Consider the following 71,034-nt stretch of genomic DNA (forward strand, 5'->3'; position numbering starts at 1 on the left):
ATGGTTGTAAGCTCCAGTGCTTGAGACTTCTAGGCCTGCTTTGGCTGCATAGTAAGACAAGGAAGGAGGGGAAGGAGGGAAGGAAGGAGGGAAGGAAGGAAGACAGATAGAGGGGAGGGAGAGAGGAGGCAAGGAAAGGAAGAAGGGTTTTCTGGGCTGGGGTTTCAGATCCTCTATTTGTTAGATAAAGGGCTTTGGACAAATTTCTTTTCTTTCTTTTTCTTTTTTCTTTTTGTTTTGTTTTGCTTTCTGCTTTTGTTTTTTATTGGTTATTTTATTTATTTACATTTCAAATGTTATTCCCCCTTCCCCGTTTGCCCTCGCAAACTCCCTATCTCCTTCCCCTCCCTTCTGCTTCTGTGAGGGTGCTATCCTACCCACCCACCCACCCACACCCACTACACCACCCTAGCATTCCCCTACTCCGGGGCATCGAGCCTTCACAGGACCAAGGGTCTCCCTCTCACTTATGTCAGATAAGGCCATCCTCTGCTACATATGCAGCTGGAGCCATGGTACTCTTTGGTTGGTGGTTTAGTCCCTGGGAGCTCTAGGGGGTCTCGTTGATTGATATTGTTGTTCTTCCTATGGGGTTGTGAACCCCTTCAGCTCCTTCAGTCCTTCCCCCCAACTCCTCTCTTGGGGTGCCCGGTGCTCAGTCCAATGGTCGGCTGCAAGTATCCGCATCTGTATTAGTCAGGCTCTGGCAGAGCCTCTCAAGAGTCAGCTATACCAGGTCCTGGTGAGCACACCCCTGCAGTTTCTTCTAACCTACCTCCTTGACTTGCTGAGAAGGTCACATCGGACTTACAAAAGCAATCATGGAAGTATTTGACACAAGGCAGGCTCCAGGAAATCTGGAGGTAGAAGCTGAAGATCAGCAGGGCTTGAGAGCGGGCAACCTTGGAGAATGGACCCATCTGGCAGACTCTGGTTTCTGGCTCCTGCACACGGTGGCTGAATCAACACCCAGAACTAACGGCACTTGATCCGGTTGAGGTTCTGAACATCTTTGGAAAGGTGGGGACTTTTCTTACTCTCAGAGAATATACGCTGACACTGAGGCTCCAGCTAGGGTTTCTGGGACCCCTGCTTGCTCTTCTGCTTTGGGGAGAATTGGGGGTGAAGGAAGGGGCTACCATTTGTGGTTTGAGGTTTCTAAGCGAGCCTCCGGGAAGGTTACACAGACATTGAGTTGGAGCCGCAGCACACAGGGAGACTGTGGAAAGAAGAGATCTGGTCTCCAGACCTGCAGGTTTCCTGAAGATGCTCTGGTGGGAGGTACTGACAGCATTTGATAGGGTTGGGGTGCAGAAGCAGGAGAAGCAGTTGGTGAGGGTGGCTAAATCAGGAGGGCTCAGATGTCCCTGGGGTGTCTGGGACGGTGCAAGTGTGTTTGCGTAGCGAGCAAGGCTGGGTGCACGTGTGGCTTCCCTCTAGAGAAGCCAGGTTGGGTCCCAGGGACTAATGTGCTTCCTTCTGTTCCGGCTCTGGGAGCTTTGTGGGAAATCCTCATAAGCCTTTCTGGCTCCTGGCTCCTACCTAGCTATGCTTCAGATATCTGAGTCACCGAACTCTGTTTCCTTCTCTGTTCAAGGGACACAGAGATCCCACAGTCTTTCCCTGGAGGGGATGAATGCCCTTTGACCCCGCAGAAAACCCAGATATTCTTTGCAACACCCAAGGCAGACTTTCCCCATCCTGCCCTCCCAGTACAGGATCCAATCCAAATGGGAAAGGCGTTTGGTGGCAAGTTCTTACAAGTTCTTCCTGTAGCCTGGAAAAGCACATCTTTCAGTCTGCCCCTGGGTATGGCAGGTATAGGACCCTCAGGGTCTCTATATGGCGGGATACCTCTGGTAGCACGTGAATCATGCAGAGGAAGGATGGGAGGGTGGAGGGCCAGAGGAGCATGCAGGAGGGAGATCAGAGGCCTGGCTACCTCAACAGCTTACTCTGTGACCTCAAGCAGGCTGTGTATGGCTATGAGCCAGCGTCAGCCCTTTGGGGTTCTCCTGCCCAGATGTGGGGCAGGTGGAAGACATATGGAGGATTTTTTTTTTTTTTTTGAGAGAGAGAGCATTAATAGTTCAATGCCCAAGGGGAGTCTTAGAGTCTAAGAGAGCGGACTGGGGGGAGGGAGGCAAGAGGGAAGAGTGGGCATGTGAGAGGAAAGTGAGCCAGAGACTGCGAGAGAACATGTGAACTTGTACCAACCTTGCACACAGTAGGAGCTCATTAGATAGCTGTTGATTGATTGCTGGCCTGAGAGTTTCCCCTCTCTTAGTTGCTTCTGTGTGGTCTGGAAGGAAGATGGAACATAGGTTTCCACAGGCATCGTGGAGCGGACAATGGGGGCGCTTATCCAGAAAACGAGAAGCCGAGATCTTTTGCAATAACCACCCAATGCTTACAATGAGGTAGGGTTTTTAAGAAGCAGTGTAATTGAGACTAAGAGCCTCACGTTCTTCTTTATGCCCTGGGTTGATTCTGTGCCACCCATCTGTCTTCTTTTTCAAAAGTTAGGATTTCCTCTCTTACTTTATGTATAAAAGTAGTCTATACAGTCTTTGCAGAAACTATAGAAGATTAAAGAAGATCTCAGGGTCCAGACGTAGTGAACACTTCAGGGGACTTTTCTCCCACACAGCTTTTCTTCTTTTCACGCTCTCCTCTCAGCTTTATTTCTGAAAATGTCCAAGTCACACGATATGTGCATCGGTAGCACACTTTTCTCCAAACAACATTCGTGAAATTACCTACTTACTCCTTTATTCCTTCTTCAGTGTTGTTTATCGAGTTTCCTACATGCGAGAGCACCGTTTTATGGGAGAGGGGAATAGCTAACTGTAATCTTCGGCCTTGGGAAGCATTTATTTTATGTTGGCAGTGCTGGAAGGTAGACTGAATGAGAGAGCAAAACTTTTGGTACCTGAGGGAATCAGAACATGTGAGAAGGAAGTCAAGAAGGGGTCGCCATGATGGAGGGGGGAGCTCGCTGAGTGCAGATGTCTGAGGTGAAGCTGGGCGGCCTTCTTCTCAAAGATGCCCTGCTTTCTGCGTCAGATCTTTAAGGGCTTGGGATGACTTTCTCGGGGCCACTAAAAAACCAGGGAGAAACTCTTAGAAGTATCTGATTACGTAATGTCTCAGTAAAAGATGCAGGGCTGGAAGCAGTGGAGTACTTGCTTAGCATGCGTGAATGTCAGAGACCCTTGTTTCTGGTGCTGGGAGGTAGAAGAGGCAAGAGAGAAGAAGACTGAAAGGAGGAAAGGGGTGGGGAGGGAGGGAGGGAGGGGGACGGAAGATAGGTGCTAAAAGCCTAGGACTGTGAGCCTGGTTTTGTTTATAAGGTGCTAATTGTATCCGTGGCAGAGGAGAAAGTCAAGGGGCAGTGGGCTCTGTATGGGAAGAGAGACACCTGGTCTCTCCTCGCAGCCTGCCTCGCCTACCTGGTCACTGGCCCATCTTCAGTTTTAGCTTGTGAGCTATGGGAATTATTATTATTATTATAATTATGATTATTATTAAGTTCCACCAGGGATGACTCAGTTTGGGGCATCAGCTCTCCTCTGTCCACAGCTGTCTTTGCCAATGACTGTAGCAATCACTAACGTTCCCTCTGCTTGGGGTTTTCTGTTGGGATGGTAAGGGGACCGTAGAATAAACGTCCTTTTAACACCAGACATCAAGGGCTGAAGGGTCTCAGCCTGCCCAGCCAAGTGCCCTCCCACACGAAGAACCTGGGATTGGGGTGGGTGGGTGAAGAGATTGCCAAGGGGCACGCGGGTCCTTACACTTAGCTGAACCCTTGACCCAGCACGGTGTTCTTCCCTGAGGCCTCACACGTGACAGCATCTTCCCTCGAAGCAGCCACATGACTCTTTTTTCCGGGCTTCCGTAAGCCAGAGATAATAAAGTGCACTGGAGCCCACCACTGGTGCCAGAGAGCTTGTGTTAAATACATAAACGCTCTCTTTCTGCCCATTTTCTGAGTGGCAGTCCTTCCCGCCTCTCATCTCTGCCACGAGATGCCTAATGTCTAGTGTCCACCTCAAGCTCGAGGGGCCGGGAAAGAGCCCGCACCCTGGTCCCCAGCAGCCAATACCCGCGGAAGCACCGAGGATGGACTTTGTCTGGCCAGCCTCACTCTGCTCGGAATGCAAGGAAGCCAGTCATTTGGCAAAAATCAGCTCAGTTGTCACCATTGTTCTTAAAGAGGCAGGGCTGACTAGTGGGGGCCTAATGTATTCTGTTATGCATACAGCTCTCACTGGGTGTTGGGGGGAGGGCTGCATTCTTCCAGATCCCTCCCCCAGCCCCTTTTCCAGCCCTGCACAGGTCGTCCCCACCCCCCCAGCCCCCAGCGCTAGAAAGGAGCCCTGAAAACAGCCACGGGACAGCAATGCTGGTGGGACCTTGGAGTGTGGACAAAAAGAGGACCCAAGAGTGACCAAAGTCCTGGCAAGAGAGATGCCCGCGGATGCTGGAGGTAGCTGGTGGCTTCCATGCCATGGGACACGTGGCTCCTGCCTGGGCCCTGGCCTTTTGTGTACACCATTTCTTCAGAGTACAGCCACCAGTTACACAGCTGAGCCCACGGATCCCTCTTTCCAGTTCCTACCCACCAGATGCGTTGCTCTCCCCGAGGCCTGGGGACAGGGACATTGCACATCTTCTTTCTAAGGCCAGTCATACCCAGACCAGGAGAAACATGAAGGGCAGAAGAAAAGGGCGAGGGGCTTGAGGGTGGGTGCCTGGCTTGTCCCATCGGGCCTTAAGTGTCACAAATGAGGCCTTGGGCGCCACTGCCTCTATTGTTCAGCTTTACAAACCTAGGCCCACATCCGGAACCATCCTTGGTGGAAAACTACGACAAAGGAGGAAAGAAAGCTGAAGGGTTAGGCTGGCGCCAGTGTCTTTCCTAACAGGATCCTGGGTTGGAAATGCGACTTTCCAGGTTCCTGGGCTGGGTGAGCTCACTCCTCAGAGCTCGCTCCTTTTCTGGACATCGGCGCTACCTCGCTATTTCCTGTCCTCTGTCCCCTCCTTCATAATCAGAGAACTAGCCCTTATAGGTACCTGACTCTGTCTTACAAAGAACCAGAATGAAAGCCTGCTTTTTAGGACAGTTTGGTGAGGAATGAACAAGCAACGCAAATGTGTGTGCATGTGTATGTGAGTGTGCATGTACATGTATGTATGTGTGTGCACATGCTTGTGTGTGCACATATGTATATATGTGCTTATGTGTGGATGTGTGTGCGCTTGTATGTACATGTGTGCATGTGTGGGTATGCATGTGCATGTACCTGTATGTGTATGTGCATGAGTGTGTGTGCATGGTATGTGTATATTCATGTGCGTGTGTGTGTGTGTGTATATATATATATATATATATATATATATATATATATATATATATCTGTGTGTGTATGCATGTCTGTGAATGTACATGTGTGAATGTGTGTGTGTGTGTGAGAGAGAGAGAGAGAGGCACCCAATATCATCACAGGCTCACACGTAGTGACCTCATTTCGTTCTTGGAGGCCTATTTCCTAAAGGTTCTATTCTTTCTCAGTAGAGGCTGGTGACCAGGCATTTGGCACATAGGCTTTGGGGCACTTAAGATCCACACTGTGGTGCTGACTGTGGTATCTCCTTGGGCTCAGCTCCCCATCTCTACCTGCCCCATGCCATGATGCTCCGAGTTCTGTTTCCCTTCTTATCTTTGCAGGCGTCTCTCCTCCTCGATGGGAGGCCTTCTGGGGTTAGGGATCAGACAGCCCATCTCCAGGTTCCCTCTTCTCCACAGGATCCAGCCCAAACCCTGGGGCACTGTGTGTATGTAGATGGTCCACCAACATCTAGAATCTGGGGGAGCAGAGCTTAGAGAGCCCCAGTCACAAACTGAGCTGCATCCAGAGAGACAGGAAAACTAGACTCCCATGTGAAATCCCCGTTAATTATGAGGAGACAATTTCCATGGGAGGGGAGTGGAAATAAAACCTGAAGCCGGGAATGCAAGTGAGTTGGTGCTATGCAGAACGTGGAACATTCCATCCTCCACAGAGAGCATATTCTCTCCGAGGACACAGCGATAGCAGTAAAAGCAGCCCTTCAGGATGAAGCACAGGGGGGCTTCGGAGGGACTTAAGGAACGGCCAGTTATATGGTTTTTGGATGGACCCACACTGTTGTACACCCCTTCACACCGGAGGAGTTAATGCGGAGATTGGAAAGCCTGTCTTAGGGCTGCGCGACTCTATTTGGGAAATTGTTATTTAGGTAGCTTTAGACTGTGTGTTAAACAATTCAGTGGTCTGACTATAGTTTAAGTGAGAGAGCAAAAGGGCTTGATGAACAAGTTATAGTGTTCGGGTGCGACACTGGCTTTTCCTGTAACACTGTAGCTGTTGAAAGGATTGCATAAAAGGCTGTTCTTGTGTAGAGAGAGATCCTGAATGTTCTAAGGTGAGAAAGAGCTCGGCGATCCCACAAGTCTTCACTCCACACCCCCACCCCATTCCTCTTCCCACCCAAGAGTCTAATTTCATGCCTTCCTCTGAATTCTCAGCACTCAAGGAGGCAGATGGACCCTGCTGTGCTCACCAGTCTCATCTTCGGAGAAGTGGTCCTTCAGGGCCCTCCCTGAGGGCTGCAAGGCAGGGGAGACAGTGCACTGTGTGCTCACAGGCTGACACATCCAGCCACACCAAACAGACGGTCACAGCATGTGGCGGAAGCAGGAGCCCACCACCTGACTCAGGGCAGAGGCTCCCAAGGTGCAGAGAGACGCCAAGGTGCAGGCGCGTCTCTATCTTAAATACACATGGGATTTCCTTAGCTCAGAGCACTGCACATTCCGACGGGGCAGTTCTGGATGCAGCTGCTGCTGGTCTGAGGGTTGTGTTTTGAGTAGAGGATTGCTGGGAAATAGTAAAAATTGATCTTTCAGCCTTTACGTGTTCTAACTGCCCTGAAAAGCCCTGTATTAATGATCTGGGATGTTTAGTTTGCGTTTATTTGCCTAAAATAGAGAAGCCTGTCGAGTCTCAATAAAGTGTGACTGGGATAACGGAGGTCTCGCCTAAGAGCATTCAGGGTGGGCAGCTCTAGGTTCTTTCTGCCGTGCTGTTCCAGCACCATTGTGTGCTGGGGTTCACAGTCAGGCTTTACCTCCTGGTATTGTATCTGAATTTCAGACAGGAGAAAGAGGGAGAATCGGGGTACATGGCCTCTAAAGCGGTCTGTTCTATATTTTCCCACACACCAACATCTATTTACTGGCCACTGGTCAGAGTTGGGTCATAAGACTGACTTCAAGAAAGTAGTTAGTTAGCAAGGTAGCTCACTGGATACAGGTGCTTGCCAGGACCTGGATACAGGTGATGACTCAGGACCAGCGTGGTAGAAGAAGAGAACCAGTTCCTGAAAAGTGTCTTCTAACCTCCAAAGGAGCATTGTGACACACATACACATACAAGCAAGCACGCACTTGCATGTACATATACACCCAAGCATGAATACACACATGCCCACATATATATATATATACATATCCACATACATATACATACACACACGCATACACACAAGCATGAACACACACACGCCCACATACACATACACACATATACACACACATGCACACACACATCCATATTCACAGGCATATACAAACATGCACACACATACACAGAAGCAAGAATATACACACATGCCCACATACACATACATGCACATACACACAAACATGAACACACATGCCTACATACACATACATGCATATACACATATACACACATGCAAGAATACACACACATGTAAGAATACACACACATGCCCACATACACATACATGTACATACACACAAACATGAACTCACACATACCTACATACATATACATGCACATACAAACATACACATACATGCACATACACACATTCACAGGCATGCACACACATGCACATACACAGAATATAATAAAAATATACGGTTTCTGTTCCCAAGGACCTTTCTATAAGACCTCCAGATGGGTAAGTGAGTTTAGCTAAATGCTATGGAAGTCGTGGTGCTGGGTAGATGCCAGTTTTTAGGTCCTGGCAGGGAGCTTATGGGGCAACCTGAGCTCAGCCGTGAGCCTGAGACCTGAATGACTGCCTCTGACCTCTGTGGAGCTGCCTCAGAGCCTCCCCAGTGCTGCCCCGGCTGCGTGACTGGTTTTCTCTGTGTGCGGTCTTCTTGGCTAGTGCCTTGTCAGGCTTAGATTCCATTCACAATCAGCATCAGAAGAGTCACACATCTCCAGCAGTCACCTGCCTCACACTCATTGTCCTTCTTCTCACGGGCATAGCCTGAGCCTCCTCAGCCTTTTTATCCAGGAGAGTTCTTCTGGGCCACCTCACATCAGCAGGTTCTACGTCATCTTCTTGGCAGCAACATGCACGCTAAGACAATGCTGGCTTAGCTCTTCCCTGTGGCCACCAATTATCCACTTGAGGTGTTATAGTGTTCACGGTTAATCCTGCCCTCCTCCCATTCCGGACCCAATAGCAAGGCACCTCACAGGCTTGCCTCACCTAGGACCTCTCCTTCTCTTTCCCCTCCCAGACTCTTGAAAGAGTCTGGTATAATAATTCACAGTAACCGGTCACTGTCTGTCAAAAGTGTTCAGGTCCTGCTGTCTCTCTTGAGGAATTAGCCAAAGGCAGTCAGACTTAGCACAAAGCCCAAAGGCTTGTGTTCCTCCTGTCCTACTCTACAGCGCCTTGGAGACAGGGCCACTGGCAAGGGACCCATCACTCTGAATCCATGTATTTGCTTCTGTTAGAAACACCGAATCTGCTGGGGGGTGGTGGTGGTGGTGGGGCACACCTTTAATCCCAGCACTTGGGAGGAAGAGGCAGGTGGATTTCTGAGTTTGAGGCCAGCCTGGTCTACAGAGTGAGTTCCAGGACAGCCAGGGCTACACAGAGAAACCCTGTCTTGAGAAAACCAAATCCAAGAGAGAGAGAGAGAGGGAGAGAGAGAGAGAGAGAGAGAGAGAGAGAGAGAGAGAGAGAGAGAGAGAGAGAGAGAGAGAAAGAAAGAAAGAAAGAAAGAAAGAAAGAAAGAAAGAAAGAAAGAAAGAAAGAAAAAGAAACGCCGAATCCTCAGCAATCAGAAGGTTCCGAGGAGGACCACTCAGAATCACACACATCAGAGGAAGCTGGGGAGACCTATAAAAGTCAGCCTGCTCTGCACAAGGGCTAACTTAGCCCAGGTTAGCCATGCCTCTCAAACCGCGGAGGGCTGATCGATCAGCCAGGAGGAGCTGGGCTCTACCTACAGCAGAGAGAGTGCGTTCCCAGGGGACAGTGGAGGGCTTTCCTGAGGGGAGAGGCTGCTCTTCTTTGTCACCTCATCGATATTCCAGGAGGCCTCTCTTCAAGCCCTTCTTGAGGGCGGCAGACATCTGCCAGCCTGTGGGTAAGGGTTATGTAAATTAGCACACGGCCTGAGGCATGCGCTCTGGAGTCAGGCTGTCCCTGGGTTGCAGTGTGAGCAGATTTATGGGGTCTACCCCTCTTCACTTTCGCTCCCTGCCAAGAACAGGATGGTGGCCAGCCTGGTTTCCTCAAGGCTAGTTTCTCCTGAGCCCTGATGCTCCTGCTGGAAGCTTCCCCTCGTGCTGTCTGTGTACTAGCTCCTGTGGTATAGGATGCTGCTTCGGGGTCTGTGTGCCAAGGGCTTGGGCAGGATTTCTGTCCAGGAATCTCTTATCTTTGCTCAGAACCAGCTGCTCTGCTTATGACCACCCACATCCCATCTTCTACTGCGCAATCTCTTCCTCGGGGCAGACAGTGGTATTGGGGAGGCTCTGGGGAGGGAAGAAGCCTATACGGAAGGCATCGCTTTTCTGATGTCTTTACAACAACCAGTCATCATAGGATTCAGACCTGGGAGATAGTTTTCTTTCCTGAAAACAGAGGGAACGACACGAGCTCCTTATGGATGCTTGCTTCCTTGGTTCTCAGAAGTCTTAGTGCAAAATCAGGGCACAAGGGCAGTGCGCTGCCAAGCCTGTGCCTTTTGCCACCTTTTGTGTTCTCACCAGGGCGCAGGACCTGGCCGACCCGTCAGTGTCTATACCTGGTACCGTGTTAGGGACCGGGATGCAGTGACTGCTGGCAAGACCTACCAAGGTCCTGCGCTCCGTGAACTCAGAGACATGCCTCAAACCCTCAGAAGCCAGCAGCTCTGCAGTGTAGACATGAGGGCTGCTGCGAGAATAGAGATGAGCAAGATGAACGGGTGCCCAGGAGAGAAGAGAGAAGAGGGAGGGGGACATGGGGGAGGGGAGGGAGAAAGAAAGGGATTAATCTGACTAGGGTTGGGGTGCCATGGAGGAGGAACTTGATGGAGAAAGGGTCAGGCCCAGCGGCCCAGAGGAAGCATCACTGGAAAGAAGGACGGGGCAGGTCTGACAGAGAAGATACAGGACACCCAGTCAAATCCAGATTTTTGATTCTGGAGAAGTGCATATTTTTTTTTCAAAAGTAAAACTATGCCCCAACTGTTTATATGGGGCACGCTTACACTGCAGATGGCTTATGGCTAATCTGTATTTCAAATCTCATGGGTATCCTGTTTTAATTTATAAGTCTATGGACCATAGAGAAACAGGCACATACAAACACTAACCCCAAGAGGTGGGGAGGGGCAGAGGGCGGCAGAAGTGAAGCGAGAACAGTGCTTTGAAGGATGTGTACTGATGTCCTGATACAGCTGGACTCCAGCCTGCAGGCCCTGGATGACGTCATCTTCATCCGAGGCTCACTGAGGATTTAAGTCCTAGAAATAGTTGACTGTTTCTCTCTCTCTTCCTTCCTCTTTCTTTTTTTCTTTCTTTCTTTTCTTTTTTTATACAAATTTGTGTCTAAATTGTGCTATTTAATTCTGATTTCTTTTTCTTTTCTTATTCTTCTTCTTCCATCTTCTTTTACAGTCCAGTCATGATTTCCCCCCTCCCCCCCACCAGGTCTATCCTCTGACTGTTCATCTTTCCATACCTCCCCCCTCATCTCCAAGAGGATGTCCCCCCACTACCACCCCCTCACCCTACCAGACCTCCCCACTCCCTGGGGCCTCAGGTCTCTCCAGAGTTAGGTGTGTCTTCTCTCAATGAGGCCAGACCAGGCAGTTCTCTGCTGTATATGTGTTGGGGCCTCAAACCAGCTGGTGTATACTGCCTGGTTGATGGTTCAGTGTGTGAGAGATCTCAGGGGTCCAGGTCCATTGAGACTGCTGGTCCTCCTGTGGAGTCACCCTCTTCCTCTGCTTCTTCCAACTTTTCCCTAATTCAACCACAGGGGTCCCCAGCTGTTGGTCTAAGTATCTGCATCTGACTCTTTGAGCTGCTTTTTGGGCCTTTCTGAGGGCAGCCATGCTAGGCTCCTGTCTGTATGTGTATCACAGCCTCAGTAATAGTGTCATGCCTTGGTGTCTCCCCGTGAGCTGGATCCCAATTTGGGCCTGTTACTGGACCTTCTTTCCCCGAGTTTCTTCTCCATCTTTGTCCCTGCTGTTCTTTTAGACAGGAATAATTCTGGGACAGAGTTTTTGACTGTGGGATGGTTACCCCATCACCCCACTTGATGCCCTCCCTGTCTTTCTACTGGAGGTGGACTCTACAAGTTCCTTCTCTCTACTGTAGGGCATTTCTTCTAAGGCCCCTCCCTTTGAGTCCCGAGAGTCTCTCATCTCCTAGGTCTCTGGTACATTCTAGAGGGTTTCCCCCCCCCCCCCCACCTCCTACCTCCCGATATTGCCTGTTTCCATTCTTTCTGCTGGCTCTCAGGGAACTCTGATTCTTTCTGAAAGATAGTTCACAGTTCATATATTTGTAAACAAATTACAATATTCACGAATGATTAAAGGTGTTTAGATTCAATTTGACAAAGACCCTTCTGGAGAGTGAGGAGGTTTATCTTTGATCAGAGAGGCAGGGATAGTGATCATAACTTCTCACTGCAGGTGAATGTCTAATGCTGTCTCCCCAAGACCACTTCTGGGGTGAAGGTAGAAAAGAGCACTATGCAGCCCAAGGGGAAGTAACTGCAGGGAGTGAAAGTTCCCCTACAGGGAAGGAAGAACATTGTAGTGGACTGTATCAACAGGGCGACTGTGTCCCAAAGACACAAGATGGTTTGATAATAGCAGTGAGATTTGCAGCTCCTCCAGACAAGGAATGTATACAGTGGGATGGCACTGGTCCTGATGCCCTTCCCCTCTCTTATCTCCTTCCCACTCTAACCCTTCTGTGCAATAAGTCTCCTTCCTGCCTTCATGCTTTTGTTTGTGTGTGACCCCAACAGAATTGCTTGCATGCACATCCATGGGAAGTTATTTACTGGGGCACATACCACCCAGGGAAATGACACCTCTACTTTAGCAAACTTTAGCTACCCATAGAGGCTCTGGGAGGAGACGGACATTATGGGCTCCTCCCCCATCCCGATGCCATGTTGATGGGCCCAGCCTTGTGCAGTTAACCACAGCTGCAGTGGGTGAGCTCACCAGTGCAGTGGGCATGCCACATCTGAAAGATGCTGGTTTGTGTCTCCCCGTCCTTTGGCTCTTTCTGCTCCCTCTTCTGAGATGCTCCTTGAGCCCTGCCAGAGGAAATCCAGCTGTCCTGTTCCAAGTACTTTGAAGTCACATTTTGACCTGCTGTGAGTCTCTGTACTAACTGCTACCTGCTGCACAAGAAGTTTCTCTGACAAAAGCCAGGAGCAGCACTAACCCATGGCTGTAAACACGAGTATTTAGAGAATAGTTCGGTGTTCTGACTGTGGTGGTTTGAATATGCTTGGCCCAGGCAGTGGCACTATTTGGAGGTGTGGCTGTCCTGGAGTGGGTGTGGTCTTCCTGGAGTAGGTGTGTCATTGTGGGCATGGGCTTTAAGACCCTTGTCCAACTGCCTGGAAGCCAGTCTTCTCCTAGCTTTGGAACAAGAGTGGAGCTCTCAGCTCCTCCAGCCCCATGCCTGCCTGGATGCTGCCATGCTCCTGCATTGATGATAATGGACTGAACTTCAGAACCTCTAAGACAACTCTAATTAAGTGTTCTTTATAAGAGTTGCTTTGGTCGTGGCGTCTGTTCACAGCGGTAAAACCTTAACTAAGACACTGAGTAAAATAACAGTAGTAGGTCCCCTTTCAGGACCTTTGACCTCTCCATTATGGTCTTCTCATAGGTTCACAGAACTAGGCCTGACTAAGGTTTTAAGATTACTTCCAGATTTTCCTACAGCCACTGAGGGACAAGCCAGCTGGTAAAGGAGTCAGGAGATTCAAAGTTACTCACGCAAAGGTCGAGAAGTCTGTCTCAGTACACAGTCTCGTGTGTTTGTTGATGTCTCACGCTGAGTACTGTGTTAAGGCATTCATCCGTGACTGGAAGTGTACCTCATACCATCCCGGTTACTGATAATTCAATAATTATTTTTGGTGGGGATAGTAGGAAGGACAGGGTTTCACTGTGTAGTCCTGGCTGGCTTCAAACTTGCAGAGATCGATCTGTCTTTGCCTTCTGTGTGTCTGTGGTGCCACTAGGCCAGGCTGAGTGTTCACACCCTGTGCTTTAATTAGGAGTAGCAGAGCAGGTCCCAAGCAGTCGAATAAACATAGATAGCTCTACATGGCAAGCAGGCCATGTCCAGAGATACGGGGTGTACTTCCTGGCGCTGGGAGCACGTTGGGACCATAACTGGGGCCATATAGCATGCTTCCCGATTCGGAGGCTTGCAACACTCCTCTCTGTCTTGTGTTAGAGGCACCACTACCAGGCCGTGGGCAGGAGCCCTCTGTCCTCAGTGACTCTGCCAACTGGTGAGCTGAGCGAATGCTGATCTTCTTCCCACAGAGGATAAAAGTCCCTGGTGAACCGACACGGAGCGGAAGAGGGACCACGGCCTAGGGACCTTCTTCCCCTCCCGGTTTTAAGTTCTCGGTGTGGAAAGAAGCTACCAGCAGGGTACGGGGAGGCTTCTCCATGACCCCAATCTCCTGTCAGCTTCGAGACTAGTAAATGTCCCCTTAAGCTGAGGTGAAGCAATGGAAAAGCCCTTTCCAAATTGCATGTACAGGCACCTCGAGGTGTGGGGAAAAGCCCAGAGCTTTCCCAAGGCGAGAAAGGAAAGGCAGAGATCTCCATTCTGTCCCTGCTCACTTAACCTACTAGGGCAGGAAGAAGCCAGGGCAGTCTCCTGGTTTACAGTTCTCAAACTCAGAAACCAAGGCTTCTGGGAACGGTGCAAGGACAATAGCATTTTAAACACCCCTTGTTCTAGAATTTTCCCTTGTGCATACACTATCAGAGAAAAGGGGAGATTAGATTTTAAAGTGTGAAATCTGCTGACTCGAGAGCTTGGGAGTAGGTGCAGACTGCCTTGGCTGACACTGTCCTGTGGTGTGGCCTCCAGGGACATTTCTCATCTCAATGAGATGGACATCTATGGGTGGGGTCAAGACTTAGAGGCTTCCCCTTCCTAGCTGGACCTTAGATTCAGAAATAAACAACTACTGACATCTCTTCTCCAGCCTGATACCTGTGCCCATAGCTTTGTCCCAGAGGGCAAAACAGAGCAGGGAACATGGGGACCTCTAAGTCAACAAGGCTGTTTGGATGTAGGCTAGTTCTTCCTGTGAACAGATTGATGAAGACTTCAAAGCCACCAGGGGTGGAGTCACCTGCACTGGTTCCCAGCCTTGTAACAGAGGGTAGAACCAAATCCTCAGGCTAGTTGGGAGAATTGTACACAGTTGAGTGAGGGGTGGGTGGGTTAAACCTTGCAACTGAGTTAAAGGGAGGGCAAAGGCTGTTTATCTACCAACGAGAATCTTTCCAATGAATAAGCCAACAGACATCTGAGGCCAGCAAGAGGATCTGGCCTGGCGGGAGAACGAGGACCCTCTAGCAAGCAGATTCAGCCCTGGCTGCTACTGAATTGGGACACAGTTGCCTGCTCTCCTGCCCTCTGTGCTCCCTGAAGAATGTGGTTCCTCAGCTCCTCCGGGAGGGAGGGGGGGCACGGCAGGCTCTTTCTTGATTAACCCCTGGCCATCCACAGCCTTGGCTTTTCCTCTTACCCAAACCTGCCTGTTTGGCTTGGGCATCTCTCATTGGCCTAGGATGGGCAGGCATATTGACCATCTGCTTCTGGCAGTAGAGTCCCAGCAGCAGCGGATGTATGATTGCTTTAAGAAGGTATCCCCGCATCTTTGCAAGCTCCGGAGCTTTTACTTGGAACGGAGAAACAATGTCTATTGCGTTGAAAGCAAGGGTCCCCAGAGCTGTCTTTGTAAACAAGCTGCCTGGGCCAGCAGCATCTCCAACTGTGCTGGGCTTTGCAACCAGGAGTGGCGGCCCATTTGCCACCCAGTGTGGCAACATACTGCATCCTCGGCTGCCCCCCCCCCCCCCGAAGGACACAGAACATGGAGATCCAGAGAACTTCACGGACAGCTTGTGCGGTCTCCTTTCTACTCTTGATCCCACCCTTAGCCCTCCGATTTTAAGGGGAGTATTTGGAACCCTCAAGCGATTTCCAGGAAGTGAGTAGTGGGTGGCTGTGGGCGGGGGATGGTGGGGGGAGGGCTAGAGGACGACTCAGCTATTCTTGTTTGGCTTCTGCCTTATGGGGGAGGGGGCGACACACCTTTGGTTTTTGACCTCTGAATTAGCATGTGTATCTGACCGATAGAGTTGGTATCCATCTACCCAGTCGCGCTGGTATTTTTAGTGCTTTGGCTTTCTAATCCACAAACACGTCTCTGTGTGTATGTTTGTGGACAGATGTGTTGTCTGCAGTGCTGGGACTTGAGTACGGTCTTAAAAACATCGTTTAAAAAACATAAACTGTCCTCAGAAGCTAACACCTACGTGACCAGTGTTTTCCTCCGCAGTAAGCCCCTTTCCCGTTCTGCCTTCGGTCACCTGGAAAGAGGTTGTATTTCTAACACAGCCACAAACACCACCTTCTCTTAGTCTTTGCAAAAGCCCAGACTCCTGGGGAATTTAAAAGAGTTTAGTTCAGCCTGCCCATCCGAGCAGCTGGGAAGCAGCCTGACTCTGTACATAAGATTAAAACCGAGGAGCTAAGGGCTGCTGGTCTATTGCGTTGTTCCTTGGAACTAGGAAAACGAGTAGAAAAAAGTCTTCACAATTGCATCAATTTGCAAGTATTATGAAGAGTCCCCCCTCCCCCCGCCTTTTTTAAACAAACCGACTCACGTTAATTACTTCGTCCAACACCATCTCCACCCACCCCGCACTTCTAACTACTCTCTTCCCTTGGCATTTGCCTCCTTCGAAAGTACTTGCTTAGTTTTTGGTTTTGCTTTTTAAGGGGTGTTGACCTGGGTCTAGTTCTAGTAAACCGATCCCTCTGGCCGGCGCAGCGATTGGTTAACTGCGCGGCTGACTGACGCGGTGTGGAGAGCGGCTCCCGGCAGCGCGGAGCTGATTGGCTGCGCGCGGGAGATCCAGGGCTCGGCCACCCGCACACCGCGCACTCGAGCTGCAGCGTCGCAAGTAGGTGCAGCAGCCCGCAGCCCGCCGCGCCTCCGCGAGCCGGGACGGCACTCGGCCCCGCGCGCTCTCCGCCCCGCGCCATCCCCGCCGCGGCGACCTGCGGCAGCGGAGGACCCCAGCGATCGGAGAGTCGGGGAGCAGCGCGCGGCCGCGAGCCGGACGGGGCCGGGCACTGCGCCTTTGTCCCCGGAGGCTCCGGGAAGTTTGCAGCGGGACGCGCGCGTGAAGGCGCTGTGGGCAGCCCCGACGTCGCCGAGCAGCATGGGCGTCGGGCGCAGCGCGCGGGGTCGCGGCGGGGCCGCCTCGGGCGTGCTGCTGGCGTTGGCCGCCGCGCTGCTGGCCGCGGGTTCGGCCAGCGAGTACGACTACGTGAGCTTCCAGTCGGACATCGGCTCGTATCAGAGCGGGCGCTTCTACACCAAGCCCCCGCAGTGCGTGGACATCCCGGTGGACCTGCGGCTGTGCCACAACGTGGGCTACAAGAAGATGGTGCTGCCCAACCTGCTGGAGCACGAGACCATGGCAGAGGTGAAGCAGCAGGCCAGCAGCTGGGTGCCGCTGCTCAACAAGAACTGCCACATGGGCACCCAGGTCTTCCTTTGCTCGCTCTTCGCGCCCGTCTGTCTGGACAGGCCCATCTACCCGTGTCGCTGGCTCTGCGAGGCCGTGCGCGACTCGTGCGAGCCGGTCATGCAGTTCTTCGGCTTCTACTGGCCCGAGATGCTCAAATGTGACAAGTTCCCCGAGGGCGACGTCTGCATCGCCATGACCCCGCCCAATGCCACCGAAGCCTCGAAGCCCCAAGGTAAGAGTACACCTTCCCACGCCCTCGAACCCCCCGCGCCCAGCCGCACTGGCCCCGGGCTGTAGAGCGGAAAGCCCGGGAACCGCGCACCGCACCCCGCAAGGTGTGCAGACCCGATCCCGAAAGCTTCTGGGAAGCCCAGGCGTCGCTTGGCGCTTCTCCCGCCCCAGGTACTCCGTGATTGCTGGGGAGCCTCGGCCGGGGAGAGTGGGGGGAGACCTAAAGCTGCTCTTCCTAAGCTCCAGTCTGGCGTTTTCCATACCTGAAACAAAGCAAAGTCTAGGTTTTAAATCAAAGGAGGACGTCCATCGCTTCAGGGAGAGCGCGGGGTTCTTATCCAAAACTGTTAACATCCGAGACAGACACTGCTCCCTTAGAAAGCCACTCGCTCAAACTTCAAAAACAAACAAACAAACAAATAAGGGATTTATTTTCATAAGTTTGTAAACTATTTTTTTTTCTAAAAACAAAACAATCAGCAAGAAATCCTTTCTGCTTAGCTTATCTTCCAGTCGTGTTGCAGAACTGGAAGAGGAAAGAAGTTTAGAAAGCGCAACTTCTGTTTCTTCGCCTCTGAATTCAGGCAGCAACCTTGAGTTTAGCAAACCTAGGGGGAATGCAAAAACCGCTGCTCCAGCCTCGCATACCCCCTGCCTCTCTCTTTCACACAAATCCTTAGGTAATTAGAAAGATAAAAATGTAATTAGCTCATTGTTTATCTCCTCCTGGGAGGGTGAGGACCTGCAAATTGGGCGCTGCAAATACTGAACCCTGGGGGGGACCAGAATTTCTCTTGGGAATCCTGTACTTAAAGGGAACTTTTCATGTGAGAAGGAAAAAGAAAATCTGGAGACTCGAGCAAAACAAAACCAGAAACACACACAGAACCCACAGCTGCACTACAGCACGCTGGTCGTACGAATCCTGAGTGGGTCCATTCCTGTGAGGTGAGCCTCAGAAATATGTAGCAGACAGATATTCTTGTCCAGTAAGTAGCCCTTGTCACAGGAGCAGGCACCTCCCGGCCATTTCTGAGGAGGAGACTTCTTATCTTGAAGTGTTGAGTGTCTTGGCTTTCTGAAGCAGTGTCTTAGTCTCTAAGTGTACAGCCCAGGCTGGTCTTGAACACAAATTCCTCCTGTTTCAATCTCTTCAGTTCTAGGATTACAGACAGGCATGTACTCACTGCCAAGTGCCTCTTGTTGGTGCCTCATTTAGCTGCCTCAGAGTGAGGGCTGGGGTAGGCATGGGGAAAGTCTGAAGGCTCCTATTCATTCTAGGGAGGAAGGTAGGTCCAAAGTGATTGCCCTTGGCTGGCATGGGCCCCAGCCCGTAAGGTAAATGATAGCCCAGGGCACCTCTGTCCTCAGGCCTGGTGTGTGTAGCCCTTTGAGGTGGCACACTGGGGATCAAGAGCATTTTCCCTAGACCCTGGTGCCTTCTCTCCCCATTGAGCTGCCCCACCCCCACCCCCACAGCCCCCCCTGCAGACCACAGTTTCCTTTCTAACTCCCGCCTGCCAGGAGAGCCTGTGGCCAACTTTGCTTGAATTCTGTCCATTCCCCATGGCCACTGATTGATTGCCCTTTGCTGGGGCTCTTGGTGGGCTTAAAGTGGAAGCCTGTGAGAACCAGCTTTGTGTAAAGGGTCTGATGTTGGCGAGCAGGAGGACCAGATGGGGGTGGTGCTGTTTCTGAGGGAGAGTCCGCCCAGCACACACAAGTACGTCCAAGAGACTGGCAGGGCAAGGGCACCCTCACCCTTACCTATTTATGGATGTCTCTGTGTGGGTGCATGTGTCCAGTTCCTCCTTGTCAATGCTCAGATGGAAGAATTCTTTGCTGAATCAAGGTGTGCGTGCATGTGTGTGTGTGTGTGTGTGTGTGTGTGTGCGCGCGCGCAGCGCGCGCACACATGCGTGTGCGTGTGTTGTCTGGCTGGAGTGTGGTTTGGCTGGCTTTCTCTTAAGTGATTTTTTTTTTTTTTAATTTCCAGAGAGACATCATTAGGAGGGTGTCCCACACTTTGGCCCCACAGGGTTGTCTGTCAGTTGAGTGTTAAGTTGTGTAGGGGAGAGGTTAAGACAGACTACACTACTGGCCCACAGAACCTTAGGCTGGTGGTTCTGGAACAAGCCCTGGGACTTTGGGATGATAGTTAAGTTCCACACAGGGGCCATGTCCCATTCCCTGTCTACCCTGTATCCCTAATACGGAAATCTAAATTTTCAACACAGCACTACATCTTTGAATAAGCTCGGATACAGGTCTTGGGGAGTATTGGAAAGCCCCTTTTTATTAAAGGTAAGTCCGATTGTGAGTCACGAGCCAAAGCCTTTTTTTTCCCTCTCTCTCTCTCTTTCAAACAGTGGCTGCTCATGGTATCTTAGCTTCTGTCAGGAAAAGCAATTATGCTGTCCGTCCCAGGAAACTGACTTCTAAGTCTTGGACATACATTACACTCATTTAATAAATTGTCCTTCTCCTTTCCTGCCAGGCCTGTCTTGTTGAGTCCTGTTGTTTAGGCATGTGACGCATTCAGTCAGCCAGGTTAAGTCACAGACCGGAGAGGCCGGGAACCCTCCCTCCTCCCTGATTCTCCGTTATGGTAGTTCCTCCACTCTCCTCAGTGAGCTAGCTGCCCATGGAAAATCTATCTCCCAGCCTCAGCCTCTCCCTTCCCCCACCTTTCTCCCAGCTCCTCTCCCCCACTCTCTCCCTAGACACACTGATTTCACAAAGTAATCTTAGTCCTGGCTCCAGGGTCAGCCTTTCCCCTCCACGCCCTCATAACCATTAAAGATGAACAAAACCTTTAAGACTTTCATTAATTTGCTTCACACTTTACCGCCAGGATTCGGTTTACCTGTCCAGTGGAAATCTCAGTTGCCCCTGTGAGGCAGTCAGCCATGCAGGCCCCCAAAGACACAGGAGAGGCAGAGATTAATATTGCATTACACACTGTTCTCTCTCTAGAGAGTTGCTCAGCTCTTCACTGAAGTACTGGGAGGAGGGAAAGCCACGTAGAGGATACAGGGTGATCCACCCCTCACCCTGCACCCACCACCCCCATCTCCTCCACCCCCTACCCTCCCATCTCCCCCACCCGAGCCACTGAGAATGTTCTCAGGCTGGGTTCGACCTACAGGCTGAAACTCTCTTGTCCTGTTGGACTGAGAGCCTGGAAATGCCAACAGTTTTGGACTATAGGCAGGAGACCTAGAATGTCTAGTTCAACATTTTATACCTTGAGCTTTGCAACGGGATAACTTCTACTTAAAACAAAAAGGAAATATAACAACCACAAACAGAGAGGAAACCCAAACACACAGTTCATTTCCCTATTTATAGGTCACATGGTTCTGTCTACAACTTCCTTTCCTTTTTCTTTAAAGATTTATTTTATTTTGTTTATGTGAGTACACTGCAGCTCTCTTCAGACACACCAGAAGAGGGCGTCAGATCCCATTATAGAAGGTTGCGAGCCACGATGTGGTTGCTGGGAATTGAACTCAGGACCTCTGGAAGAGCAGCCAGTGCTCTTAACCGCTGAGTTCTTAATCTCCGCTCCCCCTTTTTCTTTCTTACTTCACATGGAAAGCAAACCCCATGATGGAGATTTCTGGGAAAGAGGTTTGTTTGCTTGTTTGTTTATTTTGCTTTTGTTGGGAAACATTACTTCCAGAACCCAACCCCAAGCTCTGGGAGCGAAACAGGTGTGTTTTCAATATCCGGCCCAAAGAGGCTTCCTGAGTCTCTCTGCCTGTTCCGTGCTTCCTTCTGCTCCGGACACTTGAAAGGTAGTTAGCTGCCAGATACAGACTGGAGATGTGCTCTCAGCCTCGGAGGGAGAGGGCCGGGGAGCAGCAGGTCCCGGGTGTGCCCATTTCACAGCCTGAGCCCTGGAGGAAGGTGGGGGGGGACACCATATGGGATGGGAAAAGAAAGCCAGTGAGCAGAGGCTCTCAGCACACTGAGCCTCCCTTTGGCTCTGGGTGACTTCCTTTCTCCTCCAGCCTGGCCCTGGCCTCCAGGGTGCTGGGAGTGGACTACGCGTAGGGTTTCTAGGCCAGCAGTAAGCTGTACGATGTATGATAGACAATGAACAGAGGAGGAGGAATTCAACCCTTGGAGGACTCTCCTATAAACACATTATCTCTACCCTTCCCAAGAGGACTCTGAAGCCCTTTCCTCCCGGGGTCTAGCTGCCTCCCAGTGACTTGCCTCACACACGCACGCACGCACGCACGCACGCACGCACGCACGCACGCACGTGCGTATCTCTTCAAAGCACTTCATGAAAGACCATCCAAAGGGTTTCCTCTTTTGGCCAGCTCTGTCCTCCATTTGGTGGCTCTGGCTGGTTCCTCCCCTCCCCTCCCCCACCCCGCAGCCTGCTTTTTTGGAGTCCCTGTGTCACTTCAGGGCCCTGGGCTTGAGCCACTGAGTATAGCTGTTCTCTTGACCCTAGAGACCTGCTCAAGTCGATGGGCTGTCTTGTTCAGAATCTGCAGACAGGGAGGGGCCGGAATCAGAGGGGGCTAGATACGGGGTGGGGGAGACCTAGAAACAATTCGTGAGAAGATCTGTTTTGGCTTATAAGCCAACCATTTTGTTTTTGTTTTTGTTTTTTATTTTGTTTTGTTTGTTTGTTTGTTGCTTTTTCCTTCAGGCACTCTGGACTGGCCCCTACCTGCCTCAAATAGCAGTAGACTAGATAACCGCCATATTTAGTATATCTAGGCCAAAATGTTTGATGAAAGCATTCGTCTGCTTCTGCGTTTGGTTCTGAGTTCAGGAGCCCTTCGCCGCTACGGAGCCCCAGAAGACCTCTAGATCTTGTTAGCCTGGCTCCTGCAAGGCGTCCAGATCACCGTGACTGACAGCTTCTGTTTCTGCTTGGTTTCCCTTGCTAGGTACAACCGTGTGCCCTCCTTGTGACAACGAGTTGAAATCGGAGGCCATTATTGAGCATCTCTGTGCAAGCGAGTTTGGTAAGACCGAGTTCCAGCCTCGTGGGGGTGCTTTGGGAATCCCTGCCTTTCCCTGTCCCGTGTCTCAGCCCCCCCCACTCCCCACCCCTGTGGACACGAGCTCGTGGGAACATCGTGTTTGAGCTTCGCGTCTTCTGCCTCATTCCTCTCATTTTCTTTCTTAGGCAAAAGGAAGTCTGTCTAGGCAGAGTGAACATGGGCCGTCCTTTGTCCATGGTTGTCCTGAAACTCACTCTATAGACCAAGCTAGCCTCAAAACTTAGAGATCCCTCTGCCTCTGCCTCCCAAGTGCTGGGATTAAAGGAGTGCGCTACTGTGCCAGGCTCGGGCCATGTTTTCTTAACACTAGACTGCTTATGCCACTGTGTTTCAGATTTTGGGGAACCCTCTTTAATGGCAGAGGGATGCAGACTTAGGGACAGGGATGGAGCTGAGGTGCTGGACTGTAAAGTTCTCTTCACCTGCTGCAGAAGCTGCCCTGGATTGGCTCTTCTTCTACGGTTTGATTTTTACATCCGCCCCTAGGTGTCAGCACAACTCTGCCCCCGGACTGAAACAGCTCAGGGTGGGTGGGGTGCCTTCCCAGGATGGGGAGATTTCTGCCTCAGTATCCACCTGAGGTCCTAGTCAGAGTCTTCCGGGCAAAGAACATTGACATTGCCTCTGGAGTGTGAGTTCTGTCCCTGCTCTGGGTTGAGAGAGAATTCCGAATCAGCAACTGCAGCTGCCAGAGTGGGGCTAGCCTGGGCTAGGGAGCCAACCCAGGACCCTTCTAGGATGGCTGCTCTGACCAACAGGAGAAACCAATGACTTCTGACCTCTGAGGACACAAACATGAGCTGTGTCCTCGTGGACCCTACTCCCTCCCTCCCTTGGGTTTCCATGGCTGGACGCAGAGCAGCGGCCCGGGCCAGGACCATTTTACTGCAGGCCAGATTCGGGCCGATGCTTGCTCTTCAGGGTGGATTTCTTTCAACTCTTTAGGAGAGAAGGCATAAAGGTAGGCAACGTAAGTCGTCACGTCCGTTCTGAACCACTGTGTCTTCATTAACCCGACTTGATAAAGTACAGGGCGAGTCTGATATCGTGAAGTGCTGTGCTCCGGTGAGCTCCGCACGCATGCGCAGGACACTCACCAGCCCAGGGAGTCCGCGCGTCACGGCACACGCATTCTCCATGTTTGCAGGGGAAGCTGAACTGTTTCAGCCCTTTGCCACAGAGACCTTAATGGATATAGATGCTTATTTGTTTATTTACCTGTGTGTGTCTGCTCGTGCATGAGGAGGTCAGAGAACAGCTTGAAGGAGGTAGGTCTCTCCTCTCCGTTCACGTGGGTGCTGGGGATGAACTCGCTTGAACAGGATGAACAGGATGAACAGACTTGATGACAGGCACCGGTCCTCACTGACCCTATTGGCCACACATTCTTAAAAAGCTATATTTATTTCTGATGGCTTTAATTTTATCATCACACATTTCTATTTGTCTTAATCTGTTACCAAGAGGGAAATAGTACGTGTAAAAATAACCCATTTTCTACATTTTGTTGCTTGTCTAAGTCATACCCTTTTTTTTTCTTATTGTCTCTTAAAAATTTTTTAAGACTTTTTTTTTTTTAAACAGTAGTGAATGTAGCCCAGGATGGCCTTTCATTGGCTATGTAGCGCAGGTTAGCTTCAGACTCTACATCTTTTTACATCTTCTTCCCTATGTTGGGAACATAGGTAGAGGCCACCATACCATACATCTAGAGTTTTATTTTAAGTTCATTTAAAATGTTATTAAGAAATTGGGTATGGTGGAGCATATCTAACATCCCAGCACTTGGGCAGGGAGGAGGCAGGAGGATCTTGAGTTTGAGACCAGTCTGGGCTACATAGCCAGGTCCTGTATCATCAACAAGCAAGTTATGGATGACTTATGTGTAGCGGTAACACCCAAAGTCAGGTGACTCTTCCACTCCCATCTTGACTAAGTTTCAGTCTCCTTTCTTGCCTCAGGAGGAGCCCCAGCCTGGGCTCTGACTGGTGGATACACAGCGCCATATTGTTACAGCCGCAAGCCTTGTCTCCACAAAGATAGCTGCTGCAGGGTCCTTCCCAAAGATAAACCTGGAAGGAGAGGAGACAGGGTGAATAGGATCTCAGAGGAGCCCTGACAGGAAGCCTTTTGTTCTGTGGGGGAGGGCTGGAAGAATCCCAGAGGCTCCTGGGAGGGAGGCCTAGTTCTTCCCAAGTCATCCGTCTTAGAGATGGCCAGCCACAGTGTCCACATTTACCAGTTGCCCTGACTTTGTTTGCGTCTGGGGTGGGGGACGATCTCAGATAGAGCCCAGAGAGCAGCGCTCTGTGGATATCGCGTGTTTGTCGATTTTAATCAGGTTCAGGGATGTGGATAGAAAGCCCTAGGAGTGGAGGTGATTGGCCAGGACTGGCTTCCTATTAGGGAAGCTCCCAACTCAGGGTGCATGTGTTCGAGTCTTTATCTGCATTCACCCTTTTACTTAACATTTATTGAGTACAATGAATTATGCTAGACGCTGGTCCAAATATACCTATCTAGAATAAATTAAAATTGAACTTCAGATTTTTAAATCCGGGCTAGACATCGTCAACCACTGATTTTCTAGAGAGTGGTAGTTTTCCTTTCTCGCAGGTTATAGGAATTAAAAGGCCAAAGCCAGCACAGCCTTGCTGAGAAAGTAGATGTAGGTCCAGGATCTTTGCTGGAACTTAACCCCAAATCGTCATTAATTCTCCTCCGCCCCATTCTCTCGCTCCTGTCCCCAAATTCTGTCCCTTGGGGGTTTTGTAGATACATTTGGAAGTCAAGGGCTAAAGAGGCAAGCCTTCGGGAGAACCTGACATGGAAAGGACATGGAAAGGTTGGCTTTCTAACAAAAGCAGAAGTCCAGAGGATGTGCCTCAACTTACCTTTGTTGGTCACTTGTTGGTCACTCCCCCACTGCAGTAGGTTCCTGCCAAGGCTGCAGCCCCCTAGGCCAGTGCTTCTTAAAGGAGTGCCTGCCTCTTATCAATAACCAGTCGGGTTCAGTGGTCCAGAGTGACGGGCTGTTTAAGATTACCGTCCTATAACCCTAAAAGAATTTTCTTCCTAGGTTCAGGAGGTCCTCTGAGACCTGGCCTATGGCTCATTTTACAAAATCCATACAATGATATGGAAGGAGCTGCATTTCTTCCTTGGTGTGTGTGTGGGTCTCCTCCTCTCCTGTAAGATGGAGAACAGTACTGTGACTGTGGCATACAGGTGCCCCTGTGTGCATGGTGAGGACTGGGTGTGCCCGGCTTTTCTGAGGGAGAGGAGAGAATTTCCTTTTTTTTTTTTTTTGCTTGTAAGGTTTTTAGGAAATGATAAATAGGATATATTCTCTCTCTCTCTCTCTCTCTCTCTCTCTCTCTCTCTCTCTCTCTCTCTCTCTCTCTCTCTCTCTCTCAGAGAGAGACTGGGGACTAAGCTTTGCTTTACCCTCTTTAGCGCCCCGCCGAATGCAGCCTTGTTGAGAAACGTGTTGCCTGGCTCGGTTCATTTCAAGGAAGAGAGGCAGTCAGCCACACTGATGGGATTCCGTTAGAAAACAAAAGCCTTTGACAATGCAAGCTAACACCAGGCAAAGAATGTTTGACTCCCCGCTCCAGGGATCCAGCTTTGTATTAAGTGGCCCTGGTGTCCCCAGTGGGAAGATATCAGTTGCTGGAAAGCATTGTGTGAGCGGCCTTGTGCTCTCGTAGGACCCCTCACCGCCAGTGTGGAGCCGGACACACCGAGCCTGCTACCTGCCCCCCTCAATGATGCGGTTTTTCAACCCTCTGGCCTGTCTGCCTTGCTACATTCTCTGTTCTTGAGCTCTACCCTCTTGGTACAGAGTGCATTTTCCCCCTCAACAGGCAAAAAACAACAGTAGGAAGTGCGGGCTCTGATGCTCAGGAATGCAGCCCAGATCAGCCCGGATCAGGCAGCGGATGTGGGGAGCCTATGATCGGCTAATGCTCTCAAAATGCTGCTCACCCAGCCCGCTGCCCTACAACGACTGGGTGCTGTGCTCAGTCCTTCCCTGCATTTCCTACTTCCTGCATGATGACTGGGTGCTGTGCTCAGTCCTTCCCTGCATTTCCTACTTCCTACATGATGACTGGGTGCTGTGTTCGATTCCTAAAGAGGCCAGCGTAGCATTTGCGAGCCTCCACATTGACAACCTTAGTGTTAAAAGCTTGGTCTCTAACCTCTCTCTCTCTCTCTCTCTCTCTCTCTCTCTCTCTCTCTCTCTCTCTCTCAATTCCTCCATTCGTTTATCTAAGGGAGATGCTAATCATAGCCCCCACCATGCGTTTTTTATTCCACTTCCAACCACTTTGTTTTTTCTCTGCTTCCTGTGCGTGCCCTTAGGCCTTCCTGTAGCATCCTCGGGATGATCCCTGTCCTTTCTCAAGGATGCAGGGTGCTTACCTTGTACCTCAGCATCTTTACATTTGGGGCCCGACAGTTCTTGTTCAGCCCCACCTTTCATGATAAAAGGTTTCTTTGTCGTCTCCCCCCACCCCCCGGCATTTTTCTTGCCCTCTGAGAGAATATCTTCCCTTCATTTGTTTACATGTTTCCTCAAAGAGAAAAACTGTACCTGGCAATACGTAAAATTAGTCAAACAGGAAAGGAAAAGAAAATCTTCTCCGAGCCAGCCCTGGGAATGTTTCCTAGAAGTATTTCCCCTGGTGCTTGCTCCTCCATGGGCTCTGTTCTCTGCCTCAGGAATCTGTCAGGCCATGCTGGCTGAAGTGCCGTTGGAGCTTCACTGAAAGGCGGTTCGCTCTCTTGCAAAAAGTCCGCTCGGACTTTCCAAACTAAACTTTAGGTTTCCTCTTGGATACGGGGAGATCAGATGCCAGCATGGCAGTTATAGCTGCTTGAGAGCAGGCTCTGTGTCTGGGGCCAGATTTACCTTCTGTGTGATTAATAGATGCTCTATCTGCCTGCACCACCGACAAAGAACGCGCTAGCTTCATTGCTAAAATGTGAAGAAAATCGGAGCCGTAGAACAAAAGAAGGCCAGTCCCGGACCACGTCTCATACACAGCAGACAGACACACAATAGAGGAGAGTGTCCCTTCCAAGTGGATATGTGCAATTTGTTAAGTTGACAGAAACAACACTCGAGGTTTGGAGTGACCTGGTCCAGTTTGTTCAAAATAAAACCAAATAGGCACGAAGGAAACTGCATTAGGAGGGCAAACAACTAGAACATAGAACTAGAACATCCACACTCTGTAGGCTTGGGACAGTTGCCAAGTGCCCCAAGTGCAGGAGATTGTGAGCTTGGCCCTTAGATCCAAGCACTATATGGTGTAAAATGGCTTACAGCCTGCATCTCCTCTCCACCAGTCTTCCTAGGCCTGGCTGGGAATCTGTGTGGAAACCGTGCTCAACTCAAAGCCTGGAAAGCCATCTGGGCTCTCGTAGCTGATATAATCCTACTTATCTGTGATCACAAATAGAGTTCCTACAAAGGTTCAAGATCCAAGGGACCCGAGGAACCAGCGCAGAGGCAGGAGAGTAGCCGGATTGAGATCACACATTGGGGAACCAGGAGGAAAAGCTGTAAAGAATCAACTTCTCATCCAGTGAGCGAGGCCTACACTTCCTTTGTCACTGATTCTTGGCTGGCAGGAAGATGTTAAGGCTTATGTCACTGAGACCCCAGAAGAGGGCTGCTGTACTCTCTGGGGGCAGAGTGACATCCTTTGGGTAGCTCTTTGCTGTGTGGGGGCCCAGCCATGCTGAGCAAGCCTCTCTAACGTTCCATGCCTCAGTTTCCCCTAGTGAGATAGCAGCTGAGGTCTGGGTGCAGATCCTGTGAGAAGCAGAGGAGATGAAATGCTAAGTAGCCCACAAGCTGGACTCAAGCTCAGTTTGCTGCCTTTTTTTTCCCTTTTAAGTAGATCTGTATCGAGCGAGTAGGGCTTTCATGGCTTATACCCGAGTTATTAAGAGGTGACTTTTAGATTTCTAGCACCTCTGCTGTTTTTTTTTTTTTTTTTTTAAGTATTATTCTTTAAACCAAACTTGAACCTTTTAACCTCTTCATGCTGGGATGTATGCCTACATTTGCTTGCCTTACAGATTGAGGTATGTGTACATTAGGACCTTCGGATGCCTACTCTCAAGTTAGTTCTGAATGGGTTAGTCCCTGGGACCAGCCCTTCCTGTGCAGCTCCACCTAGAAGTCTCAGAGAAGTTCGTTCCTCTGAATGCCGAGATTCCTTGGTCTCGGTACTCGGACCGCTTGCCTAGTTTCCTCCTTTTGCGAAGACGGTACCCAACAGAAACCTTACCGTTTCAGGGCTTTCTACGTGTTCAGTGTATTGAGTACATTGGGGAGGCGCATCACCAGGTCTGTCTCCAGAGCTCTCATGACCTGCACTGAAATTTTGTGCCCATTAAACAATAATCGCTTCCCCTTCCGCCCCCGGCAAACACAGTCCCTCGGTGCTTTCTTGACGAATGTGACTACTCAGAGAACTTCAGGGGAATGGATCAGACAGTATTCATCTGTGCGTTTGGCCTCCTTTATGAAGTCTTGGCTATTATAAATAACAGTCTTGGGTAAGGTGACCAAAAAGGATTGGCCCTCAGATGTCACCCTTTCGAAGCCTTTCTGGTGTGTGAGAGAGGAGGACAGGTAGGGGACCAGCTGCTATGTCTTTGAGTGCTGGGTGGCTCACTGGTACCAATCTGTCACTGGGAAGGTAGTCTGAGTTGGGTGGAACCTCAAAGACCACCCAGTTCCACGCCTTCCATTTATAGACTAAAAAGCAAGAGAAAGGTGTTAGCCCAGGCTTGCCTCTCTGGGACTGGATCCCTGACAGCTTTCCTTCGCTAGCACTTGTTGGGCAGCTAGATGATACTGTCTGGTCCCTTTCTCATTCTTGCGTTGTATTCCTGGTGATACCTGGTGATTCCTGGTGTTCCCTCCCCATTGCCTCCTAGCCTGCTGAGAAGGTGTCGGAGCTCCTTGGCAGGGAGCCGGAGAACACCTTTGGTGTGGACTTTAAATGCCCTGCATGTTACACAAAACAGGTGCTCAACCATTGTTGGCTTTCCGCTTGGTGGAGAGGCCAAGCTGACTGAGCCAGACAGATTTGGGTTAAATCTAAACCCTTTAAGCTGGGCCACCACAAGGCGGGCTCTCAACCTCCCTGGACCCCTCCCCCCTTCTCAAATGCTAATTACAACATTATGTTGTTCAAAGAACTGAATTAATCAAGTCGATTAATTAATAACATTTCCTGGACTATGGGAGCCATTGCAATGCTCACTTAACGCAGAGAACCATTTTAGGATGGAACTCAGTCTAGGGAGGTGAATTCTCACGAAACCATCTTGTTGGGCAAAAAGAGAAAACTTTTAAAAAAAAAATTGAAAGATTAAGAAATACAATGGAATATCTAGGTGATTCTCTGGTGAGCAGAAGGTTTTTATGAGGTTGTCTGGAAAACTTGAGGGACTGTGTTGCTTCAAGATACTGCAGTTAACAAACCAAACACGAACAGGCAGCCCCGCCCCTCCCCCACGCCTCAGACCCTCTCTTTTCTAGAAGTGAGGGAGATCTGGGAGGCTTGCATTAGATGACACCTTTCAGTCATGCAGCTGGAAGCCGCCAGACAATTATAACCCAATCTACAGCAGGTCCAGGACACGCCCACCGAAGTTGTCTTTTGTGTCAATGTGCTTTTGAGAAATCTTATCCGTAATATATTCCACTCATAATTTATTGGGGTCTGTTTCAGAGAGATTTGAGAGCCCCTTTTGTGTTGGGTCACCTCCTTCTCCCTCCCCTTTTTTCTCAAGCAGTATTCCAGTCCGGGGTTCCTTTTCAAACCGGTTCCCTGTGCCACTCAACCCCACAAATAGGCTACATTCAGAAGAAAGGGGCCTTGAGATATTGGTAGGTTTCATCCAGTTTTGCAGAAACGAGCCAAAAGCTTCAATCTGTATTTTTTTTCCCCTTAAAAAAGGAGAACAAATGGCCTAAGAAATGTCAGACCCTTGCCCTGCCCCAACCTGCTTAGAGCAGCCAATTAAACACGCATTAGCTTTGCAAGGCTTCTCAAAGGCTGTAGATTATGCTTGAGATCTTTGTTTAGTCTTTCAGGAACACTGTCACACGGATGATTTATCAAAGAAAGTTGTTTCTCTGGCAGTAAAATAAACTCTGGGCCTGCTCAGACTAAGATTTCCCGTGAATTTCTACCAAGGTAAACAGTGGTAACTGGCAGGTTGCACATTCCGTGTGAAAGCCAGACACATACGATAAATATTTGAACTATGGCTTTGCCGTGTAAGGGGCCCTGCCTGTCACTAGCGCTGTCACTCTGGCCTGCCTGAGAAGACCTGACTCTGCTTGTCTCGCTGTCTGTAGGAGCTGCCTCAGTCACATTGGCTTTCCTGGGCCTGAGTGCCACTTAGTGTTGGCACTTGGGACTTCCTGGTTCCGGGAGGGGCAGGCCTCAAGCTGGCCTCCTTTGAGGGAGGTGAACCAGAAGCAGCCAGCTTAGGTTTCAATGAAATAGGCACTTATTGAGTCAAATGGGTAGGGGCGATGGGTGGTTGTATTGAACGTTTTGGAAGCTGAGGCCTGGGCATCGGAGAACGTGTTGAAAACACGTCCTGTGTTCTGCGTAGTTTGAATTCTAGTAGGGGGAAAACAAGGCAGACACTGGGATTTCTTCCTTTGCTCCCTGGTGGTTTTAAGGAGTCTTCTTGGGGATCTAGAGGCCCAGAAGCCCAAGTTGTGCTGAAATGACAGCGTGAGTGCATGGGGGATTAGAAGGAAAACCTGCAAGTCCTTTCCAGGTACATGTCTGTCGCCTTAACTGTTTACACAGTTGTATTAGCTACTCTTTGCTTGCTGTGACTAAAGGCCTGAGAGAAACAATGTCACAGAGGAAAGGAGAGGTTTGTTTGGCCTGGTAGTCTCAGGGTTTAGCCCATGATTACTTGAGTCCACACACACGGGCAGAGCATCATGGTGCTGGGAATGTGGGGCAGAGGAAGATACTTCATGGCAGACAGGAACCAAAGATCAAGAGAGAAAGGAACTAGGGTGGAAGTAACTCCAAGGACCTGCACCCTGCAACCTATTTCCACCTCCTGAAGTTCCCATGGCCTCCAAAGCAGCATCACGAGCGAGGACTTTGCTTTCAGACAGGAGTCTGCAGGCATTTGTGGTGTCCTTGGTAGCTTATTCAGGGGGCCTGAGATGGAAGTCTTGTGTGGCAGTCTCAGCTGCTGGGGCCAGAGGATCACACTGGCTTTGAAAGGGGCTGCTGGTAAGAGCCAGTTTGAGAAGTGGGGTGAGTCCTTCCTTTAGCTTAGGCTCCACCTGACTCCTTCAAGAAGCTTGAGGGACAGCGACCATCTATTTAATGAGGACTTTGGGGGTGAGGTCGGTAAGGTCTAGACTCAGGTGCACAATATAGGCAGTATAGCCTTGGTCCCACAGACCCAGTGAGACAAGGCTGTTCCTTAGGTCTGATTCTCAGGTCAGAGGCATTTACATTTAGGAGAATAAAGAATCACTTTCTTCAGGGGAGGAATTAAGGGAAATTATTTACAAATTCTGAAAGGATGTTGTGAGCTCGGAAGAGGTGCCAAGAGAGTACTTTGGTCCTGGTGAAAAATGAGTCGCTTTTCCGAAACCGAATTCTTTCTCACTCAGGCCGGATTAGGGGATTTCTCTTGCTATCCTCCCGTCTTCCCATCAGCCGCCTCCACACAATATTTCCTCTTGGGACTGTCTCAGGCGTGTCTTTTTTCGTGCATGCTTGGAATTAATTCATACAGTGTTTTCCACTGGATATCCATTCAGTTTTGGGAAGTGGTTTGGATGGAGGAAATCTCACTGTCTGGCGCCTCGGAATGAGGGCGGTGTGTGTGTGTGTGTGTGTGTGTGTATACCTGTGCTTTTAACCAGATTCCACATAGCACGAGGCATCACCAGCATCACCAGCCTGTCACCAGCCTGGTCCCCAGATTCAGACTACATGCTCCCTTCCCGCGCTTCCTTCGGTCCCAGCCTCATGATGGGATCCATTTCTAGCCTCCACACATTGGAGAGGACCCTGGCAGGTGAGAGCAGCTAGGCCACCAGGGTCCCTGTGTTCTGATCACTTCTGATCATTGATTAGCAGTTTCATCTTTCAGGCCTGAAGGTTTTCTATGGGGTTTAGAGAAACTCAGAGGATTTCTGTAGCTACTGATCAGAGTTAAGAACAGGAGAGAAGTCAAGAAGGGTATTCCTGGGTTCAGGGGTCAAGATCAAGGAGAGGGATTTAGGGGACCCCCAAAAATACTAGTCCTGGAGGAGCAAAACCGAAATAGATGAATATGTGAAGAATGTTAGCCATGGCCCAAGTGGAGATGCCACCCAGGTGAGGCTTGGAGGTAGGAGGGAAGGAGGACACCTAGCAGGTGCTTGTTAGCTCTGGATGAGGTCTTGAGATGTGGAGCACAAGACTGAAACTCTGTTGAAGCCTCTAGCCTCTAAGTGACCCACTGAGGTTCCCTGTCCGGAAGCAGTTCTGACTCCCTCCCCTTTCCCCTCCAGATACAGAGGTGCCAGGAGGTGTTGCTAATAGGTTCCTCACTTAACAGGTATCCATTTAAATATAGGCTCAGGGTATGTGGGGGTTTCTTATGCAAATCTAAGCATCCATAGAGGGAATCCACGCCTGTGCAGGTTGCACTGAGTCCAGAATCTCTTTCAAAGATCTTTCCAGATCTGCTGAGTTTGGAATCATCCTCTAAAAGACACTTGGTTGTGCAGATAGAAGTATTTGTGTCGCCTCTCCGGAGCATGTGGGAAGAGGTGGGGTCCTTCCCATCAGCTAGAGAGCCAGCCCTGCTGGCGGAAAAGGTCCAGGTCTTTTGCTTTCTCCAGGGGCTCTGAAAGCAACAGCAGCAGTTAAATTCTTGGTGGGGGAGGGGAAGGCTCGGTGTCCAAAAGCCAGCTCTTACCTTTGTAAATGAGTATAGGTTGGAGAGGTTGCAGTGAGAGAATTCTTTTATGTTGTATGTTGTCCTTTAATCTGTGTAAGGATTGAGAAGCCTTGGGGAGACCTGTCTTGAAAGGGCACTGGGCAGATTGGCACTGGCGAGACTTGGAAGTGAGGTGGAATCTTGTAAGGGGTGGACTCACATCAGGACAGGACCGGATACCTCTCTGACTGCTCCTGGAGCCAGCTTGAGGCAAAGCTTTGACCCCTCTTGGGGGGAGGGGAGGGTGTCCTCCATCTTGCCTGCTTTCTAGGTCTGCTTTCTAGGTCTCGCTGTTTCTCTTTATGTTAGCTCTGCTTTGAGGGAAGAAAGTGCCTTGATGGAGACTTACTGGGGACCGTGGGATTGAATCTTATTGTAAGACAGACTTCCCCTGGTTAGTCACAAGACATGGTTGTTCAAGGATGGAGGAAGCGTTCTTCCAATAAAGGAGAAAGAACCACAGAGACATTGGTCTGTAGGCCATGGGTAGAGTATCGCAGGCAGGAACATGGGCTCAGGGAAGATTGACCTGCTACAGTTGGGTCCAGGAAAAGCTCTATGCTGGGTATGCCAGGCAGACCTGAGTCATCTCATACACAAGAGCTGAGTCTTAGCAAGAGCAGCTGTCATTAGAAGCTGTTACAGCGCTGTGTCCTTTCTCTCCCGAGCTCGTGAGTCATTCCGGCAGAGAACAAAGTTTCTAGAGCTACCATGTAAAGGCTGGACTGGTAATGACTGGTCATGGTGGAGGGACTGGGTCAGCTCAGGTGACTTGGTTTCTCTGGAGAAGGGTGAGAGAGGCCATAGCTATAATAAGGGATGAAGATGGGATGCATGTAGGGTGTGTGTGTGTGTGTGTGTGTGTGCACATGGGCACTTATTTGTCTGCTGGGTGGGTGTCCATGCACTAGCCCAGTCTTTGGTGAGCTAGGTTTTGTACCTGTGGCCCTTTGTGCATTTGTGAGTGTGGACAGCACAGTTGCCTAATAATGTGGCCCAGTTGCTTAGAGGCTAGTGGCCATCTGCCTCTTGCAGCCTGCCCGGCTCCTCCCAGTGCACAGTGTCCACTCCTGCCCCCAGCCCCTTTCTCAGTCCTCCACTGCTTTCCAGAGACGCTGTGCTGTTGTCTTTCCTACTCTGGCCTAGGTTGGAGGCAGGTGGGGAGGAGCTTCGGAGGGACCTCTCTGGTGTAGTGCCTTCCTGTAAGCCAGAGCTACCTTCCTAAGTTTTGGGGTTCTGGGGAGCGGGCACTGATTCCTCATGTGCAGGCTTTAGTGTTTGCTGATTCTGGGGGCAAGATCCCTTTGAGCACATTCCAGCAGTTGACACGGATTTCATGAAGGGCACGGAGGAAAAAGTTTGCATAGGGTTTGAAGTCAATACACCTGAATTCAATGTTTGGTTATTCCAGTGCCCAAGTTAGTGCAGGCTACACTTGCTCTGTCTGTGCCTCAGTTTCTTCATCTGCCCCAAACCCAAAATATGAATGTTTCAGTGTTAAGAGATAAAATAAGGTGTGATAGAAAGCAACAAAAATTTTGGAGTCATTGGAGCTAAGTTTAGATTGGTATTGAGTAACTGATTTGAGCAAGCCAGTTAAAATCTCTGCATTTATTTTGTCCAGCAAACTGAAGCATCTCATAGGTGAGATTTCCATCTTGGAATAGATGGCATGTCAAGGAGTATGCACCTCACTACTGGAAGCACCCAGAGGCAAGGTCCCTCTCTCTAGTCTGTGATCTCTAAGATCTCCTTGGCAGAAATAGAAGGTAATAACCACATGCTCCCTTCTAGCCTTTCCTGTCCCAGGCTAGTAATCCTTGGCGCACCTGCTGTGTGTCTTCCAAGACGTGGGGGAAGCAGGGTGGCAGATGAACCTGCTTCGTCTTTCATGAGGAGGACGATGATCTTCTCTCTTGCTGTGATAAAGCACTGTGACCAAGGCAACTCATAGAAGGAAGAGTTACTGGGGGCTTACAGTTCCAGAGGGTTGAGAAGCCATGGTGGCGGAGAGGAGGCAGGAGGCAGCAGGTGGCTGAGACTGCATTGTTCAAGCCAGATACAGTAAACAGAGAAAGCAAATTCAAAATGCCTTTTGAAATTTCAAAGCCCTGCTCCCAGTGACATACTTCCGCCAATGAGGCTACACCTCCTAATCTTCTCCAAACTGGCACCAACTGGGCACCAGTTGACTTTCATCCATGCTAATTTCATCTGAATGACTGAATGCCCAAGTCTTTTGAGGGACATCTCATTCAAACCACCACGATGATTTCATTAAGGAGTTGAATAGATCCTACCAACAGTCAAGACTCCCAGCCCAAAACCCTGTTTCTCTCTCTGCTGCTCCTGAAGACAGACCTAACAGTGAGTGCTAGCTGAACAAAAGGAGCATCGGCGTGCACCTGGGATCCTGAGTGTCGCAGATGGAGAGCAGGCAGCTCAGGGTGTCCGTAGCCAGATCCTGAAACAGTTGTCCAGTTGCCAGCAAAGAGGCCCAGCAGACACACACTGAAGCTCAGTCCCCGGGGAGCCTCTTCCGTCCTCCAGCCCATCATCTCCTTGTAAGCCGGAATATCTGGTCCTGCTCCCCTCTCCCAAGGCCCCTCTTGGCATCAGTTTTTCTGGTAAATTTTTAAAACCTTTTTTTTGGGAGGGATGTTGTCTTTACAGTTGCCCCCCACTAAGGATGTGGTGGTGAAAAGGGAAGGAGGGCTTTGCGTGAGGCTGCCCTTCTGTCCTTCATTGAGCAGGAAGTAGAGTCAATATATTGTTTTGCTTTTTTTTTTTCCTTGACTGACAGCTATTTGCCTAGAGCCTTCTATTCTTACAGACTTAATGTATCTGCTGGCACAATTTCTTGTTTGCAATGATTGCTCCAAAGCAAGAGCAGGCGAGCTGGGGGAAGCTTTCCCCTCCTTGGCCCATCAGGGTTCCCCCTTCCCCACTCTTCGGTGGTCAAATGATGCGGAGACACTGCTCTGGACCCTCCCTTGCCTCCTAGATTCCCCCCAAAATGAGAAAGCTCAGCCCGGGGCCCCGCAAGGTCTTTCAGCCTGGAAGATCAGGGCACTCTCGTGCAAAATCTCCAACAAGGACATCAGCCTCTTGTCTGGAGTTAGTTCTGTCTGTACTAGGTCTCTATAGTGCCGGGAATACTGGTCAAAAGATAGGGCTGGAGAAGCCACAAGGGTGCTCAGGGAGCTGTGTGCTGTGACCTTGCTGTATCTGCTCAGTGGTCCTGGGATGGGAGGAGATAGCTCTCTCCGACCAAGTCTTTCTGCACTTGGAGAGCAGAGGGTGGCAGAGGGGGCACTGGTGTGGCGCTCTGTGCCTCAGCCACACCACCTTCAGGAAATGACTTGAGAGTGAATTCAGGTGCAGAGTGGTCCTTAGTTTCTGGGCTGGCATTTTATTTTTGCAATAGATTATGAATAGAGGGCTGTTCATATGAGGAGGAGTAGCTTGGGCTTAGGGGGGCTAGAACCTGTGGGGCTTCCAAGCCTAGACATATAGAGGGGGAATGAGGGAGAGGTGTGTAGGGGCCAAGGGGAGTGGGTGGTGGTAGCCATAGCAGCCATCTGCATCTAAGCGGTGCTGGCCCTATGACCTCTCTCGGTAGTTTACTGATTTGTAAAATGAGGTCCGGTTACATGGCCTCGTAAATCTCCTTTTGCTGTAAGGATTCGTGTCTCTGTCCTGTCTTCCTTAAGCACACGCAAGGGTTTGAGGTGCAGTTCATCTGTGGAGTACGTGCCTTACATGTATAAAATCCTAGATTCCACTCCCTGCACAATAAGAAGAAAGGCTGTTTCCAAAACACACTCACATGCCTTTGAAGCAGCCTCTTTCCCTTCAAGGGAGATTGTGGTCAGACTCCCTCATCGCAATCCAGTCAGCGTGTGCCACGAGGTAGGTGGAAGAGGACCCCAGGCCAGCCGGTAAAGCCACGGTTGGTTTGGGACATCTATGGGATTCGTGGAAGGAGAGACCAGTTAGTGAGCAACTTTGCTTTCTTCTTGGGGTTGGACCGTAGGGCTTGGGCCAGAGGTTCCTGCCTCGCAGACAGTGGGACAGTGACACTCAGTCACGTCATGGGAATGCTCCTCTGTGTTCCCCTGAGCTCTCCGACTGCTTGCCAAGGCTCCTGTGGCCTCCAGGGTGGTGATTGATTCCTGTGCCATCTTTTCCAGCCTCTCTTATCTTGAACTGCCTCTGTACGCTGCAGTTGGCCATAGCTCCTGGGGTTGGTTGCTATAGAAGGGCATTGGTAGGTCCAGTGGTCCGGCGGTGTCACCACCTCCGGGAAGGCAGCCTTTTGTCCCACAATGTGGGCTGTCTGTATTAGAGCTATTCTGAACTGGACCTGAAGCCTCAGTTCTTTCTTCCCATCAGGCCCTGCTTCCAAGGCGGGGCTCGTAAACTAGATTCATCCTCAGTCTCAGATTTTTCCAGTGGCTTTTACGTCTTTGTCTAGACGTATAAGTCCCACTTCTTGGTGACCTGAGGATGGCTTGCTTTAGTGCTCTCACACTCAGCTGCAGACAGGTAGTGAGGATGTGGTTATGGATGATGCCCCAAATCACCGCGCTCTGGCTCAGTCAAGACAGCTGTATAGCTTTGGGTTGGTGGGAGCTGTTAGTTTAAGCAAAAGGTTCCATGGGTTGCTTGAACCTCTGAAAAGGGACAGCAAAATGAAGGAAGTAACTTTTTACTTTTACTCCTACAAAGATGAGTGTTGGGGCAGGGGCGATGGCCCTGAGGATAAAGTGGTTGCTGTGTAAGTGCGAGGACTGCATTCAGATCCCTTAAGAACTTCATGCAAAGGCTGGGTGAGCATGGCGGCCTGCCTGGAATCTTAGCCTGTGGGATGCAGAGATGGGAAACCCTGGGAGCAAACTGGCTAGCTACGTTAGCTGACCCAGCTGACCCAGCAAGCTCTAGCTTTAGTGAGAGACCTCCCCTTAGTATATAAGGTCGAGAGTAACACAGCCTCGGACCTTTTCACACCCACATGCAATTGCCCATGTACCTACATACACATACACATACATGTGTCTACACATGTGAACGCTCATAGGCACACCACATGCGCACACATCTGGGAGTCTTTTATCAGCTCATCTCCTCTTTCTGTTGTGTCATGCTCAGAGAGCTGGGCATCTCTCCAATATATCTCGCACAAAACCAATATGCCTGTCAGATATTTTTTTTTAAGTATGGTTTTACTGGGTGTCCCACAAAACCCCGAGGTCTATTTAATATAGTGGACTGGCAGGCAGGTCCCAGGAAAGGACCTGATATTATTTGCTCCCATTGCATAGGGGTCTCTCCAGAGGATGTGACTCTAAGGGAACTTACTTTAAATCATAGGCAAGGGAAGATGCCCAGAAGCTCAGTAAGTGCGATGTTGAACTCTCCATGGCCAAAAGGGAGAAAGATTGTGTGTCCTGAAAAAGTCAAGAGCCCACACTAAGCAGTGCTCTTGCCTACCTGCTTCCCCGGGTTATTGGAACTTTTCCTCTGCTGTTTGCACTGATAGAAGAGAGGTTAAGAGGACTGGAAGGCAGGCACCAGGATTCTGGCTCCAGGCTGACATCCCTTGCTACCCTGGGTGAAGGCCAGCTCAGAAACAGCTGGAGCAGCATGATAAACTTGGGGGATAGAGATGAGGCTGGCCTTGAGATAGGCCGGGGGCCAGCTCTGATTTACATTTATACTCTTGGCTTCAACTTAACCCATATCAGGTCAACACTAATTTTGCCTTGGAGACAGAGAGCAGCATTTCTCTTGGGAATACATTGTCATGTCCCTGGATCTGGGTACATACCTGTGGGCCTCTAGACTGGGCGGAAGAGACCCATGTGTGCTCTATCCACTTTGTATTAAGCTTCTCCTCACGGACTTTTTAGAGCTTTGGTCTCATGGATGGGAAGGTGTATTTTGAGGGCCTGGACTCAGATTGGCCCTAAGCATTGGCTGAGGGCCAGAATCAGTGCTATTCTGCCAGAATCTCCCTGATACGAGCACAAACCCTTAGAAGGGCTGAAAACAGTCAGTTCAAATGTAGGTGGATTAGGGTATAGAGAGGGAATGAGCATGAAACCTAACTGTGTTACTATGGAGGTTACCAAGGAGATGGGTGTGGGTATGGGGACAGAATTAATGATGGCAGAAATGAAGGGTTTGCCCATCATCTTTGTACTTGGTCTTCTTAGCATCAGTTTGCATTGAATAAGAGGGATAGTATCCTCTAAATCCTTTGACATATATAATGCCCTTGGAAGGAAAATGGGCCAGCGAGACTTGAGTGAGATCTGTCCTGACGCCAGACCTGGAGAGCAGCACTCTGTCATAGACGAGAAAGCTACCCAGGACATGGGTGGGGATCCTGGATATTACACATGTTTTGTGGGCTTGGCATCCTGGGTTCAAATCCGAGCTCCGCCATTCATTGTCTGGTTGGGATGTGGACAAATGAGTTGCCTGTTCCCACTTGTGTTATGTCGAAACCTATCTACAGCTCTGAGTGTCTTCTTCAGGGAGTTAGGGGCCCCGGGGAATACACAGAGAAGAGCGAAAGAATTCGTGTTTTCGTAAAGAATTACAGTCTCACGAATGAGGCCTCGAGCTTCAGGGCAAATGACTGTGTTTTCATTTATTTTTGTTGCCAAGAAATGCTTAACTGACCACTCTGGTGGCCAAGCCTTTGCGGTAGTTGCCAAGCAAGGTTTGCATGAACTTGCAGTGGGGAGGAGGGTAGGTAAGACATACTCAAGGGTCCTTACCATGTAAAGCTATGTCTGTCCAAGGTGCAGACATTGAGGGCCATAGTGGGCAGGCAGGGTTGGATTTGGCTGCTAGAGCTGAATGTTTTTTTTTGTTTTTTTTTTTTTTACTTAAATCGGGAAAGCACTCATGCTGCCTCCATGTGACTCGGGGTGAAAATGGAGGGAAGAAAGCGGAGTGTGTCTGTAGCCACCATAGCTCAGGGGCACTGGACTCCCGGCTTCTTCAGCGAACAGCCTAATACCGGTCCTGGGCCTCTCTCTTGCCATCTTTTAATGGGATGGCATGAAGGCTGCTAGACACTATGCTCGGAGGGTGTCACGCGGGTGGGTCCTGCTCTGAGGTTGTCCTAAGGTCATCGTCTTGGGCTGTTGTTTGTCAGTGTAAGGCTGGGTTATGGGATAACTGCAGGCAAAGTCCCTGGGCACTATGTGCAGTGAAGGCCACCTGGGCTCTCTGGAGTATTTACATCCTGGGTGGCCTGGGATTCAGTACTGGATTTCCAAGACAGTGAAGGGCAAGCTGGGAGATTTAGATTTCGGCTGCAGGCCTGGAACACCGACTGTCTTCCCTCCCTCATTCTGCAAGTGCTTATGGAGAGTCAGAGAAGCGAAGTGCTTTTACACGTGTTCATACGAGAAGCTGCTGGTGGGCTTCGCTGAGGTCGGCTAACTCTCGGTGTGCTGGAACTTTCTTCCAGAGTGTGCTGTTTCTTGCTAGGACAGCTTTTGTTTTCTGGCTTTTCGAGCACCACAGCTGAGGGACTGAGGCCCCAAGGACTTCACTGACAGTTAATGCTGCTAGATGCAAACAATCCTTCCTGCAACCTCCTTGGGTATTTCTCAAGCTGGTGCAGGCCCAGCAGCAGCAGCAGTTTTCTGGAACTTATCAGGACTGTGGATTATTGGGTCCTAACCCCATGGCTGCTGAATCAGAAACTGGGGGAGGAAAAGTGGGGGAGGCAGGAGGTGGAGGAGGGGAGAGAGGGGAGGGAGGATGTCGTAGATGTCTCCACCCTGAGGTGCCTTCTGAGTGATTCTAATGTTCAGGGTTGAGACCTATGTCTGCAGTCACTGCTGAGAGCTCCTGGCTTATCTAGCTCAAGAGCCCCAAATCCTTATTCTCTACGTCTTTCTCCTTCCAGGAGACTGTGAGACGTTGTGACTTTGCCATTCCTGAGAACCCCAGGCGGTGGAATGGAAAGGGCTGGAGATTCAGTGACCTCACAGTGGGGACAGCTGTTTACTTTGGCAGGTTTGCCTGGATTGGAGCCAAGAGTCGGTCAATCCTAATGATTGACTTGAAGGGAAACTGCTCAGCCTCCTGCGTGGTCGGGAGATGGGGGTGGCTATGCTGGCTTTGGGAGGAGAAAGCCCAAACCTCTTGGTTCTATTCAGAGATTCAAATTCTTGGTACCCGAGCCATGCTTCTGAGATTGAAAAAAAAGAATCACAGCATTCACGACTTTGGTCTCCAAGGGAGAGTTTCAGTTTGCTGCAGCAGCCTAAGTGAGCGGGGAGCTAAGGAGGAGCAGTGGCCTTCCCGATGGCTAACTCTGAAACTGCTGGTGTGCGGTGAGCGGTGTGCGGTGTGCGGTGTGTATGTGTGTGTGTATGTGTGTATGTGTTTAGGGGCGTAAACTTCTTTTTTTATGGTCAGCTCCCTAAATTCTAGTTATTTAAGATCCAGAAAACAGGACAGCTTCAATTATATCACTGGTTCCAAACAAGTCACCTGAAAAATTTCAATACCTGTTGTTCTTTGTAGGTAAGCAGCTTCTTCAATCTTACCTGTCTGCCTTCCTGTCTGTTTGTCTGCCTGTCTGCCTGCCTGCCTGCCTATCTGTCTGCCTGCCTGCCTGCCTGCCTACCTGCCTGCCTGCCTGCCTGTCTGCCTGCCTGCCTGCCTGTTTGTCTGTCTGCCTTTCTGCCTGCCTGACTGCCTGCCTGCCTGCCTGTCTGTCTGTCTGTCTGTCTGTCATTACACTCCAGCTCCTGCTGTGGACACTGAACTCTGTCAAGCTGCCCCTGGGAGGCTTTGTTAGTAGGACACATTTGGGCCCCTGTGTCTCAAAGTCAGCCCTCTGCGTAGACCAGGCTCTCCTCTGCCTTCTGGAAGGTTCCTGCAGCTCTTAACCACCACAGGCCCTTGCCCAGCCTCTTACCAAATCTCACTTGCATAGTTGTGTTCAGGGAAGGTGTTTCTTGCCTCAGGCCTTGGGAGTTTTATGAACTGAGAAGAGGAAGCAGAAAGCTGGCCTTCCAGTTTCCATCTCTCGGTGAAGCATTGTTGTTGGAACACATTGATTTACCGGAAGATCTGTAGGAACTGTGTGAGCTGTCATATGGCTGTGGCATGGGGTAGCCCATCTGTAAGCATCTTCCTAAACCAAGATTAGCCATCCCTGCAGATGGAAGGCTATGGTGCAGCTTCCGGAAATTACAGCTTCCGGAAATTACAGCTTCTAGAAGTTACAGCTTCCGGAAGTTACAGCTTCCGGAACCAGCTTACCCTTGCTCCCCAGATCTTCTCTGGATCAGAAAGTGATTAGGATGAAGCAAATCTCTCAGGAGTCGGGCTGGGTACTCTGGTGTCCGCCCCTCGTAGTGTACTCACTTGTGCTCTTGGAAAGAGTGTGTGCAGGGGTTGGGTCAGTGGTCCCCATCCATCCATCTTTGCTCCAGGAACCACTGAAGCTCTAGGCAGAGGTGGACAGGGTGGACAGGCTCTGAGGGTTCAAGACTTACTCAGGAGTAAGTTAAGCTGAGTTTGAAGTAAACAGAGCACATCTGACCTAATGGATTTCTCATCTGGAAATGACGGGAGAGGACAAGAAGTAAGGCTTGCCTCTCCTTGATCGCTAAAAGACAAGACGGCACATTAGTGGCGGCAGAAAGAGAAAGAAAGAAAACAAACATATTGAAAAGCAAAGTTTTTATTCAAGGCACCCCCACCAGAAAATGAAGCCGCTTCATTTAAATTGGAAATGTATCATCTCTGTTTCCTTCACGAGCTCACGTTTCGTGACTCATTCCTGTCCTGACTCCTAAACGTGTATGTATGCATTTTGTGCTTCAAAATACAGTTGAAAAATCAACAGAGTGGAAGTACAGGCCTCCCTCTCTCCCATGCCCTCCCACCCCCAGGAGGTCACCAACCAGAAGTGATCGGTTTCCTTTGCTACAGTTTCTGGAGGTGGTTAACAGACTGCAGCAAGTACCAGGGCCTGCAGGGTTTGGTGTCTTTGTCTCCTTGTTCACAGTCTTTATTGACAGTGTCTGCAATTAAAGTGGAAGACAGTCTTTTCTGTAGTCTTCCCTAATGCAGCCACACAGCACTCTTGGCTTACTGTGTACGCAGTTTAATTTCTTGGCGCTACGTAGGCCTTATTTGCAACCTAGCAATAAAGTGTGCCTCCGCTGTGTCTCTTTTCCTTTATCCCTTCGTGTTCCTTTGAGATAGTAATCGCCTCGTTTTCTTTTCTTTGTTCCCTATTTCCTGTGAGCTGTACCTCAGTCTGTCTCCCGAGCTCTCCCTTGCCTCTTGCTTCAGTCTGGTCTTGCCAAGTGTTCCAGAGAGGCCCCTTTAAGCCTTCTCTCTGGGTTTCTTGATATGGTAGCCCTTCATTTTCCTGAATCTTACACTTCTTTTCATTAACTTCTTCATTAAAGGAAAATAGGTTCCTCATGAAAGACGCTTAGGGATTACTACTTAACCCTTTAATGTCTGAAGGTGTCTACATCCCGTTGGCAAGTGCTGACTGGTGGTTTGGCTCAGGATCATCTTCGGGGATTTTAAAGACTTTCCCCTCATTGTTCTACAGCTCTTAGGGCTGCTGTTGCAAAAGCCAGTACCATCCTGAAGCCGGATCCTTTGGCTTAGATGGATATAGTCTTCTCTGTGTATTTAAGAATGTCTTTTTTCCCCTTCATTCCTCATGTTTCTAAATGTCAGAGCTTTGAGCTGGGAACTGTGTAACCTGAGAGTTTCTTCATCTGAAAAAACTGACTTGTGTTAGTTCCTTGATGTCCCTCACTTTGCTATGTTTTCTGTAATCCCCTTTATTCGGATGTAAAGACTCTCGGCTTGATAGTCTATTTTTATCTTTTTTTTCCTGTCTCCTCTCTCTCTCTGTCACTTTGTTTATGATTTCAGGAAATGTCTTTAGATCTGTCTTAAAACACATGTGTTGAACACAGTCCTGTTTTTGTGAACTTTTTTCTTTAATAGTTTTCTGATCTTGTTATGTGCTACAGTAATGTACATCGTATTATCACATTATCTGATCTTGTTATGTGCTACAGTAATGTATATCATATTATCACATTTTAAAGATTGCTGTGCTTTTCCACATTCTCTTTACTATCTCTCAAATCCCTTTTTTTCTTTTTATTTTTTTCTTTTGGTCTCTATCATTCACATTTAGACTTACCTCAAAACCCCGTCAATTCTTTGGACATTTGAGTTTCAGAAGACTGGAGTTGAGCTCTTTGTACAGTAAGTCTGCAGTTTGGTGGGTCTCAGTGAGACTTTTAAGGAGGCAAGGCAAAACAAAACACGGTCTGTTCGTTCGAGCTACTAGATTTTTCAAAGAGAGGGGCAGAGTCATAGACAGACACCATTCAACCCTCTGTCTTGGAAATCAGTGATCTTTTAAACATTTTCATCACATTTTATTCCTGCATGGATTTACTTATTTGAGTCCATGTGGAGGTTAGAGGACAACTTGGGAGTTTTTTCTTTTTGTGAGTTGGGATCCAGAGAGTGAACTCAAGTTATTAGACTTGGCAACAAGCACCTTTACCTGCTGAGCCATCTTGCCAGTCCGGAAATTCCATGTTCCAAGATCTGAGGGTCCCACTTTTTACCACACAGTCTCTCCCCTAATACTGTGACATCTCTAGCACCCCATTCCTCTGTCTGATACAAACCTGCCTTCTAGCATAAACCTCTTGGCTGCTGCTGGGGTAGGTGGCAAGATTAGCCACTTGAACTCATAGCTGTGCCATCCAGCCCAGCCCATTAGCATCTGTGGCCCTGGCTATGGGGACCACCTTGTTCTTAACAGCATGAGCCATCTCTCTCCCTAAGCAGCTTGTCTTCTCTGTCAAGCCAAGTCTGACCTTCTTTTGTTTTCTGGGATCCAGAATGTTCTTGATGTGTTCTTATTTTCTTGCATGGGTTTGGTTTATTTTTTTTAAGGTTTATTTGTTTTACTTTATGCATATATATGTATGTATATATGTATGTATGTGCACTGTGTGCATGTCTGGTACCCACAGAGGTCACAAGGGGATGCTGAAATCCCCTGGAATTGTACTTATGAATCATTATGAGGCATGATGCAGATGCTGGATCTTGTGTTAAAGCAACAAGGGGCCTTAACCGCTGAACCATCTATCTCTGCAGCTTCTGCAGGATTTTTGTTTGTGTGTTTGTTTGTTTTAAACATTTTCAGTTCACTTCAGGAGAAAGCAGAGTGGTGTGTGTACTTCATCTGGTGTGTTCAACTGGTGATCCTCAGTGGTTGCTGCTCTTCTCAGACATTCCAAGAATTCAGAGCCTGTCTGCAGGGAGTGCTTTGGTCTCTCCTTTCCCTTGGCTGTCAGCTCTCTGGAATAACCTCCACTAGCTCAGATCCTGGCCCCGCACAGGTCATCAGTGACCTGCATCACCAGGCAGTCCGATTTTAGACACATTCTTCAGAGCATGGGATGGGAGGTGTCTCCTCCATTTGAAACAGCTGCCTAGGTTGTTTTGCTCATTTTTAATCTTCGCCTCTGACACTTCTCTAATAACTCTTCTCCCCACATCCCAGCAAAGAGGCTTCTGTGGGATTCTCCCTTTTCTTTTGTCCTCCGTATCTCGACCTTCGCTGTACCCGCTACCTGGAATCAGTTGCACTTCAAGCGTGTTTTCTGCCTCAGCCACACCCCTGCTTTCCTGGTTTCTTCTTTCCCCTCTTAGATCCCTGCAGCTGGAATCTGGTGGCTGGAAGGAGGCTAAGCGGTCAAGGGGAAGAGATGATTTGGAGGAGGTGCAGGCTTAGGTTGAGGGTTAGGGCTTTTCTGATCCTCCTCTTGGCCTCAGGAACATGGCTGAGCCTTGTGGGAGGCTGTCAAGAAAGAGTAATTTGTGTGCAGAAAACATGGTTTGAGTGACTGAGAGGAATGAAGCTTTCATGGTCGACTGAAATGTGCTCAGATGTACTCAGACCGAAGAGATGGTTTGTTTTAAGATTTCAGAGAAAGACTCAAACAGTACAAATTGCAACCTAAAGTTTCAGAGCGTCTGAATTGTTGGCTGGCAGTAATGCCTAGATAAGAGTGATACTTTACCCTTGGTGGTGGTGGTGGGGGGATGCTAAATTGTTGCTAAGGAGGGAAAAAAAAAGAATCACTTTACTTGCCCGGTTTTTCCCTTCTTTTGTTTTAAGGTGGCTGAAATCTGGAGCCCATGGAGGGTTCGTTACAACGTAGTGTTTATCTAACAGGGCAGGTGAGCAGAGTGCAGGGAATAGCCTAGGCAATGCCAGCAACTATAGGAAAGCCAAGTCTCCAGGCATCAGCAGCCAGGCCCTAAATCTGCACACTATTGTGTCCTGTAGCAACTGCCCCCTGCGTCTTTAAGGCCACCACCATTTGCACTGTGAACCCACCCATGGGTGAATTCTCTAGAGCCCTGGCAGTAAGCATGATGGCACTGGAGAGCAATGGGGATCAAGTCCTGGCTATTCTGGCCTTCATGCCACAGATATGGGGTGGTGGTGGTGGTGGTGGTGGTGGTGGTGGTGGTGGAGTTTGCCTAGGCATTTAGTGATGAGAAGAGATTAACTTTGGATGGGTAATTGCCTATCAAACACTGCCGGTAATCTGCATGCCGAAGGCCAACCCTGGGAAGCTGGAAAGATGTTAGCAATTCCGGCCACATGCGCCGTCTTCTCTACTTTCTCCACCTTGAAAAAGAAAGTGAGCCAAATAGCCAAGAACTAGAGAGCCTAATGCGTACCATATTTCCATCAATCCCCCTCCCTTCGCTGTTCCCCCACCTATGTAAACTAAATTCCTTTACATGGTCATGACAAAGGAACTTTTTTTTTTAAAGTTGTGATTAAAAGCAGCACAATCAAGAAATAGTTTCCACTGAAGCAATAGCCCTTTAAACTTAGTAATGGTTGGTGAGAGAGCACGGGGTCTGAGGGCTTGGCTGCAGGTTCTAATCCTGATTGCTCCTCTTACAAATTGCAGCCTTGTGCTGTCATTGTGTAGCCCATGATCTCCTTGATTGTAATAAAACAACCAAAATGGCAGCACAACTGTCACTGTGATTAGCAAGCAAGAGCTAGTGGAGTAGCGGTCCTTAGCCTTCCTCATGCCGCGACCCTTTAATACAGGTGATCCCTGACCATAAAATTATTTCCTTGCTGCATCATAACTGTAACTTTGGTACTGTTATGAATTGTGATGTAAATAGCTAATATACAGGATATCTGATATGTGACATACACACACACACACACACACACACACACAAACACACACACACCATGGGAGTCACAACCCATAGGTTAACAACCATCATAGTAGATGGAGCACCGTGTCTGTGCTCATCTCAAGAGCACAATGCATGCTGGGTATTCAGTAAATGATGGCACATTTCACTGCAGAAAAGAAGGTCCCCTGTTCTTTGCTGGTATGAGCGTGAGTCTCTCTTGGTGATGTAAAATGTAGACTGGTTCTACACACTGGGCATGGGTATCATCTAACTGCCTAGGCTGCCGATGCCCTGTGAAGGGCTGGCATTATTCTTACTGCCTTACTGCTGTGTAATACTTTGCAGCCTCTCTTTAAGAAGTAGTGGGTTAGTTTGCTGATGCAGCAGATAGCTCATAGAACCAACTTATACGGGGAGAGGCCTTGGCTGAACAGTTTGGGGGCTAGTGCCTGATCACTTGGCCTGTCGCTTTATTTGAGGCAATGCATTATGGCTACAACACACCTTGGTCTAAAGCCTCGTCCTTGATGGCCAGAAAGTCCCAAAGACTGTTGGAAGGTATAGGGAGGGGATGCTCCGGTCACCTCTCAAAAGGCACACATCAGTGACCTAAAGACCTCTCACCCACCCCGAGAACATTCCACTACTTTCTGACAGCTCTGCTTAGGACTAAGCATCTAACTCATAGGTCTTTGAAGGGCACTAGGATGCAAACAATAGGAAGTGTTGTTGGGTGTTTTTTTTTTTTTTTCCATTCCCAATGGCTCTATTCGGCAGACGTGGGCAGAGATGAGGTTGGCTTGGCTTTGGCCCAGGTGGTGAATCTGTTCTTGCTGGTCTCATCACTCAGCCCCTCCAAGAACTTCTCCCACATTCAGCAAGCTTTGCACTGGAACAAGTGAAATTTTTTTTCCAAGTGAACTCCGAGGTTCAAGGTCTGTAAAGCCAATAGTGGGAGTTGAGGTAAGCTGTGGTCCAGTTTGGGCCTGTCTGGGTCTGGGGTGAGGCAGGCCTTGGAGGGATAGCCTCTCCTGTGTATTCTTTGCATACCCAGCTGCTGGCTTCCACTTGTTCCATTCATCACAGGGTGTGAGATGCAAGCAAATCAAAAGCAGTGGGCAGTGCCCCCCTGGGGCTGGGAGTGTTGATACTTGGAGTTCATTGGCAAGCTATGGCTTACCTTACTGAGTGCTGAGAACTCCAGAAGGCCTAGGTGGTCCACAGCTATCGAAGTCTGCTCACAAGGGTCCACTGTGACCTTCCTGCTGGCCTTGGCAAGAGGCATTTCTCAGGCCTGAGGTATTATACGGGACTTAAGTAGGCTTCAAGATCTGGATGTCCGTTCATCAGAAAAAGAAAGCAATAGGGGACGGTTTTGAATTCACAGACTTAGCCATTCGTCATTGAAGACTGACTCTCAAGACTCTTTACCCTTCCTTTTGTACTTGTAAAGCAGCCAAGGTTTGGTCTTGTAACCAACAGAACAATCAGTAGTAAGAATTCTCTACTCGCATGGTCCCTTTCAGCCAGAAGACCTCTTGTGCCATTTGGGAGCCCTTCTGAATCCATTATTTTCTTGATCCAATTAATGAGTACTCTAAGTTTCGGGTTCATTATAAAGGATTCTGAAGCCACAGAGGCAGCAAGCACAGCCCTGTGACTGGAAGTGTGCAGTTAGCAATGGCACTGTGGTTGGGTTATAGCCCCCCGAGGCCTGTGTGTGCTACAGTCTCTGTCCCCAGCCTGTGGCACTCTGGGAACTGGTTAGAACATTCAGAAGGTGGGGCCTAGAGAAATGAATTATTGTTGGCCTGTCTTAGGGCACCCCGGTTTTTTGTTTGCTGTGCTTTTGTTTGGCTTTCTAGCTGTCATGAGGCCGGTTGCTCCTTCCTGTCATGTGGCTTTTCTGTGATGTGCTGTCTTGCCACAGGCCCGTGGGACAACAGTGATGGGTTGGAAACTGGAGCTCTACAGAAATGGACCTTTCTTCCTTCTCAAGAGTTGATTTAGCTCAGATGGTTTGTTAGCATAATGGAAAGTTGATTAATGCACATAGGTTGGAATTTAAAATTAACAAATGAGCAAGCCAACCTGCTAGCCAGATATCAGTTTTCTCATCTCTTTATATTGGAAAAGTAATTGTCCTTTCTTCGTGGAGTTGCTATAAACATTCCATTAGAGAAATTAAAAAAAAAATACTCAAGTGACTTTACAAGTTGACCTCACACTTTCAGAATCATTAGCTACAGAGCATGTCTTGGTTCAAAAATAAGGCTTTCTTTATGGAATACAGTGGAAGTCTTGAGCTATTGAAAAATGGCGGGGGGTGGGGGGGGCTTGGTAACTGTTAACTCAAAGGAATTCAGAGGATGTACAGATTATCTGGTACCTGATACTGGAAGATGCTTCCCAATTTCTAATATCTGGTATTGGCTAGTTCTAGCAGAGTACAACAGTGTGTGCTTATCGAACATCTTTAATCACTGGGCCCTGCATGGACACCATGAAAGGAGCTGTGCATAGGTTAAATAATATTCAGAGCTGAGGGAAATCCGGTGGTAGAGCGTGTGCCTAGCATATAGTAGTGGCCTGTGTTCCGTACCCCATATAGAAACGTAACACAGAATCTGAAGACACGAGGTAAAGAGGAGGGAGGGCTGATGGGGAGGCTTTTCCTCTCTCCTGTTCTGAGAACACAAATAGCTCTTATTTCATATTAGATGTGACAAGCATTCATCCCCTGGATGTGTTTCCTAGGACTGTCAGCTACCAGGAAGTTTAATTCTATCTGAGCAGAGCTTAATTCTGCATGGGTTCTTTCGATAAACAAGGCCTCAGTGGTACCAGGTCTGTGGCGTATTGATCAGTGGGCAGTACCCACCATCAGACTTTCCTGAACACACAGTTAGAGGAATTCTGGCTCCGTCTTTGCTAAAGTTGGGCACTGATGTTGAGCGTCCCCCTGGCATACATACTGTTTTGAACTGCGCTCTGAATCTCCCTTGCTGAGTATGCACACAGATTCTGTCTGCCTTGTTTTGGATGTTATGAAAACACCAGATAGTGGTGGCACATGCCCTTGATTCCAGCACTCAGGAGGCAGAGGCAAGACGATCTCTGTGAATTTGAGGCCAGCCTGGTCTATAGAGCAAGTTCCAGGACAGCCAAGGCTACCCAAAGAAACCATGTCTCAAAAAAATAAAATAAATAAAATAAATAAAATAAATAAAACCCAAGTCACTAACTTTCTAATGAAAAATTTAGAATATTTTTTCTTTAAATGTTTTTCTTTAAACAATTCTTTAAACAAGTCTAATAATATAGACTATATAATAATAATAATATTGGACTATGTAGATTAAGATGAATTATGTGACCTCTCCTCTTTTTATATTGCTTTGGCATATAAAAGAACAGGCTTCCTAAGGATATTTCATGCACGTGTATCGTACTTTGCTTGTACTTCTTCCCTTGTTCTCTCTTATTCTCCTTTCCCTCATCACAAGCTACCTGCCTCTCCCACTCCCCCACCACGCATGCGCGCATGTGCGCGTTCATCCTCCTTCTCCCATCTATATTTTGCCCGCGAGCGCCAGAATACATGACTATTCATCTTTCCAATTCTGAATCATCCTACTTAACATCTTGGTGCCCCGCAGCAATCCCTGGGGGGTGCTTGCAGCTCAGTAGCACACTGGGTAACTGAGATACAGTTTTCCCCTTTACTTAGGACCAGGTTGAATGTTAAGCACTTTGTTCTAACGCCTTTTTTTCTTGCCCTCCCCTCCCCTCCTCTCCCCTCCCCTCCCCTCCCCTCTCTGCCTCCCTTCCTCATCCTAGCACTGAGGATGAAAATCAAAGAAGTGAAGAAGGAAAACGGCGACAAGAAGATTGTCCCCAAGAAGAAGAAACCCTTGAAGCTGGGGCCCATCAAGAAGAAGGAGCTGAAACGGCTCGTGCTCTTCCTAAAGAACGGCGCGGACTGTCCCTGCCACCAGCTGGACAACCTCAGCCACAACTTTCTCATCATGGGCCGCAAGGTGAAGAGCCAGTACCTGCTGACGGCCATTCACAAGTGGGACAAGAAAAACAAGGAATTCAAAAACTTCATGAAGAGAATGAAAAACCACGAGTGTCCCACCTTCCAGTCTGTTTTTAAGTGATACGGGGCGGGGGCGGACTGGGGAGGGAGCGTGGCTTGGGGTGAAGGTGGGGGCTCGTGGATGACCCCAGTTCTTGGGGTTCACATTTGCTCTCACCCATTACAGTTGTGGCTTTTGCATCGCACCCAGCTCTGTTCCTACAGCGATCCCTCTCCCTTCCCTCCACAGCCACATCCAGATAAGGCCAAGGCCCTTTAGATTAGGAAGGCTTTTTTAAGGGCTGCAGCAGGGCCAGCAGGCACCGGTGCAGAAGGAGAGGCAGAATCCTTTCACAGAGCCTCGGGCACAAAACAGGAAATGTTTGTCGGTTTGGAAAAAACAAAACAAAACAAAACGGATTATAAAAAAAAAAAATGCAGGAGGACAGCTGGCTCAGCTCCACAGTTGGTCTGGACATCATTACTTGTGGAGTCTAAGCCTTTACAGGTAGAAGATTTTGATCATTGCTAAGACAGGTTGCTTTCAGTTTGGTAGTAATTCCCCACTTTCTGCCTTAGACCATCACCACCGTACACATGTGCACGCACACACACACACACACACACACACACACTTCTGAAAGTAGCCAGGGTATCCCAGTACAGAATAGGATAACCTTATCTGGTTGGATCTGCCTACTTTACCCTCAGCTTTTGAACCAGCCATCTTTAATAGGAAACTGTAGGTCTCAGATGGACATTTCTACCAGTCCATTGGGATACAAGGATCACCGGGATCTGCGTTTGTATGAGGAGGTATGTGGGCATGAAGAGACATGAGGCATTTCAGGCTGAGAAGCCAACCGTTACTAGTTTTCAAAAATACAGTGGTAGAAATGAACAAACGTACAATGTCAAGCCGGTCATGAGTCAGGGCGATTGGGGATCCTGTGTGAACGGCCTCACATACCGTCTGCCACATTTCAAAAAAGAGCAGCAACATAAACAGGGATAAAACGCCACAAACCCTCCAAGGCTTGGATAAAAGTCCACACTAAGCATTTCGAAGACTAATGTCGCTGACTGCCCTAGGCTGCCCTCTTAATAAGCACACTGTCTACGCATGTGCTGTGGAAGGCAACTCTGCACATGTGCTGTGGCGGAGATGGGCGTGGCATCATGGCTGTGCCTGGCTGCCCCGGAATCAACATAGCTAGCTGTGGGAGGAGACAGTATCCACAGCGCTGCCCAGACTCTGCTTTTCTGCAAGGACAGCTCTTTTCCTTACACACGATTGCCTATAATTCAGACAAATTTAAAATCGCTGCCTGCCTGAGCCCTCCACCTTTACTTTTGTATTTCTCCAGTCACGTTCTTTTGAGGCTAAGTGCCCTATCCAAGGAGATGGTTTCAAAGGCTAACTAACCACCTGCAGTTTTCCCAAGTGCCCAAAGGTATTTCTCAAAGTTGGTATGCTTAATAAGTGATGTAAATATTCCAGTTCTCTTAGGCAGCCTTACTCCTGGTGTCCGAGTAGTTCTTAAAAAACAAAACAAAACACACATTGATTTCTTCCACCAAAGTCTGATTATCCACTCCCCACAACATCTCACAGGCTACAGTGGCTGTCCCTTTGGCATACTCAATCCAGAGGCAGCGTCGATTGTGAGGACTCAACTAGTGGCCTTGGATTGACACAGAAACAGGAAAATTCTGGTTACTTCTGAAAGACTCCAGCCTGAAAACTCAACCATGTCAACCTAGTTACCAACCTGAGTGGGGTAGTGATCTAATTAACTTCATGTTTAGTAATCCTATTATCTTAACACTTTTAAGAATTCTTCCAACCCTAATCATAACGTTATTAGGAACCTTAAATGATTTGCCTATAATTGTGGATGATTTATAAATGTGTATGTGCATTAGGAATTAGAAATAGTCTACTTTCTCATTGTCCAACTGAAATGCAAAATGTCATGAGTGTGTCGATCTGGGCTTCGAGCCACTAGTTCAGTGCTTGGTCAGGGTCTGTTCATTTTGGTAAAGTGTTTCATGTGGCAGGGCTCTCTCCGAGTGGCAGAGGACTGCCTACATGAATTTTTTCTGGGGACGTTAGCAGTTTCACAGACTGAAAATGAGAGACTGTGCTGGGCAGCTCCAGATTAGGGATCACCATGTAGGAGGCAACCTTCTGAGAAAGGGTTCACAATCGACTAACTGTGAACTGCAGTGGATGTCCCCCCCCCCACCGCCCCCCTCCAGAATTCCCAGCTTTAGAGTTCCATTGTGGACCCGGGAGGACCCCAGACACACACAGACCAGTTTTGTCTATACTACATCAGCAGTTCCAGACAAAAGGGGAGGCTATCTAGGGGCCCAAAGCTGCATGATCAGCAGCCTTTGTCCTCTTCAACAAAAGCTATAACAAACCAATGTGCAGACTCATTGGCTTTGTCCCTGGCATCCCGTGGAAGATGTCCATGTGTGCTCTGACCAGCGTTGCCAGTGTAAGGGTCAGATTTGGAAAGCTTTAAAACAGTCATTCTGGAGAGTCAGGGAAGCCCACCAAACATTTGGAAACTATCAGTAGTTATCTTAGAAAATAGACTCGGGGCAAGATTTGTAAGAATATTTTACTTTTCAAGCATTCTGTATCAATCCTCAAAGCTTATAGTTGGTGGGTTAGCCGCTAGGTCCTTCCTGCCTGGGGCAGAGTCTAAAGCCCAGCTCGAGGCTTCCTATGAATGTGTTAATTACAGAAATCTCATTTCCCAAAGCTAGAACCTGTTTTGCTTGTTAGCCTCTGTGTAACCGGATGCTCTGTTGTACCTTCATAGCCGGAAGTGGTTCAAGATGTGCTTCAGAAGCATACCTGAGGCCACATCTCTCTCCACGATGGATGGCATGCTGGCTGCTCTGACCTGGCACTGCAGGCCCGAAGCACATAGACAGAATTCCTGTTGGCCCTTGGTCCCCCAAGAGGACTCCACTTTATAGCCTAAGCCTTTTATAAAAAGCTTCGAATACTGTGAAGATGTTTTACATTCCATTTTGTTCGTGTTGTTTCTTAACTACAGTTGACCAGATGTTTTGATGTTATCACGTATGTTAATAGTAATTCCCAGATGTGTTTTGTTTTCATGCTTTCCCTGCCATGTATTCACTTCACTAAAATCACTCAATCAATAACATCGTGAGTTGTGATTGACCCAATGCGCTGTCATCCACGCCCCACGCTCTCCCGCTCCCTTGAGTTGTTTTAATGGTGTTTTCTGATCCTAGCTGGGTGGGATGGGGTGGAAGAGACCTGGGAAGGACCACAGGCATTCCCTGCCCTCCTTCCCCACTAACCATCTCTGTATAAGCCTGGTCTCTGTATGTCTGTCTGTGTGGGTTTTCGTTCTGCCAAACATCTCTGCTCCATGTTTCAGATGCCCTCCCTCAACTGGTCCATTTCAGAGTTCATGTTCAAATTACCAGTGAGAACTTAAGAAATGGCTTGTGTTTGGGGCTGTGGTCCCACTTGGGACTTTGCAGATGAAGAATATGATGCGACATGGCCGGGACTTCCAAGAAGACTTTGGGTCATGGGTGCAGCTAGAATTAGAACCCACAGTCCTGGCATCTTGGCCGTAGGGGCGGAGCTCTCTGCTGGGCCTGCTTTTGTACCCAGCGTGACACATTTTGCTGATCCCAGGCTGTTTATTTTGGCGTTGGGCCTCTTCCATTGTAGTGATAGCTCTATTGGATGGTGCCCTCTGCTCAAAAAAGCACTTCCACACCAGAACAACTGGCTGTTTTTCTCCAAATGTGCCCAAGGCATCAAAACTTCATCCAGGCACAACACCACCATTTTTTTAAAAGGCAAGAAATGAGGATTTTCACATATTCTCCTGTCTGGTAAAATGCATGGTGGCCAAGTAGAATATTGGCACTTCTGTGGTTTAAAGGGAGAACTGTGGTGCTTGGCACCACCCCTACAGAAGCAAACTGCCATGACCCATACCATGTCATGGTGCTTCAGAATGTTCTCTTTTTAACAAATTAGCACAACCGTGAAGATGGGTATGAATAAATGCACTTCAGTTTTGTGGGGTGCTGAGGAATTCGGGATCCCCAGGGCCATGAGTTCGTGGGCCTGCTCAGGCATGTTGGTCATCTAGCTTGCTTGCCCTCACTCTGCAGTAGCATACATTGCTCTTCAAGGAGCTATCTAGACTCCCTATCAAAGGGCAGCAAGAGATGGGTCCTAGTTGGGTTGACTTCACCATTTTTCCACATGGGATCCAGACATGCCAACAAATCCATATTTGCTTCTGAGGAAGAAATACAGGTCAATCATCTGGTGAAGATCACAAGAGCGAAGGGGAACATGTTTTATTGTTGGCGTGTAGAGTGTTCATGGAAATGGCATGCCCATATCTAGTTTCTGGCTTCCCCCCAGAAATATTGATTAGGAAGGATAGTAATGGAGTCCCATGTGTTAGCTTGCCTTCTCTTCATTGGGGCCGATGCCCATGTCATGCAGTAAACATAAGAGTCATAATGTGAAGGGACCAGGATAATAGACACAGCCTGCGAGGGCACTAGCTCCAGGATCTATTTCCTCCAGCCAGATCTCACCTTTTGCAGTTCCCCTTCTAACAGTTCTTTCAAAACTTTAATTCATCAATGGATTGACCTCTTCACTGAGTCTTCATGATGTAGTTATTTCTCCTGGGCACATTACAGTTGGTTTGAGTTTTAAGACCCTGGCTCCCTGAATCTTTGCCAAAACTTCCTAATAGCACCCACGTGGCTTGGGAAGGAGAGGCAGGTATTTATCTGCTACAAGTAGACATTGCGCAAGGCCTCCTGCAAGTACTGTGGGCGACTTTAATATTAATGAGCGTGGCTCAGAGGAAGGGGATGAGCCTTTGGTGTCTCCTTTTGTACATCCAGCTCTTTGAAGAGTGCTTCTAAGATTTACTAAGCTCGAGTCACATAGGACAAGTGCAGAATGAGGCTCTACAGAGCTGGGATGGAAATCTCAGTGTTTCTGAGGGCCTCGCACCTCTAAGGGTGATGGGGGCCGGGGGTCTGCAGAGCGATCCTTGGACAAGGATGCTCTCAGGGACTTCAAAGTGTCCTTGTACCTGTTGGAACAATCCTCATTGTTGGAAATACTAACTATGGAACCCTTCAGAACTCAAGATGTGAACAGTACTTGGAATTGTGAACAAAATCAGCTGAAGTAAGAGCTGATTATAAACCCAGATTAGCTGGGGCTAATGTTCATCCACTCCTCCCCACTCCTCCCCACTCCTCCCCCAGTGTTGGAAGCCAGACCCAAGGCCTTGCATATGGGAGGCAAGCTCTCCATTCTATTCTCAGCCCTGGAGTGCCATCCCTTTGGGGTAGACTCCTCTAATTCCTGGGACACTCAAAGATCCCATCTTTTGTCCCCCTCCCCCAACTCCCCCTTCTTGTCACTCCATTAACATTTCAGGCTGTCCTCCTAACCAATCCGGGTTCTCTCTCCAGTGGCTGTTGGAGTTAACCACCTGAAGGTGTTATCTGGACAGCTGAAGTAATACAGGAAGTTACCCACAGAGGTGGGACGGTTTGTGTTCCATTTGCTCCCATCTGGGCAGCTTCAAGCCCTTGTAGTGGGGCAAGCCCAGATGGGGAGGGTGACTGAAGTCTTTGGCGGGGAAATCTGACAAATGGAGGACAGCATGCCAAGCACAGCTGATTTACTAGGTCGCAGGCATTAGGCTTTCTGTCAGCGGAGGCCAAGGAAGGCTGCTCTGTGTCAGTTTGGAGAGGATGGGTCTCAGAGCAGGCTCTGTCTAGGAGCAGAAAGCTCCCATGTCTTCATACATCTGTGTAGTATTTAGATAAGAAGGGGCTGCACTTAATCACGGGAGAGAGTTGTTTGCTTAAATAGAGGGAGGGAGCGTTGCATGTGTGTGTTTAAGGAGAGAAAGGAGGTGGGAAGAAGGAGAGAGGAGCCAGCGGTTTTAAATAGTTAACCCGCCCCACCACCAGGTGCTTTTAATTAGGATGACCTTCCCATCACCTGACCACCAAAATGAGCCAGTCTGGGTGCTAGGAAAGGACCACAATTCACATGGCCTGGTCCTGGGTGTGTGTGTGTGGGGGGGGGAGCTCTGGGGCAAGTTTTCTGCCTCTATCCTTGCAAATGCCTCTGTCAGGGCCTTTAGTGTCTGTGGTCCTTCAGGAAGCCTGTTTGAGCGCCAGGGGGACCCAGGGTCAGAGCTTGTCCGAGAACCCCCGGTGTCAGGACGGACAGCCAAATAAGATTCCAAATATAAAGCTGCACATTCCATTTCTTCTTCCCAGAGGCAGAACGGGCGGGGATCTCAGCGAGACTTCTGTATATGCATCTCCGCTGCGCTTTTTGATAATGCCCACTAAGACTCAGACTTGGGGAAAGATGGCAAGAGAGGAGGAAGACGGCTTTAGGGTCTCGGTTTCCACTTTGCCGCTTCAGTCTCTGAATATACTATACCTACGCGAGTAGTTTTTCTTCTTTGCCTGGGTAAGAAATTCATAGTCTGAATTAACAAAGGGAGAATTACACGCAGAAACCCAAGGGGCTATTTTATGTCGTCATATAACAATCTCCCCAAGGCTGGTACCTGAGGATACTGGGAATCTGGTTTAGCAACTACCGGTCCAAGATACTCAACGGCTACAGCTGTAGCCAATCAGCTTTTGACTTGGGTCAGGCTTAGGGGAGGTGCCAAGGCTCCTGAGGAGGAGGAGGAGGAGGAGGAGGAAAAAAAGGTGATCAGTTGATGGCTAGAGAGAAAAACTAAGCATCACTCAAGAAACTAGTTCAAGTCAGCACAAAACCTTGGCCCGATCTTCATCTTGGCCATCTCTGAAGTACACGTGTTCTGCAGCCCCACCCCCACCCCAGGAGTCTCTTGGGTCACCTTCTCTCTACAGTGACAGAAGTTATTAATGACCAGGGATCTGGATAGCGGTGAGGAGGACATTCTCCAGTGGAGACTGAAGATGGTCAGGTCTGATGTTCTTCAGGACAAGGCATCCATGTTTGTTTTTGTCAGCTAATTGGAAGGAAAGAGCGCGTCTTCCCTGGTGGGGAGCTAGCATTAGTTTGGCTCTGCCAGGACTTCGTGAAGGAAAAGGGTAGCTGGTGTGCTGCGACTGTCTGGCCCCTGCTAGGAACCTCCAAATCGTCCTAGATCTTCTTTTTTTGTCCTGAGTTGGGGGACAGAGTTCTGCCCTGGGAGCACTTCTCTCCCAACCTGCTCATTTCTGGGGTCTTCAGGCTGAACTGCCAGTTGGGTCCCCCCCCCCCACGTATGATTCCTCATCTGATGTCTAGTCCTCCCTGCCTGATGGATGCCAAAGGTGGGTGGGTTCAGCTTCTAAATAAAGGTAAGAAGAACACACACAGTCACCTTTGGGCTTGGAGACAGGACATAGCTCTGCCCCAGAACCTCCCACCCTTCTTTTCTCCAGAGAAAAAGCTGCTCTGACTTGTAACTCTCTGCTACCCTGAAATGACCGCTGTCACCTGTTTCTCTGTAATTGCCGGGTTTCCTACGGAAATGTCCACGTCAGACTGTTCCATTGTCCTCGTTTTTTATTTTGCTTTACTCGCTTTGCCTGGCCACTGACATCCTTGCTGTGGACTGACTTGGGCTGCTGCGGTGGGAGTGGGGTGGGGTAGGATGGGGAGAGGGTTATCATGTGCACCTTCTGCTGCAGGACTGCAGGGTTGTGGAGGAACCACTCCTGGGTTGCTGAGCCAAACATCAGGACAAGGGAGGCTTGACAAGGGTCTGGCCTGCTTCCTGATTTTGGATTAGGCCAAATTTGGAGTGTGTTGTACACCCCCACCCTCAAGTATTTGAGAGGAAATGTGACCCTTGTGTTTCTGATTCATGTGCACTTAACTCATTAAAATGCTGATTTACAGACGGTGGCGATGTCCAAACTAATCTCTGGGGCCTCATTTGAAAGCCAGTCTTTTCTTTTCTTTTCTTTCCTTTCCTTTCCTTTCCTTTCCTTTCCTTTCCTTTCCTTTCCTTTCCTTTCCTTTCTCCTCCCCCCTTTTTTCCTTTTCTTTTTCTTGTTGTGAAAGGGTCAGTGGAAAGAAGAAATCAGGGTTTTGCTTCCCAACCAGGGCCGTTGCATTCCATCCGTATTGGAACTTGGGCCTGGAAGGCAGGGACAGGAACTTCGACCTTGGAATTGATTGGGTTCCCTGCTGGAGGAGACCTAATCAGAACCACCTGGTGTTCTTCAAGGCCCAGCCGTTGTCCAGGCTGTAGGAAGCATTTGAACTTGACCTCTGCTGAAAATGAGCCAGGCTACATGAAAAAGGAAGCCCCGTGTCCACTTTCCGGAATGAATGTAGGTCTTGGAGCACTCAGATTCTGCAGTAAACACGCCAGGCCTGGCTTGGCTGCCCTGCAGCTGAGATCCCATCAGCCTCTCCTGTGAGCACCGGTTTCCCCCAGGATCTTAGGGTGCATTTGCTTGCATGGTGCATATGAAACTTGTTTGTAATGGGAACAGTGGTAGATCATAAATTGAGCAGCTAAATTCTTTAGGGAGTCTTGGGACTTTGCCCCGGTTCTCATTTTTATTTTTAAGGAGGAGAATGTTAAGAGAGGGGGGAAAAAGGCCCTAAATTGGAGTAAGAAGAATGGGTCTCTTGTTATTATGAGTGGGTGGTATCAGGGTGTGTGTGTGTGGGGCGCATCAGGGCATGTGTGTGTATGGGTGGGTGAGCAGTAGTATCAGGGTGTTGTGTGTATGTGTGTGTGCATGTGTATATGTGTTTGTGTGTGTGTGATCAGAACATATGTGAATGTGTGAGGGTGGTATTAGAGTATATGTGTGCATATGTAGGAGTGTGTGTGTGTGTGTGTGTGTGAAGCATCATGGCATTTGTATGTGGTGGATGGGTGATAGTATCAGAGTATGAGTATATTGGTGTCAGGGTGTGTGTATGTGACATGTGTGTATGGTAGTGTCAGTGTGTTTGTGGGTGGCATCAGTGTGTGTGCATGTGTGTGTGTGTGTGTGTGTGTGTGTGAAGGAGAGAGACAGAGAGAGAGAGAGAGAGAGAGAGAGAGAGAGAGAGAGAAGTAGTAGTTATATCGGGGCATTTGTGTATAGCATCAGAACCTTGTTGGTATCAATGTGTTTGTGGGGGGCAGAGCATAAGTGTGTGTACAGTAGATCAGGGTGTTTGTGTGTGGCATCAGAGCTTGTGTTGGTATCAGTGTGTGTGTGTGTGTGTGTGTGTGTGTGTGTGAGAGAGAGAGAGAGAGAGAGAGAGAGAGAGAGAGAGAGAGAGAAAGAATCAGAGGGGGAGTCTCTATTGCTATGATAAAACACTGATCAAATGTAATTTGGGAAAGAAAAGGTTGATACCATCTTACAGCCTATAATAAGTTCATCACTGAAGGACACAGGCAGGAACCTGAAGGAGCAGAGACCATGAAGGATCACGCTTCACTGACTTGTTCTCTCCTGGCTTGCTTGGCCAGCTGTTCTAAGAACCCAGGTCCAACAGCTCATGAACAGCACCACACACAAGGGGCTGGGTCCTCCCTCATTGATCACAGATTATTTTTCAATAACACTACAGATTTTCCTACAGGGAAATATTACTGAGGCATTTCTTAATTGAGAGTCCCTGCTCCGAAATGACTCTAGCTTGTGTCAAGTTGGCATAAAACCAGCCAGCATGATGTGTGTTTAGTCTGTATGTATATACATGGGGGTTGTTGTCAAGTCTTTGTGTCAGTGTGTATAGGCATTAGGATGCAAGTTCCTCATATTATGTTGGTGTCACTGTGCAGTGTGGCTGTCCTGGGGTCTTTCTTCCTCTTCTGGGAGTACTTGTTTTACGTGGAGTACAAAGTTGTGTGGTATTAGGCCTACCGTGCGTTGATCACCTTGTTTCGGTATGTCTTCGCAATTGTTTTGGCTTGTTTGTAGGCACCACAATCATAATATACTAATTAACCCATCACTGCCTTGCTCTCAGCCTCCTACCTGACATATGTAGAGGGAAGGGTTGAAGCTGGTGGACCTTAGCGTGATTTTGGACCAAGGCATTGGTAAGGCCTTAAGGGAAGGAAAACTTTTACGGAAGGGTGGAGAACTTGGACAGTATCCATAGCTTTTCTGTGCCTGCCTAGGATCTCTTCCTCACATCCTGGTGTCTGAAGTCAGTGGTTGATGTCATCTTCTATTAAACTAGATCTGTTTTTCCATTACGAAAGGAAAATGGTGAATTCACTTAGTAGATGTGTATTTGGAGGATTACTCTGGTTTCTCAGCATTTCTCTGGCAGAAGTCTGAGTGGATGACCAGAACTCTGGCTTATAAAACAGGGTCTGGACTCAGGATAATGATGCTTCATAGAGCATGCTCATGGCGGTACTCATACCTGCTTGTCTGTAAAAAGACCAAATGTCTGCCCTTGGCTCACGCCCTCAGCCCTGACATTCTCTTTTTAGGAGAATCTTTCCTCATTTGAGAAGTCAAAATCTGAGCTGTCTGGCAATGCTGGGAGGATTTCTTCTGAATAAGTGGCCAATTGGTTCATTTCAGATATTGTATGTGAAGATAGTTTCCAAGGTGTCTTACTATATGACTTTAAAAACCATACTCAGAAGGCAGGAAACAGATGAAACAAAATGGCCATCAAAATAAAGCCCAACCAGATAGCAATAAAAGAAATAAAAATACAGAAAGACACTCCTTCCCCCCTGTAGCACACATACACAAAGGAAGGATTTCTGTTAACTCCATGAGCTGACTCTGCCGGGACAAGTGACTGAATGGAGGCCTAGCTCCTAGCCTGCTGGGGTTTCTAGCCTAGCAGAAACAAGGCTAAAAAACCAAGTCATACCCATCATGACAATCAGAACAGGACTTTATCTCCTTTTTCTCTCAGGGGCGTCTTTGAGAAGAGCCTCAGAATTGGCTTAAAGTATTGTTTCTTATAAGCTACAAAAGAAAAAAAATGGCTTACACCAAAAGATTTAAAGCTTCTGTGAACCTAAGGAGAAAAAATTACCAGAGAAAAAGAGTCAACCCACAGAATGAGAGAGAAAATTTATAAACTATATATGTGCCTGGTGAGATGTTATTGTTCAAACTGAATAAAAAAACTTCAACAACAAAATAATTGAATAATTTAATTAGAAAATGGGCAAAGGACTTGAATAGACATCTCTCCATAAAAGACATACAAACGGACATGTGGACAGACGCCCAGCATTATAAGTCACTAGGGAAGTGCAAATCCATTCTGAGGAGCTAGAGAGATAACTCAGAATGTAAAAGCCTTGACTGCTCCTTCAGAGGATCTGGGTTTGATTCCCTGCACCCATATGTCAGGTAGCAACTGTCTATAAAGTCCTGCGGAATTTGATGCTCTCTTCAGGCACCGGGGATGCATGTAGTACATAGAGATTCATGTAGATAAAACACCCATACAATTAAACAAACAATTTAAAAAACAAACAAACTAGTTTTTTTTTTTTTTTTTTTTTTAATGAAGGGTAATTTGAGGACCCACTCACCCTGGGAAAGAGTTTACGAGCCTGTCACATGATCAAGCGACACATCTTTTGCTGAGGACTATGTTCCAGCTGATCTGCTTTTTGTTTGTTTGTTATTGTTTTTTTGTTTTTTGTTTTCTCTTCCATGGAGAACACAAAGGACAGATCTCATGTCTGCGCACCTGTGTAGGGTTTCCATGGTGGGGTAAGGACACAGATCTTATGGTGCCTGTTGAACACCCTTGGGCAGTGGGCAGTCGGGAGATCCAGAGCTGTATCCTGGCACCAGCCTTGAGGTAAAGCTGGCTTAGGAAGGGCCAGGCAGCCAGCTCCTTGCTCTCGTGACCATGTCAGGCCCATCTCTTCTGTACCGACTATTTGCCCATGTGTAATGGGCATATTAATGAACTGGACCTGGACTCACATAGGGGAAGAATATCATGTCTTTCGTAGACCTGTGGTTCCTTCCAGTTACTAAGACTCACTCTTCATGTTTGTGGACCGAATACTTCAGACTAATCCTTTTAAAAGATTTTTTTTTTAATGTTCTTACTCAACGCAAACTTCCCAGCCTCAGCCCCAGTGGCTCAGAAAACCGCCATGGGGAAGCGGGTGGATGTCTCTGTCTCTTCCCTCGCTCGCTGTTTCTCACCCATGCTGGTGAGGGTGGGGGGATGCAAGGAAGGTGGGAAGGTATGCATGGGGGGATATCTGAAACTTTCCACCCCACCTGTCCTAGATTCATCCCAATGGACATCCTCTGATATGCTAGAACTCACAGCCTCTTGCCTTTGGCATGTCTGTGAATTCTGAACACCTCTCCCCTGTCCCAGGCAGTTCTTCCATACTCCAGGTGACATGAAAGCGTCCCTTCAATTTCTGCTTCGGAGGTGTCTGCCCACATCTGTCCCAAAAGGAGTGTCTGTGAGTGTGGCTCTTCAGATTGGCTCAGCGTCGCTGCTGTTTGTGGCCCCGTGGCCACTCCAGCACCCTCCCAGAACAGCCCTCCTCACTGGGTCCTCTAAGTCACCTCCTCCACTCTGCCCTCTGGTTGTCCTGCTGGGGCGCTCACCTTCTAGCTCTGGGAATAGCTCTTGGGATCCACTAGGAAGTCTCTTATTTGCCTCTGCCTGGTCCCAGCGCCTCCTTTCCTTGATGTGTCAAAAGAGACAGACATGCATGCGGACTTTTAAATCTCTTTCTCAGAAGGACTTCCTTATAGCCCTCTCTATTTAGTTTTCTTCTCCCGAACGCTCCTTTAAACTGGGGGAGAATGACCCATTCTGACAGGAGATGGAAAACACATGTTATCTCAATAGGGACAACCTAAATAATTATGAACAATACAAGTCTCCAACCATGTGAGAGAAATGAGAAGACACAACAGACTGCCTAAGTCTGATTGACGAGGAATTATAGCAAGTGGGTACAGGCAGCCCAAGACAGACGGACAAGGAGAGAGTACCCGGCGGCTCTGGCTGCTGGGAGCCATATGTGAGCAGTGGACGGAGGCAGACCCCAGCTGGTTCAAGCGGTTCAGGAGACAGAGACTAGGATTCTGGATTTTTGAGGCAGGAATTAGACATGAGTGACACTGGGAGGGAGCCCGAGGAACATCGCAGTTATTTTCCATGTCCAATCATATTGGGACAGTAGAAGGACTGTGATTTGACAGGGAAAAGGGGCAGAGCTAGAGTTGTGGAGAGAGGGCACACAGCTGCGAACCAGGATGGAATCTGACATTTTTTTTCTGTGTGTTTTCCTAAGGTTAGAAATACTGGGATAAGGCTTTTACTGTACTGGCATCTTGTAATTGTGGTTATAATATCTGCAAATCTAATTGGCTATCTAAATAAGCATTAAGAGTCATGCCTCTACTTGGGAATTGGGTGGTGAAAGGTGGCAGATGGTGAGATGAGTATGTGGGGCTTTGTGTGGAAGCCAGATGAACTCGTGGGACCCCTGCCCCGCTGGTGAGCAGGGGCTGGAAAGTCTGTTGGACAACAGATCCCGGAACCTGCAGCCCAGTGCAGGAGACCTAAGGCCAGGCGTGAGCTCTGTACCACAGGTTGTCTGCCTTGCCTGCCCTAGCATGGAAGCATGGTCCGGTGCTATATCGGAGAGTTAGCCAAGTGGGGCCAGTTGGCAGGGCGTTCTTTTGTAATATTTCCCGCAACACTGGAGTATGTCTAGAAGTCACCTTAAGCGGTAGATTGTATAGGGTGACACTGGAGACCAGCAAAAAAAACTCTTAGGGACAAAAGAATAGCATTGAGGAGCGTGCTGGCTCATGCAGGTGAAGGAGCCACGCGTGCATTGTGGGTAGAATGGAAATGTCTCTGACAAGCTCATTCATTTGAAGACCTGCTCTCCAGTTGGTGGCACTGTTTAGGAAGGATTAGGGGGTGTGGCCTTGTTGGAGGAAGTGTGCCATTGGAGGTGGGCTAGAGAGTTTAAAGTCCTGCACCATTTCCAGTTGCTCTCTGCTTCCTGCTTGCAGTTCACAGATGTGAGCTCTCAGTTTGCTATTCCAGCTTCCATGCCTCCTCCGCACTGTCATCAGAAATTCATATCCCCACGGAACCATCCAACCAAATAAACTTTCTTAAGTTGGCTTGGCCGTGATGCTTTACCACAGTGTCTGTGAAGTAACTAAGACACACTTACTGCAGACAGCACAGAGAAGCCCTGCTACCCACTGCATAAACAGTGGCTGCTAAGGTCTCCAAACCAGGCCAGGAAAACAGATTTAAAAAAAATGTCACAAAGATTAAGTCTTTTTTGGTAAGCAAAAGATCGTACCCAATACCAGAATAAAAATTCAATACTCTTCAAAGAAAAGCAACATAACTTTTAACACTCAGGAAGATAAAATTCACAATATTACTGGATTTACAAAGCCAGGAAATATGACCCACAACTTAGAAAAATGTACCCAGAAATGACAGACATGACAAAATCAGAAAAATTTAAAAATTTCCCCTCTTTCTCCTCTTTGGTGCTATTTGGATTCAGTAGCTCACTTCCACAGGATAGGACACTCAGGGGAATGGTGGGCCCATCTAGAGAGAAACTCACAGTCTGCCTCAGTAAGGTCTTGAGCTGAATGCTGCCAGGACGTTAACCTCAATCATCCACACAACCACATCATGAGACCACATTTCACTCTCGTGGCCAACGTCTCTTCTAAGTCCAGGATTACATGAGACAAGCGATGGAGAACAACTCACTGAGGAACATTTACAAAAGACCGAGAAGTCCTTTCGAGCTCACGGGAGAACAGGGACAGCTTGGACTACGCTACTATCCATAAAAGACTGGAGAGAAATACAAGGCCTGACTGCAGGGCAATGTCCTGGATTGGATTATGGGACAATAAAAGGGAATTAATGGAAAAAGTGGTGAAGTTTGAATCTTGCCTGAAGCGTACTGATTGTCTAAGGCTGTGGTATGAAGAACCACAGTCCGGGTGGTTTATACCACTTACACCACTAGAAATCTGTTGACTCATGGCTTTGAAAGCTAGCGGTCTTGAAAGCGAGATGCTGTCAGGGATTTGCTTTTTAGGGAATGTGTAAAGAAGAAACTCCCCTTTGTCCTCCACCATACCTGCTGGTGGGCAGCAGGAAGACATGCGGAAGCACAGAGACAGTCTTTTCCTCTCTCACAATGTGACATTCTTTCCTGGTTCTCGTATACGATCTCCGGCTATACTGGAGTTAGGGTCCACCGCATTCCAATATGACTTCATCGTAACCTAATTACATCTGTAGAGATTCCATTTCCAAACAGGGTCATGTTTACAAGCACCAACAGTTAGGACTTAAAGTGTGTCTCTTTGGGGGAAAATTTTGTTCAATACACAACACTTAATTTTAGGAAATGTGACCGAGTTACACACAATGGACACCAGGAGAATGATAATCAGAGTTTGTGTCAGCTTAGCAACTTTAAACCTCAATATGAAAATTGGAAAATGCCCACTTACAGAGAAAGAGTGTTTTCTGGACCCAGCCAAGTAGTTGCATGGATGAAGCCACAGAGGTTTTGTGACAGCATGTACAAGACATGTACAAGATCAAGCCAGACATAATCCTAGCAGGAAGGGAGAAGGTGGCAGCCAAATCCTGTCTCATTGATGGCTGTTGGGGGAGAGTCAGTTTCCCTTAGGAATGAAACGTGAAATGTCACTCATGCTCTGGTAGGTGGTCATATATCCATTCACGTTTTGGCAGCACTAAGTGGAGTTAGTGTGTTAGACAGATATAGGGAGGGGAAAATGGTGTCTGTGACAGAGGAAAACTGTAGTAAAGGAGAAGGCGGTGGACTTGATCAAAATACATTATATGTATCTATGAAATTCTTAATAAAAAGGGGCAATAAGGAAGGAGGACCCATCTATCAATGTGCTAAACATTCTCAGAGACCTTAGCGAATATGAAGATGATGAAGAGGTAAAGAAAAGACATGAAAAGAACTAAATAACCTTCCACAACAACGACAGCAACAAGAACAAAAGTATCGGAAAGGAGAAGTGTGACTTGTAGTTTCTAAATCTGCTCTAGCTGTGATGGGCTGGAGCAGATCTATCCCTGGATAAAAGAAATCCTCCCTCCTCATTCCTGTCAGGCATTTTGTATAGCAACCAAAAAAAAATGTGGCAAAAATAAGGAGTGAAGAGAACCTTACGAAATATGGAGCAGCTCTCTGGGGACAGTCAGGAAGGACAGGCTCATCTTCCAGGATCTTAGTGGAGCTGCCTTGACCTGGAGAAGAGGGACCTGACCCCAGAGTTCCCAGTGGATGTAGGGGAACTCTGGGTCCAACTCTTCCATCCTTCTCCTGCTGTGTAAAAGCTGAGAGATGAAATTATACATCCTGCTGTTCTGAAGAGTGCAAGCTTTCAAGACCCGTGGAAGCACCAAGGATGGAGTCTATAAACTATACGGATAGGAACAGGAGTTGAATTTTATTCTACAGGTATAGAAAATAAATTAACCAAATCTGATAAGACCTGTTCTGTGCCCAAATCATAGAAGAAATTTCTCCCAAATCAGGGCAAAAGCCATCTGGAAGATCAAACACAAAACCAGAAAAGACTCTCCCTTTGGTTAAATTATAATTAAGCGACTAAACATAGAGAACAAAGAAAGTATACAGGAGGGAAAGCACCAAGGCATGCATAAGGCAGGGCCATCAAAACAGTAGCACATTTGACTTTGAAAGCCAGGGGGACTTGGAATGATGGGTTTCACCTTCTGAAAGCAACAACTGCCAACTGAGACTACTATACCTGGGAAAGCTGTCTGTTATAATAGAGGGAGAAAGGGGAAAGCTCTAAGTCATGACCACTAATCTTGTTCTGTAGAGCACACTTGAAGGAATACTCTGGGCAGAAAAGAAAAGGAAAGAGAAAAGAATATTTATGAGGCTACAAAAAAGGTTACATAAGCTGTTCATGAGAATACTCAAGAAAAAGAAAATTAGGAAAATACCAAACACTATAAATTAACAAAATGTAAAGGAATTAATGCACAGCTTTCAATATTAACTCCAAATTTATTTATTTATTTATTTATTTATTTATTTATTTATTTATTGTTTTTTCGAGATAGGGTTTCTCTGTGTAGCCCTGGCTGTCCTGGAACTCACTCTGTAGACCAGGCTGGCCTTGAACTCAGAAATCCGCCTGCATCTGCCTCCCAAATGCTGGGATTAAAGGTGTGCGCCACCACTGCTCGACTAATTCCAAATTAAAAAAAAACAAACAAATTACTGGATGAAATGACAGTATAGATCAATGGACATAACAGATAACTGCAAAACACTCCACCCAAACACTGCACAATATGCATCCTTCTTACCAGTCAGTCCATGGACTGATCACTTAAATTGATCATGTATTTGAGCACAAAGTAGGCCTTAACAATTACAGGGAAACTGAAATAATTCCTTGTATCCTTCTCATCTGATCACAACAGGACGAACCTAGAGTAACATCAAGAAAAGCTATACTGTGAGTGAAAACACACAGAGAATAACGCTATAGATTACAAAAACAAAACAAAACAAAACAAAACAAACAAACAAATAACCCTGGAAGGTCACTGTGAAAAGCAGAAAAGCAGAAAAATTAGCACACTGCCTCCAAACACATGGAACTCAATGAAACAGTCCCAAGAGGGAAGTCTATAATTCTGAGTGCCTACATTAAGAAATAGAAAGTAAAAGTTAAATAAATAACTTAATGATACACCTTAGGGCCATGGAAAACAAGAAGAAGCCAGAATAAAACTCAGTGGTTGGGAAAATAATTAAGAGGGGGCAGAAATTAATGAACTGGAAACGCAAGAATGGCCAAAACAAAGCACCGGGTCTTTGAGGACGTAAAGTCCAGCAAATCTTAAATTTAACTATGAAAGAGACAGCTCACCCAAATTAGTACAACTAGAGGTGAGAAGGGAAATATTACTAAGGGGACCAATACGATTCAGAATGTCAGTAGGGCATACACTAACAACAGATAGTCCAGCAAATTTGAAAATCTAAAAGAAATTGATGGAGTCCTAGATACATGTGGCATAACAAAATGAAAACAAACTGTTATAAATGAGTTTAACAGATTTATGACAAGCAGGGAGATTGAATCAGTAACAAAGTCCTGACTAAAAAGTTCCCAGGCCCAGACAGACTCACTGGTGATTTTATCAGACCCTCAGGAAACTAATGCCAATTCTTCTCACGATATTCCAAAAAGTAATATTCCAAAAAGTAGAAAAAGAAGAAATACTGTTAAGACTTCTTTTATGAAGTTAGTATTACCCTGATTCCCAAACCAAATAAATACACAACAAAAAAATAAAATTGTAGACCAAGATCCCTGATTAATATAGATGGAAAACCTCAACAAAATACTTGCAAACCAAAGTTAAAAGAAAGCATCAATTTGATTATTCTCTGTGATCAATTAGTTTAATACCAGAGATGCAGATGTAAATCAAATTAAATCAATTATTATAATTCATCTCATTTATGGACTCAAGGACAGGAAAACAACAACAAGAATAAATGACAAATCTGCTGAGAAAATGTCAGAGAAATAATCTCATTGAATATTGGCACAAAAAACCCCACTGGACCACCAAACAAGCAGCATACGTCAGCTGATATGAGGCCCCCAACACACATACAGTAGAGGACTGCTGGGTCTGTGTTCTTTCAGAGAAGATACACCTAACCCTCAAGAGACTGGAGGCCCCAGGGAGTTTAGAGATCAGGTGGGGTTGGGGGTAGGGACATCCATGTGGAGACAGGGGGAAGGGAGGAGGTATGGGATGTGGAACAGTCAGGGGGTGGACGGGGTAGGGGGATAAAATATGGAGTGTAAAACTATAAATTAATTAATTAAAAAAAAAGAAAATTGGCACAAAAAAGTAAAATAAAATACTTCAGAATAAACCTAGGGAGTTGAAGAACACTATAAAGGAAACTGTAAAACACCCAAGAATGTAAGACACCAGAGGAGTCTGCAAGCTCGTGGGCTGCAAGAGTTAGTGTTGTGAAACTGTCTGTCTTCTCAGAAGCAATCCATAGCTTCAGTGCAATCTCTTGTCGAGATCTCACTCCAGCACCATCCTCTACTGAAACAGGAAACTCGATCTCAAGACACATCTAGAA

The 71,034-nt window shown here is 48.2% G+C and overlaps 1 protein-coding gene across 1 annotated transcript; it reads left to right on the top strand.

Moving 5' to 3' along the window:
- The first annotated feature begins 16,388 nt into the window (after window positions 1-16,388).
- Sfrp1 (secreted frizzled related protein 1) lies at window positions 16,389-54,979 on the top strand. Its single transcript, XM_052162314.1, has 3 exons — window positions 16,389-17,384; window positions 22,300-22,377; window positions 51,550-54,979. Exons 1-3 carry the CDS (start codon window positions 16,841-16,843, stop codon window positions 51,870-51,872), a joined length of 945 nt encoding a protein of 314 aa, XP_052018274.1. The 5' UTR covers window positions 16,389-16,840; the 3' UTR covers window positions 51,873-54,979.
- The last annotated feature ends 16,055 nt before the right edge of the window (window positions 54,980-71,034 follow it).

The sequence above is a fragment of the Apodemus sylvaticus genome, chromosome 18 (genome assembly GCF_947179515.1).
Source record: "Apodemus sylvaticus chromosome 18, mApoSyl1.1, whole genome shotgun sequence".
Classification (NCBI taxonomy): domain Eukaryota; kingdom Metazoa; phylum Chordata; class Mammalia; order Rodentia; family Muridae; genus Apodemus; species Apodemus sylvaticus.

What these genes read in the sequence shown, in the direction of transcription:
- Sfrp1 (XM_052162314.1), top strand. Translation starts at nt 16,841, where the DNA reads ATGGGCGTCGGGCGCAGCGCGCGGGGTCGCGGCGGGGCCGCCTCGGGC. An exon ending in CGAAGCCTCGAAGCCCCAAG is followed by an intron (nt 17,385 to 22,299) that starts GTAAGAGTACAC and finishes TTCCCTTGCTAG; the next exon opens with GTACAACCGTGTGCCCTCCT. An exon ending in TCTCTGTGCAAGCGAGTTTG is followed by an intron (nt 22,378 to 51,549) that starts GTAAGACCGAGT and finishes TCCTCATCCTAG; the next exon opens with CACTGAGGATGAAAATCAAA.